The sequence below is a fragment of the Quercus lobata genome, chromosome 6, assembly GCF_001633185.2.
Source record: "Quercus lobata isolate SW786 chromosome 6, ValleyOak3.0 Primary Assembly, whole genome shotgun sequence".
Taxonomy (NCBI): domain Eukaryota; kingdom Viridiplantae; phylum Streptophyta; class Magnoliopsida; order Fagales; family Fagaceae; genus Quercus; species Quercus lobata.
Window position 1 is genome coordinate 12,704,062 of NC_044909.1, and position 72,089 is coordinate 12,776,150.

At 34.4% G+C, this 72,089-nt stretch overlaps 6 protein-coding genes across 6 annotated transcripts in view; 3 read left to right on the top strand and 3 right to left on the bottom strand.

The window, feature by feature from the left end:
* Window positions 1-7,562: 7,562 nt before the first annotated feature.
* LOC115949846 lies at window positions 7,563-8,054 on the bottom strand. The gene has a single exon (XM_031067116.1). The coding sequence runs from the start codon at window positions 8,052-8,054 to the stop codon at window positions 7,563-7,565; it is 492 nt and encodes a 163-aa protein (XP_030922976.1).
* A 126-nt stretch (window positions 8,055-8,180) lies between these two features.
* Window positions 8,181-8,759, bottom strand: LOC115949847. The gene is made up of 2 exons (XM_031067117.1): window positions 8,405-8,759; window positions 8,181-8,323 (listed from the first exon to the last, which is right to left on the bottom strand). Exons 1-2 carry the CDS (start codon window positions 8,757-8,759, stop codon window positions 8,181-8,183), a joined length of 498 nt encoding a protein of 165 aa, XP_030922977.1.
* A 15,376-nt stretch (window positions 8,760-24,135) lies between these two features.
* Window positions 24,136-34,644, top strand: LOC115949626 (probable prefoldin subunit 3). The gene is made up of 6 exons (XM_031066902.1): window positions 24,136-24,488; window positions 24,662-24,719; window positions 25,446-25,517; window positions 33,527-33,646; window positions 33,736-33,837; window positions 34,204-34,644. The coding sequence occupies exons 1-6, from the start codon at window positions 24,325-24,327 to the stop codon at window positions 34,279-34,281; spliced, it is 594 nt and encodes a 197-aa protein (XP_030922762.1). The 5' UTR covers window positions 24,136-24,324; the 3' UTR covers window positions 34,282-34,644.
* Window positions 34,645-53,525: 18,881 nt separating this feature from the next.
* On the top strand, window positions 53,526-55,839 carry LOC115993661 (probable WRKY transcription factor 48). Its single transcript, XM_031117606.1, has 3 exons — window positions 53,526-54,181; window positions 54,482-54,625; window positions 54,818-55,839. The coding sequence occupies exons 1-3, from the start codon at window positions 53,709-53,711 to the stop codon at window positions 55,275-55,277; spliced, it is 1,077 nt and encodes a 358-aa protein (XP_030973466.1). The 5' UTR covers window positions 53,526-53,708; the 3' UTR covers window positions 55,278-55,839.
* A 6,463-nt stretch (window positions 55,840-62,302) lies between these two features.
* Window positions 62,303-64,403, top strand: LOC115993873 (peroxidase 40). Its single transcript, XM_031117854.1, has 4 exons — window positions 62,303-62,625; window positions 63,108-63,299; window positions 63,602-63,767; window positions 63,873-64,403. The coding sequence occupies exons 1-4, from the start codon at window positions 62,386-62,388 to the stop codon at window positions 64,271-64,273; spliced, it is 999 nt and encodes a 332-aa protein (XP_030973714.1). The 5' UTR covers window positions 62,303-62,385; the 3' UTR covers window positions 64,274-64,403.
* A 307-nt stretch (window positions 64,404-64,710) lies between these two features.
* Window positions 64,711-72,089, bottom strand: part of LOC115949848 (flowering time control protein FCA) — a 14,553-nt gene continuing 7,174 nt past the window's right edge. Inside the window, exons 7-20 of the mRNA XM_031067118.1 lie at window positions 70,459-70,526; window positions 70,208-70,274; window positions 69,685-69,764; window positions 69,533-69,597; window positions 69,184-69,243; window positions 68,890-69,052; window positions 67,909-67,992; window positions 67,257-67,826; window positions 66,542-66,745; window positions 66,265-66,459; window positions 66,134-66,172; window positions 65,764-65,829; window positions 65,637-65,682; window positions 64,711-65,142 (exon numbers count right to left, since the gene is read on the bottom strand). Coding sequence (XP_030922978.1) covers window positions 65,135-65,142; window positions 65,637-65,682; window positions 65,764-65,829; window positions 66,134-66,172; window positions 66,265-66,459; window positions 66,542-66,745; window positions 67,257-67,826; window positions 67,909-67,992; window positions 68,890-69,052; window positions 69,184-69,243; window positions 69,533-69,597; window positions 69,685-69,764; window positions 70,208-70,274; window positions 70,459-70,526 — 1,715 coding nt within the window. The 3' untranslated portion in view covers window positions 64,711-65,134. The remainder of the gene's footprint in view (window positions 65,143-65,636; window positions 65,683-65,763; window positions 65,830-66,133; window positions 66,173-66,264; window positions 66,460-66,541; window positions 66,746-67,256; window positions 67,827-67,908; window positions 67,993-68,889; window positions 69,053-69,183; window positions 69,244-69,532; window positions 69,598-69,684; window positions 69,765-70,207; window positions 70,275-70,458; window positions 70,527-72,089) is intronic.

The window sequence follows — 72,089 nt, forward strand, 5'->3', positions numbered from 1 at the left end:
CCCTTTCTTTTAAGAGTGCCTTGGGGATGCCGAGGATAGAGTCATCCTTAGCCATTTCTCAAGGCTATCTGGACTTTCACTGTAGGTCCTCGGCTATATCCCTCCTCGGCTCGGGCCTTGGGCCCTAATGTAAAGTGGGCCAGGGTCACAAATCCTCTAGCCCCACAATATATATATATATATATATTTATATAATTCCATGACTTTTAAAATAAAAATTAGATAATTGTGCTTATTATAATTCCTATTGCTGTTAAAGGTTTTTATTATTTATTTTTTGGGGTGTGCGTGCCAAGAATCTTAAAAGTTGTGACTTTATTATTATTATTATTATTGTAAGGACTGAATTTGGATTGGACCCAGTATAGGATTGGGTTTCAACCCAACCAACCCAAACAATGAATTTATAGAGCGTGGATGAAAGAACTAGATCTACTCCAGAAAAAATACAATGAAATTTGCTAATTTAAGAGCATTAAGCACAAATAAGATAAGAAAATCTATCATCGGCATGGCCTGAGGTGCTTATATTATAATGTTTCGTGGATGAACAAAATTACAAGAGTTCATAGTATTATTAGAAAGATTTCTTGATTTTTTTCGCCCCCTTTCCTTTAGGCCACCTTCCCATGCTATATACTACAATCTTGATATCATCCTTACCATACACGTGTAGGTTGGATTCTAGGAACTCCTTATCCCATCCAACACCTCCCAGAAGCAAAAACTAGTAGCTGTAAGGCTGCTTGATCACTGTTTAGGTATCACCTCCATATTAATACGACCAGAGAGTTAGTTGAGAGGCATTTAATGTGGAGGTAGTAGCTTTTGAAAATATTTGTTGCCACCCTTTGCTCATTCCTTATCTAATGCTCGAATCTTAGTTGTGATGCAACCTTGAAGGATGTCTGGGATGATAAAACATTCTTACTGACCTCGGATCCCCAATTCCGAGATAAATTTTCTCCTCGGACGTATTTTGGACTATCACATATAATCTTTATTTCTTCTTCTTATACCGTTCCCATTATAACCTTATTTAACCATCCTCGGATTGGTTGATATCCTCGGATTGGGTCATAGGCCCAATTCATACAGTTTTAATATTACCTTCTAGATAGTTGGCCCCTACAATAACCCCTCAAAATCTTGCTTTCCGGCTCCTCGGGAGGAAAGGAGGATTTTGATATCCTCAACCCATCTCTTTTATGGTCATACCCTCCTGAGCTCCCAAATGCCTTTTTACCTGCTCAAGGCACGCTCCTGACGCTTTAGCGTCCAGAGCGTGCCATCATTAAATTTTGACGACTCCCTTGTCCCCCACGTTCAACGGCTGGATGTAAATCCAACGGTGGAGGATTGTCCTAGGTTTACGAGCGGGAATTTTCCCGCTTGTAACTTCTGCACCACTATAAATAGTTTTTCAAATCAATTCCTTTCCCTACTTTCAACAATCACATAGTCCTAGAGCTCATACACTGAACCTGTCATTCTCTCTCACCTCCCTGTGCGACTACAAATATTAAAAATTTGTCCAAGGACCTTCTTTTCAAACCTGTAAGTTTCCTTGAATCCTCTTTGTTTTTGTTTCAAATTTGTTAATTTTTCTTCAAAACTTCTTAGAAAAATGGGTAAGTTCAAGTGTTTAGTTGAGTCCGAGGAGGTTATGGAAAGTTTTAGGGCTAAGTATAGAATCCCACCAACAGTGGGCATGAGGTACGCCGCCCAGGGGGAATGGGTAGATGCTAGGAAAACAGGAGAGGTGGTCATCCCCATAATCGCCTTCATAGAGGGAGGGATGACCATTCCCATGGGCCCCATTACTAGGAACTATCTTAGGTTCTTTAAACTATCTCCCACACAGTACGCCCCAAATATGTTTAGGGTATTGGGAAGTATAGAAGCTCTAAACGAGAGAATGAACCTAAATTTGACCCACCATGATGTGAATTGGGTATACAACTTACACCATCTGACGGGACAGGGATATTACCTTAAGTCGAGGTATCCCGCAGTAAGGTTAATCTAGTGCCTCCCCACATCAAATAAAAACTTAAAGGAGGACTTCTTAATCTTTTCTGGGGAATGACACGATGGCCTACCTTGTTCGACGAAGGAGGGAAAACCAAGTGGGGGTATAGTCGTAGATTTATGTGTCTTGGTTTGTATTTCTCTTTTACTTCCCAATATCCCTGCTTCTGACAAAATTTTCTTCCATTTTAATGATTTTGCAGATAAGAGTTCTACTAAACCCCAGCTTAGCTTAGTTAACAAAGAGAGCTTAGATAGGATTTTACGGGCCGAGGTGCACGTAAACAAAACCGACGGTCAACTGCGAGCAGCGCACTTAATCCTTGGGTACACACCAATCTCTCTCGCGTTTCAAGCTCCCAAGTACGTGATAAAGGCCAACGATCCTTGACTCCACCGCATCAGTTTTGCCTACGAAGGATTCATTGTTCTAGAGGGTATTCCCATTCTTGAAGGTACACCCCTTATTTGGCCACTCTTTATAGCCACCCCTTCAGTAGGAGTATCCTTATCCCAACCCATCCTTGAGGAAGAGGAAGAGGAAAAAGAAGAAGAAGAGAAAAGTCAAGAAAGGATCATAGATTTGTCAGATTCCTCAGAGGACTTTGAGGTGTTCAACCAAGTTCCATCTCTTGAGGGCATACCAGCTGACGTTAATTTCCAGCATCAAGCAGAAGTCACCACTTCAGACGAGATGGGTATCTAGAGGAAGCCCCAAAAGAGTTTGATGGAATTAATAGAATCCCAGCCCGAAAAGGGTGAACCAGGGAAATCTGCATAGCCAAAACTTCCTCCTCCTCCTCCCAAGTCACCCCTTCCTCCTCCTCAGCTGTCTCTGCCATCTAGACCTGATCCTGCTGATCCGAAGAGGAAGAGAGAGCATAAGGGAAAATATGTGGTAGATGCTGGGAGGTCTCGTCTTGCTCAGGAGGACGAGACCTAGAGAGTTGTGAAGCAGCAAAGGGTCAGCCAGACCTCGCATAAAGGCGTGGAAAGAGGGAATACTCAGCCTCCAGAGCCTCAGGTTGGCCTCCAACACCTATGCTAAATGGTGAACCCCTGAGGGATGATGCATCACTCAGGGATTTCAATGGGGGGTATTGGATGCCATGTTGCCTCAGCTCTGGAAGGGGCTCTGTTACTCCCTAATGATATGGCCGAGCTGAGGAATATTAGGAAGAATGAGGTTTTCCTCAACCTCAAGAGATATTTGGGCATGGTATGATGCTATCCTTTTTTTTTTTTTTTTTTTTTTGGTCATGTTACTAACCTTTTTCTTTCAGGCTGTCCAAACCACTTTCAGGATTGAGGAGATAACCAACTCTTGTTATCAGCAGTTGGATGACGAGAAGAGAAGGCGTGTAGCAGCTGTACAATCGTTCAACTTTGCTAATCAAAGCAATGCAGATTTAAGAAAAAAGTTGGCCGAGGAGGAGAAGGCCCGGAGGAGTGCTGACTCGGCTTTGGAGAGGGCTGAGTGGCAGGCTGAGGATTAGAGGCAGCGCCTTCGTGAGGCCAATGATCAGCTGGCTTTTTCCAAGGAGCAAATAGCAACTCTTAAGAAGAAACTGGAAGAAGCCTAAAAGCTCAAGGATCATGCTGAAAAATTGAGAGCTGAGGCCAAAAAGGCAAAAATAGAGGCCGAGAAGGCTAGGGACAAGGCTGAACAGCATGGTTACGACGTCGGCGTAGCCGAGACCGAGGATACCCTCTGGGCAGAGGTCACTGCCGTATGTCGAGCCTATTGTGCTCAGACTTGGGAAGAAGCTCTCAACCGAGCCGGGGTTAAGGCTTCTTCTGAGCTGAGAGGGCCAGAAAACATCTACCTCCCTCCAGCCATACGAGCCTCGGACCTTCCTCCTAATCAAGATGAGGTGGCCTCTATAGTTGCTGACCCGGTCGAGGAAGCACAACCTCAGGATCCTCTTCCTCCCAATCAGCAGGAGCAGTCAAAGGAACCTGAAGTTTCGAAGGAAACATCCTCAGACAAGGCCACAGAGGTTCCACAAGACGGGGCAGTTTCCCAAGGTTTTGAACAGGCCTTAGCTTTAATTACTATGCCTGCTGAGGGAGCCCCCAAAGAAAAAGAGAAAGCAATTCCTACTGAAGCGGACAAGCCAGTTAACAAAAACCCTAAGGACAAGCTTCAGATAAAATTGAAACATTGAATCCTCATTTTGTAATTTAATTATGATTTTGTAATGGAATTTTTTTTCTCCAAGACATGTTTTAATGAAATATGCATTTTTACTTTCTCAAATTCGTATGAGTTGCCATTTATTTTATTTTTATTTTCTTTGTTTTATTATTTATATTGTATTTTTCTTTCTAAGTAATTTTGATTTTGGTTGTCCTTTGTTTGAACATAATCATATGCCAGGAAAGGGTAAAGTTGATTATAAGAGTGGATTGTAACCACTAAACCCGTAGCGCTATTGAGACATATTTTGAATCTATCAATCCTAACAAGTTTAACTTCAAGAAAATGTTCTAATGCTTGATCAAATAAGGCTAAGTCTAGGGCACCCCAAAATACTTTAAGTGATGCTCATGGGCTTACTGCAGGATATATATTTATTAGGTGATAATGAACCTTGTGATCCGAGGAAAGGAATCAGGGGTTCATTCCCTTTAAATGCTTAAGTTTATGTTGGATTAGCATTCTAATAGGTACCATAGTGCATTAATTTCCATCAAGTCTGTGGTCGGAGGAGCCTACTACGACTTAATTTCTGTTTAATTCCTCAATAGATGTCAAAGGATATTAATTCCCACTAAGTCTGTGGTTCGAGGAACCTGACATGACTTAGTTTCTATTCAATACCTCAATAGATGTCAAAGGGTATTAATTTCCACTAAGTCTGTGGTTCGAGGAACCTGACATGACTTAGTTTCTGTTCAATATTTCAATAGATGTCAAAGGGTATTAATTTCCACTAAGTCTGTGGCCCGAAGAACCTGACATAACTTAGTTTCTGTTCAATATTTCAATTCATGTCAAAGGATATTAATTTCCACTAAGTCTGTGGTCCGAGGAACCTGACATGACTTAGTTTCTGTTCAATACTTCAATAGATGGGGGAACACATGATACATGGTTGGAACGAATTAAAGAAGAAACTAAACAGGGATATTTTTATTAATAATAATACCTCTTTAGGTTGTTTACATTCCAAAGATGGAGTACAGTTTTTTCGTCTAGATCCTCCAAATAGTACGCACTTATTCCTACAACCGAAGTGATTCTGTATGGCCCTTCCCAGTAAGGCCCTAATTTTCCCCAAGCTGGATTCTTGGTAGTCCCCAAAACTTTTCTCAACACCAAATCTCCTGGGGCCAATGGTCTTAGCTTTACATTGGTATCATAACCTTACTTGAGCTTATGCTGGTAGTAGGCCAGTTGGACCATTGCATTCTCTCTTCGCTCTTCAATCAAGTCCAGACTTTTTTCCAGCAACCCATCATTACCATCTGGGGTAAATGCATTTGTTCTCAATGTCGGGAAACCTGTTTCCAGAGGGATTACAGCCTCGACTCCATATGTCATTGAGAAAGGGGTCTCTCTTGTTGACCGTCAAGGTGTTATTCGATACGTCCAAAGGACATGTGGTAATTCCTCCACCTATTTTCCCTTTGCATCGTCCAACCTCTTATTAAATCCATTCACTATAACCTTGTTGACAGCTTCAGCTTGCCCATTTCCTTGCGAATAGGCTGGAGTGGAATATCTATTCTTTATCCTCAAATCAAAACAGTATTGCCTGAAGGTTTTGCTATCAAATTGAAGGCCATTATCCGAGATGAGGGTATGGGGAACCCCAAATCGAGTAGCGATATTCTTCCAGATAAACCTTTTGACATCCACATCTCTGATATTAGCCAAAAGTTCAGTTTCGACCCACTTGGTAAAGTAATTTGTGTCAACCACCAGGTACTTTTTATTTCCTAGTGCTCTAAGGAAAGGACCTACAATATCCAAACCCCATTGAGCAAAAAGTCAAGGGCTGAAAAGAGGATTAAGAACTCCTCCAAGCTGGTGAATGTTTGACGCGAATCTCTGACACTGATCATATTTTCTAACATATTCTTGTGCTTCTTTTTGCATGCCTGGCCACTAGTATCCTTGAGTAATGGCCCGGTGAGATAAGGATCTTCCTCCTATGTGACTTCCGCAAATTCCTTCATATAGTTCTTCTAGGAGTGACTCTGATGCCTCGGGATGTACACAAAGCAGATATGGTCCAGAAAAAGAACGTTTATACAACTTTTTATCGTCGGACAACCAAAACCGAGGAGCTTTCCTTCGTATTTTCTTAGCTTCTGACTTTTATTCAGGCAATATATCCCTTTCAAGGAATAGTAGTATAGGATCTATCCAACTCGGCCCTAACTTGATTTGGTGGACTTGGAGCAAGTCTTTCTTTGTTGGGGTAGGGGTGCATAAGTCTTCGACAAGTATCACTCAGAGCAAATCTTGTGCCGAGGAAGTGGCAAGGGTAGCCAAAGAGTGTGCATGGGTATTTCCACTTCTGTGGATATGTGATAAGTCAAAGAATTCAAATTTCGTTTTTATACGCCTAACTTGACCCAAATATTCCTACATTCTTGTATCCCGAGCTTCCAGTTCCCCTTTTACTTGGCCTACGACCAGTCTTGAATCTGAGAACATTTCCATTGTCTTTCCACCCATTTTCTGGACCATCGCCATTCCCATCAACAAAGTTTCATAAAATAAAATAAAAAATAGTTTATCTAAATTTACTATTACCTAATATTACATACTAAGAAATAATTTTTCCATTAATATAAGAAGTAATTTTTTTATAAGTTGAATTAGTAAAATAACATCACTTCATATATATATATATATATATATATATATAAGAAATGATATGTCCATAACAGTTTCACAATATTTTTACAACAAATGCTAAGTGGTTAGTCGTTATTGGTTGTTATTGTTAGGGCAAAAAAGTAATCCTAGTGTTAGATTCAAATTTGAACCAATAACAACTAACCACCTATGATTTGTTGTGAAAATATTATGGATGTAGCATTTATATATATATATATATATATATGTTGCCCACACAATCGGGCATTATACATATAGGAGATGATGATTTGACGCAATGAAACCTGTGGGCAAAAATGTTGAAGGAAGAGAGATAAGAGACAAAATGGTACATTATTCTTGTCTCCAGATTTTCATTTCTATTTTTTCTCCTATTTGGATGGAAAAAAAATTGTGGACAAAGGAGAAAATGATAATTTATTCTATGCTCTTCAGTCCATTTATCTTTTCTAGTTTCTACCAAATGATGGAAAATGAGAATCTCGTTCACTCTCACCTTTGTCTTATGAAAAGTATTAGCTACTTATTCTTTTCCTTGCTTGGACTAAAGTTGTTTCTATATGTTAAATTATTGATTATTCCAAAAGTTTTTTTTTTTAATTGAAAAACTGCTTTCATTCAACTGAAATTGGAAGACAACAAGGTCATAGTACAAGAGTGTAAAAAGCCAAAAACATTAGGCTTTTTCTAGCTGGATCAGGTGTTGCACAGTAGGAGGTGAAACTCCCTTACAAACTTGCTTCGTACTAGTACATTTTGCTAGTTGTGCTAGCTCGTGAGCAACCCTGTTGCAGTTCCTTTTCAGGTGCTTAATCTGCCAACTGCTAAAAGAATTCAAGGTGTCACTGATCCCTTCAAGAAGATGTCCTAAGTCTCCCTCTTTGTCACCTGCTAACAAGCTTTGAACCACTATGAGTGCATCAGTTTCTAACATGATCTGTTGCAGCTCCATTTCTTTTGCTAAAAGAACTCCCTTCTCTAGAGCAATGACTTTATTCTCCAGGCTTGGGTATTGACCATTAAGTGACATACATAAAGCAGTGATGGTTTCATCTCTGTTGTCTCTAATAATCACCCCGATGCTAGACGGATTGCCATCACCTGACGTAGCTCCATCCACATTGACCTTGAACATCCCAAGGGGAGGGGGTCTCCATTTTTGTTCCATAGAAGCCTTACCACAAGAGAATAAATTGGATGCCTCCTTGTAATCCTGAGTAATTCTTCTAGAAAAATTCCAAACTTGATTTGAGGTTTGGTTATTAGCTTCAAAGATTGCTTGGTTTTTGCTATACTAGAGGGACCAAGCAGTGACAAAGAAAGTTTCAAGATCCTTAGAAGTGTCATCTGATATTTTTAAGGCTATATCAGAAACATCTAGATGAGCAGAATTAAGGTTCACTGGACATTCCACCCACCTGTCCCAAACCTGTCTAGCTGAATCACAAGAAATTAGAGCATGCATTATGATTTCCACCTCCTAGTCACAGATAGGACATTGGACAATTGTGTTAATACCATTTTTGTTCAAATTCAACTTTGTTGGGAGAGCATTCATGCAAGCCCTCCAAGCAAAAATCCGAATTTTTGCTGGGATTTTTAGATGCCATATTTTTCTCCACAATGGGGTTCTAAAGTCACCATAAGAGCTTTCACCCACCTCATCAGATTCGATTACTTTAAGGGCGATGTAATATGCACTCCTAACTGTAAACTCACCCTTTCGATTACCAATCCAAATTACTTTGTCCTCAGGTAAGTTGTAGCTCAATGGGATATTCAGGATTGTATTTGCCTCAAAGGGGAGAAATAGAGATCTAATTAACTCAGCATTCCATCTTCTATTCTCACTGTCTATTACAGATGAAACCATTGGGAAATCTTCAAATGGTCGAGGGGGGTAATTACCTTGTAAGTTGAAGGAGTGGGGAGCCACTTGTCTTCCCATATGTGAATTAATCTTCCATTGCCTACCCTCCACCTGGTTCCTTTCCTAATTACCTCCACACTATTGAATATGCTTCTCCATGCATAGGAAGGGTTACTACCCAGCTTTGAGTTGAGAACATCGCCATGGGGATAGTATTTTGCCCTGTATACTCGTGCCACAAGTGAGTGTAGGTTGGTTAGCAGCCTCCATCCTTGTTTAGCCAACATAGCTAAATTGAAGGCCTGAAGATCTCTAAATCCCATTCCTCCTCTTAACTTAGATTTACACATGTTCTTCTAGCTAACCCAAGCAATCTTTGACTTTTGCTGCCTTTGCCCCCACCAAAATCTTCCCATCATTCCTTCAATCTCCTCACAAAAAACCCCTTAGGAAGCTAGAAGCAACTCATAGTACATGTTGGTATGGCCTGGGCCATAGCCTTGATTAGAATTTCCTTTCCATCACTGGATAACATCTTTTCCTTCTACCCTGATAATTTTTCCCCACCCTCTCTCACTTCTGCAAACACTTCCTTCCTTGATTTACTAATAACTGATGGGAGGCCGAGATACTTTCTGTGTCTTTGATCTTGCATTGGGCCCAAAATCTCCAACACTTCATTTTTTAGCTCATTGGGGGTATTATGGCTAAAGAAAACAGAGGATTTGTCTGCATTGATTTTCTGCCCCGACGCAGTTTCATAGAGCTCAAGAACTTCAATGAGTTTTTGACATTCTTGTCTACTTGCTTTACAAAAAAAGAAGCCTATTGTCAGCAAAAAATAGGTGGGAAATCATGGGGCAACCCCTGCAAATTGAGATTCCATTGAGCATCTTGTTTCTAGTAGCATCACTAATGAGAGATGAGAATCCATCTGCACAGAGGAGAAATAGGTAAGATGATAGGGGGGTCCCCCTAACGAAGACCCCTAGATGGAACTAAGCTTCCGTAGGCTACTCCATTCACAAGGACAAAATAAGATACAGTAGTAATACAGTGCATTATTAGATTAATCAATTTTTCATGAAAACTCATACGCTCCATGACCTTCTCAATAAAACTCCATTCGACCCTATCATACGCCTTACTCATGTCAAGCTTAACTGCCATGAGACAATCCTTCTCATCCCTTTTGTGATCAAGGTGATGCATGAGTTCAAAAGCAACCAGCACATTGTATGTAATTAGGTGCTTTGAGAGGAAAGCACTTTGATTTTCAGAGATGATTTGGGGAAGGATAGTTTTAAGACAGTTAGCTAGAATCTTAGAAATAATTTTATAAATGACATTACTCAAGCTTATAGGCCTGAACTCTGTCATTTTTGTAGGGTTATTAATTTTTGGGATAAGGGCTATGTTGGTTCTGTTAATTTCAACCATGGACATGTTTGAATTTAAGACATTTAGAGCCATATTAGTAACATCATTTCCAACAATATCTCAATACTTCTGAAAGAAAATAGCAGACATACCGTATGGGCACGAAGCTTTTGTGGGATGCATTTGTTGTAAGGCTGCCACTACTTCCTCCTTTGTGAATTCTTTGATCAAATTCTGGTTCATCTCACTAGTGACTCTTGTAGGAATTGTGTTAATAACCTCTGAAATATGGCTTGGGAGAGATGTAGTATACAGCTTTTCAAAATAAGAAACTGCTACAACTGCTATACTTTCAATATTGTCACTCCAAATTCCATTCTCATCCCTTAAGCCAAAAATTGTGTTCTTCTTCCTCCTTTCCGATGATTTGGAGTGAAAATATTCTGTATTGCTATCCCCCAGACCCAACCATTGAACTCTTGATCTTTGCTGCCACATAATTTCTTCATTATCCAGTAAATCATTGATTTCTCTTTGGAGCTCATTGATTTCTCTACCCATACACCTATCTCTATCCCTTTGTACCATATTGCATAAAGCCTTCCTTTTTTCTTGAATCTTCTTTAAGACCTGTCCAAAAACTAGTCTGTTCCATCTAGACAATTCCACAGCACACTACTTAAGACCTGAAGCCATACAAGTTGGGGAGCTTAAATTCATACCACCATTCTAGGCTACTATAATGATGTCTCTACAATCCTCTCTCCTAGTCCACATAGCTTCGAAATGAAAGCAACGCTTTCTAGGAGGTTAGGGAGCAAAAGAATCTGACAGTAGTAACGCATAGTGATCAGAGGTGGAATCTACAATGTGATGTATTTAAGCTTCCTTAAAATGATCAATCCAATCCAAAGTAGCAAAATCTGGATCCAACCTTAGGTACATTCTCCTCTCTCCCTCTTGCATATTGCACCAAGTGTAATCAGGGCCATTGTACCCTAAATCCTTGAAGCCACACTCATTAATTGCAGCTCGGAATTCATCTATATGGCGTTGAGGCCTTTGCATTCCCCCCATCTTTTCAGTCATAGACAATACCTCATTGAAATCTCCAAAGCACATCCACGGAAGCTGGAATTTTTTGTTCAAGGCACGTAATTGATCCCACGATTCCTTTCTCTTGTGGGTTTCTGGGTGTTTGTAGAACCCTGTAATCCTTCATTTGAGGCCTAAGATTGATTCCATAACAATGGCATCAATATAATTGCCCGCATACCCCATGATGTCTAGATTGAATTCTTTCTTCCACAACATTGCCAAACCTCCACTTCTATTTGATTTAGGAACTACCAAACCATAAACAAAACTAGCTCTTGTCTTTGCTCTTTCCATAGATTTCTTTCGGAGCTTTGTCTCCGATAGGAAGACAATTTTGGGATCCCACCTCTGCACAATATCACGCAAGGCATTAACTATTTGGGGGTTCCCAAGCTCCCGGCAGTTCCGGCCTAAAGCGATCATTACTCCCGGCGGTGCTGCATAGCAGCCACTGTCAATATATCATCTGTTTGAGTGTTATTAGTAGACCAAATTCCACATAGCCGTTTCCAGTTTGAACTATTGGGATATGATAAATTTAATTATTTAACTATACAATTCTAATACTATAATGTAGACTAGTAGAATAAGATCCAAATTATTGAAATGAATGGAATGGGTGTAATTCCGTAATGCAATATATTAAAAATTTTATTCAAATTATTGTGGTTATTGAGATAATTAATAAAATAATATAATTATTATGAATCTTGTGATAATGATATGACTGCCCATTTCATCAAAAAGGAAAAATTGCAATTAAGAGGTTATCACCGGAAGACCTTCAAGCCTTTTACTCAACATTCCGGCAAGGTTAATTCATCGCCATTTTTCAATAATCCCATAGTCTCCTTCATCTAAAATTCTAATATAAAAGACAAATTTCATCTTTCTTGTGGAGAGTCCAATCAAGCAACTTGTCGTTGTGGTTGTGGATAATGTGGTGCCATACCTTGTAGCCAATTAAGAGTCATATCCTTAGAAGTAAATCAAGCTATGTAGTGACAAATTATTCAAGACAGAAAATTGAATCTATCATGATTTTCATGTCTGTATCTGACTTTTATGTGAGACGGGGCATTATTGCTCTTAAAATATTGAATATTTCTTATTCAAGATAATTGATCATCTATATACATGAAACTAATCACTTACTCTATTCGAGAAAAAATAAATATAAAAATTCACACACTTTAGAATATGCTTCAAAATTTCGGAATATTCATATAATCATATTTATGATCCAATTATCTCTTATAAATTATTGTGTTTATAAGCCTAACACCATTATAGATACAATTAGCAAAATACATCTTCTATAGATACAAGAAGAAAGAGAATTCCTCCCCACATGGTGAGGCAACGTAGATGAAGGCTTTCTCTTCGATAACACACAAGATGATTTAGATCTTGTAGCTGTTTCTTTTCCATTTGGATCAGTTGTCTAAAACATACATTTTGAAAGAAAGAAAAAAAAAATGTCAAAACACAATTTGAAGAAATATATTTAAGTGTTAGGAAAAATTAATGGATACCTTAAGGGTATTGGTTTAAGAAATTTTTAAAAACTTTTTATATAAAAAAAAAAGTAATTGATTTTTTTTATATTTTTTATAAAAATTGTATCAAAACCTTCTTAAAATAGTACATTAACAAACGTCGTAAAGGCGTCAATTAACCGAACTCTTAAATGTTCAATAAAAAGTGTAAAAAAAAAAATATTATTGCCCTAAAAAAAAGAAACTACTATGCAGAAATACAAATTTGTTTTGAAAATGTTTTTAAAAAAGTATCCCATGAACTACAATTTTTTTTTTTCGGAGAAAGCCATGAACTAAAATTTAAAAACGTGTGCTGTCCCTAATTTTAAAAACACAAAACCAAATGTCAAATTTTCCATGTTATAGTCAATTGAAATCCCTTGTTTCTCTCGTGAAATTGTGGGGTCAAGTTTAAAAAAAAAAAAAAAAATTCCAATTAGCTTAACTGGTAAAGTTTCTAATGGTTGTATAAGAGATCTAGGGTTTAATTCTCATTCAATCATAGATTGAAACTCTCTAAAAATAAAAATAAAAATAAAAAAACCAAATATCAAATTTTCCATGTTATTATTAATTGAAATCCCTAGTTTCTCTCGTGAAATTGTGGGGTCAAATTATTTATTATTATTATTTTTTTTGTAATTTATTTTGACGAGGACAGCACCTTGGCCTATGAGTATGATATATTTGTGGGATGGTCCTGGTCTCAAGAGGATCACTAATTGTCAAAAAAAAAAAAAAAAAAAAAAAGAGGATGACTAGCCCAATAATACGAGAATGAGCTCTATCATATAATAATGATTTAAATATATAAATATACACACATTTGTGACAGTGTGAGAGTGACACCATATATACCCTTCCCTGGTTAAAGTACTGGGAAATTATGAGTGCTTAGAATTTGGTTATGGTTTTATAGGTTCACGACAAGAGGTCATGACTGTCCTAAAAAAAAAAAAATAGAAGAGAAAAAGAAATTAAAAGGTGCATGTTGTGTATGGGAACCCATATTGTCACCACTAGTGTAGTGATGGAGAGGTTCATCCATATCCTTCTCCTTTCTAATTGGCTGGTATATGATCATAACTGATAAATATATACATATATATATATATATATATATTTTTTTTGGAGAAGATACTTTTCTCCAATAGGTTAAGCAACCTAGCACCACTTTTTTTTAATAGTTTAATCTATTAGAAAATAATAAATTTAATCACTAAATTTTTATTCTAATTAACATTTCTAAGATATATATATTTATATATTATTACTTTTTTCAATAATTGTTTTTTGAGAAGATACTTTTTCCAATAAGTTAAGCAACTTAGCGCACTTTTTTTTAATAGTTTAATCTATTAGAAAATAATAAATTTAATCACTAAAATTTTATTCTAACTAACATTTCATATATATATATATATATATATATTCAATAGAATACATCATTTCTCTGTGGGAACAAAATTTGTATAATTGTATCTATGATTCTATAGAAGAAACTATAGGTATTTACCTCTCAGTGCTTTCCTACATTTTGTATCAAAAGTATATGATATGACATTTTCCTACCTCAATTTGCAGTAACTCTCTTCTCACATTGAAAAGCATATATTAAGATTTCCACTAAATTATATTCGATCTTTTCTTTCTTTATTATTATATTTTCCTTGTTCAGATTAAGTTGTTACGGTGGTCCTAACCTCTTTTTAATTATCATAATAACTTTTAAAGGCTTGACTCTTTTAGTATTATTAGAGATATTTTAGTAGACCTTTTTTTTTTTTTTTTTTTTTTTGTATTAAGGAGTTTCAGGACCGGCTGAATGGTAGAGTAATAGATGCGGTCGCTTAAGGCTCCAAGTAAAAAAAAGGCCCCCAAATTTTAACCAATAGGGTTATATATAATCAATAGATAAAATAATATTTTTTTATTAAATGAAAAAAAAAAAAACAAAAAAGTGAGAAAAATGCTAAGTCTACAATATTTTTCATAACACTTTTACAATAAATGCTAAGTAGCAGATTGTTACCGCCTATTATTGATGACAAGAAAATAATTATAGTGGTGTTTTCAAATAGAAAACAAGAAACAACTTAAAACTTATGATTTGTTGTGAAAAATACTGTGAATGTTACACTTTTAAAAAATAAAATAATAATAAGAGTTGAGTTAACAAACTTTTACTAAAATTTCTATTAAAAAAAAAAAGAATTCTACGTAGTTCATGTTAATTAGTAGTAATTTTGCATCTAAAACAAGATAATCAATCTTCGCCTTAGGCCCCTAAACGCATCAAGCGCCCTTGAGGAGTTTATCTGCCCATTATAATTAATATTTTTATTATTTAAAGGTGATAAAGTGAACCCAATTAACCTATTCTTGTGGTCCTTGACATAAATTATTAATTCTTTTTTCCTAAATTAACCAAGTCTTGTGTTTAAACTTTAAAAAGAAAAAAAAAAAATGATGTCTTGTTTTATTAATATTAACTGAGTACCTTTGCTTGAATCACGGGTGAAGAATGAAGATTTTTGAATAAAGTCCTAAGTGTAAACACCAATTATTATTGAAAGCATCTTTATATGTTATAGATTAGGCTTAGATGCATTATTGATCAGAAGAGCTAAGCTACATCTAGTTGAAACTTGAAACTTGAAAAACATGCCGGGCTTGTCTTTTCCTACAAAAGTTTATCATCCAAAAAAGTTAATTTGTAATCTTTAATGATTAATCTCCGCAACTAAACTTTTACCATTGGAAATATTGGACTAAGGCTAGGGCGGTAAACAAGCCGATTTGAGCTGAGTATTAAATGTTCAAACTTGTTCATTTAATTTTTTTTTCGAATATGAACCAAGTTCAAGTTTGTAATTAAATAAGATTTTATATTTAAGCGTGACTCATTTTCTTGTTGAACAAGCTCAAACTTGATTACCAACTACTTGATTAATCTATTCTTTTCCTATATAGGGGGAAACCATGACTAAAATGTTTTACCTCTTCATAATTATAAATTTTAACTATGAATATATTGTTTATATTATTAATAAGTTACAAATAATAATTTAATATTATATGAACCTATTGACAAACTTATACAATCTATTTCAAGTCTATATAAATATATTTTTAGACAAGTATACATATAAAACTATAATATTGTATACAGTTAAATCAAGCCCTCATGTTCATGAACATATTATTTTGTTTGAGATTGGCTTGTTTAATAATCAAATCTAAATTTAAGGCTTAAGTTTGACTTGTTTTCTATACAAACGAATATAAATAATTTTTTTTTTCAAGCCAACCTCGAGCTGCTTATAAACAGTTTGGTTTATTTATAACCCTAATTAAGGCAAACTCAAATAAGTATGCATAGGTTGGATCCGGTCTACGTAAAAATAGTGATTTTGATTAATGGGTGTGACTCTCGGTGAATAGACATGACTTTGATGAAATGTTACAACATTTGACAAATGTTACAACTATTCGGAGAGTTGTGACCTTTCATGAAATGAAAAGATGGGGTATGTTTCTATAAACAGGACAATACTACAGATCACTGTCGTATCTGTTTGTGAGAGGCAGTATTAGACAGGATAAAACATGTACAAAAGTTTTTACTGATTGTAAAGTTTGATTAATGGAAAGGTATGCAAATAAAGAAGTTTTCTTTGATTAGTTCTTTGTTTTCTCTTTGCAAACATTTACATTCAAATATGAATAAATAAATAAAACAAAAGATGTCAGATAATAGTCACTAGCCAAAAAACCTAGCACATTCTGATAGAGACTTGTGATTGGTTTTCTTCATAGTTATCCCAAGTAGCTGCAGAGGCTAAACATAGGACAAATATTTTTCTTTCCTGCAAAACCAAAATTTCAATTAATGCAGATGGGTCATGGGGAGACCAAGCTTGGGGACCTTAAGCATTACAGGCAGTACCATATAATTGGGTCACCTTTTGGCCCCTCACAAAATAAGGCCAAAATTCTATTTGACCTAATAAGCTCGGTGGCCAAAAAAATTATAAGAGAAGTGTATCTTCACCTTTAAATTCTGTAAACAAATTTATGTCTCTTTGGAAGAAGATGTGTCATTTTCATTTTGAAGAGGGGGGTGGCGCTGCTTTCGAAAAAGAAAGAGATGCTAAAATGCGTTAATAATTTGAGGGCGGTTGGGGACCAAACAAATAATAATGTACACATTCGATTATTCTCACTGAGTAGCTTTGCCATTCTTATTTTTTAGAGACCCAAAACCAGTAATGCATAGACATCTAGGGACAGCATTTGTTTGTTTATTTGGTGTAGGATATGGGATGCTGTTGCAAGATAACAAACTTTCTTTTTCAAGAAAAATATATAAAGAAAGGCACTGTGACAATTTATATATATATATATATATATATAAATTTGTTATAAATAATGAAAAGCAAAAGATTACCTTAAAAAATATATCTAAAAGAAAAAGAAAAAGAAAAAGAGAAGCAGGGGAGGTCCACATTGGAGCCAAGGTAGTCATAGGACCAGTCTAACCTGTAAAAAAAATTATTATTATATATAAATTGTAATAAAATTTATGATTTTTTTATCCTCAAAAAAATTTGTGACCACCCTAAATTTTTTTAGACCTAATATAATTAAACTTTGGACAAAATTTGGCAACAAACTTGGTTGTAGACTAAGGCTACAACTCCATTCAATATTACATTTTTTTTTAAATCCTCCATACTTGCAAAATTTCAAGAAGATTAAAAATCAATAGTTATGAAATCAATTAAATGTTTAAATTTTGAGTTTTTGTAGTCTAGAATTGGACGTAAAAAATATGTATATGAATATAATATTAAATAACATTCGATTTGCATGAAATTTGACATATATTTTAAGAACGTGTAATTTAACGATTAGATTTTCAAAATATATAGCCATGTTAATTTATTTAGTAAGAGTTGAAACCTTAGGCTATAATTAAGTTTGTAGCCAAATATTGTCATTGTCCTTAAACTTTGGTCCCCTTAACAGCATATTAGACCCTTACAAACAAAAAGAAATTAAAAATTTTATTTAACTAAAATTTTGAATGAGATTTAACTTGCAGCATTGATAATGAGACTATCAAGTAACACTTTCAAAATAAGAAAACTTGTATAAAAGGAAATTGTAAAACATTATATATTTTGCATGTGCTTTTTTTTTTTTTTTTGTCAATATATTAAATTCTTTTTTTATTAGATTTTGAATAATTTAAGTTTTTTAATGACCACATTGGAAAAAATTTCTAGAACCGCTACTAAATAAAAGCAAAACATATACTCGTTTCCACTGCTGAAAAGGAAAAATAAAATGATTTGATTTTTTTTCTTTACTGGTCTTTAATCCCTCCTCTCTATATATGCCTATATCTTAAATTGAGTGATTAAATATACAAAGAGATTAGTGTCCTTCTTATTCAGAATATTTGTTGGTACTAGAGTTTAAACCATAGTTTTCAGTGTTTATTAACAATATTTAATGATGAGTGTTTAACTCACAATTCTAAATTTTTTTGCCAATTACTCACAACTCTAAATTTAAAGTATTTAAACACAGTGTTTTGATAAATCTCTTTAAGCAATAATTTTGAGTAGCATTATTGTCATTATTTTGTAAAACGTGGACCCACATATTGACAACACAAAACACACATTTTTTTTCCTTAAAAATACATACTCATACCAAACACGGGTGTTTCTATACTTTAAAAAGTGTAACAGAAACAAAGTACTAAAGATATTGTGGGGCCCAGCAATTCGTGGACCAGGCCCATTTGCCCTTAGAAAGTCCGAGGGCCCAATCCGAGGAGAACTGTGGCCCAAGCTCCATGACGCCGAGCACGGACCACTTTTTGGGAGGCAGCCGAGGACAGTCTAGTCCTCGGCAGGCCCATAATCCGCCCAGAATAAAGGGATAAATTCGTAAGGAAATCCAAAATACCTTGGGGCGATTACCCTAAATACCCTTCTGGATAAGGCCCAATGCCTGGCAGAACCATACTCTACAGCTTTATCAAGTCATCCCCAACAATTCCGGGATTAGACTGATGGGACCAATGTCAGTATTTGTAAAGACTGACCCTACACGTGGACGAAGGACATCGAACGCACACTAGTATAAAAGAAGAAGTAAGTGGATCTAGCAAAGGGGGGAGGAAAAAAAAGGAGACTTCATGAGGAAGATCGCCGGAACGATCCATGCACAGAACAGAGAAAGTCCTCCGTTGGACAGCCGGAAAGGACCACAAGGGTCCTCGGATCAAGTCCGAGGATCCCATTCTCAGAGGTGGCAGTATGGCGGGGCTTTAAACGTTTAGGCCCAGTCCATTTTCCACAGGGATCTTTCTGAAATCCAGACCGGACCATCCCCCCGTGACCAAACCCAAGCTTTTCAAGCCCACTCTCTACAAATCGTATTGTGAGGGATCTCTCCCGCGTGAACCCGAAAATGTCACTGGGCCGCGCAGGAATCGTGTCCTTACAGATATATATATATTTTTTTTTGCATTATGAGTACTCAAAATACACTTTCTCACTACACTTTTTAGATCACAATTTTTACATTATTTTAAAAACCAATACCTAAATACTGTTACCAAACGAGTCCTTAAGCAACCTTTGATAACATTTTTTTTGGCTCTCGCGTCATGTGTGTGTGTGTGTGTTTATATATATAATTGAAGTTACGTATCTCTCTCTTACTAGAAAAGGGGTTTCACCTCACCTAGACACTGGTAGGTGTATGGTTGTACATGAGCCCAAATATTGAATATTCGAGCTTAGCTAGACAATAAAAGTAAAATGTTCAAACTTGGCTCAAACTCGAACCAAGAATACAAACAATGTTTAAACTTGAATTTGTCACAAAATTCAAAAGCTTGAACTCGGCTTAATTCATAAGCCTTAAACTTAAGCTCAATATCAAGCTCTTTAGCTCAAAATCCAAGTACATTATTAAGCTCATATAAAGCATATTATCAAGTCCATTTTGGTTTGGATAAGTGATCCCAAATTTCAATTAATTAAAGGCTTAGTTTGATATGGTTTTATTTTTCAAGCTCATAAATGAGTCTGGGCTCGACTTGTTTTTTGTTAAGCCTTATTGTTCATGAACCTGTTCATGAATATTTATATATATATCTATATATATATATATATATATATATATTTGTTACTTATGGATATGACTCGTTTATTAGCAAGCCTAAAACTAATGCTCAGGCTTGAGTTGTCTATAAACAAACAAAAATGAGTGAGTTTATGCTCTTTATGAACCACTTGGTTGATTTACAATCCTCATTAGGTGAGCCACAAATGATATTAGTCCACTTTTAGAACCGAATCAATTAATTTGAAAATATTATCTTGCATGGACTCAAGCTATCCAAACAACAAATTTAACTTAACATATTTTTTTTTTTTCAAATTTTGAGATTTAATTTATTACCTTCTGAAATTTTAATATTTATTTGATTTATTATCTTTTATAATTTCAAGCTTTTATTTGTTATCCTCCTAAATTATAGATTTGTAAAATATAGAGTAATTTTTTCTAACTTGGTTTGTAAACCTATAGTTTAAGCTTCCCCCTCCCCCTTGTCCCCAAGATGATCATAGCGTTGGTAGAGTTCCTTTGGTGATGATGCACTTGACGACCGCTAGAACTAGACTTTCAATTATTTGAAAGGATATATTCATATAGATGTTATTATTAATCTACATCCTTAAGGGAGCATTGAATTATAGCCATGCGTTTTTGCCACTTTATATGGTGAATGAACATCAGTCTCAAATTTGGATCGGTGTGGCGTGACATGATCACAAGTACCATATCCTCCCTAACAAAAAGGGAAAAAAATCTATACAGTTAGATCATTTTAGACAATCGATCTCTATGTCCATTAGCGCAGGCTCTCTTCATTGGGTAAAGCTTACACTTGTTGGGGGAAAGTCCCCGTTTATGTAGCAAAAGAGAGGAAAAAACAAGGAGAGCATTTTAAGGAAAAATGCAATAATGTAAAGGGTAACTCACTAATGCACCTACTCAAGTAATTCTTAGAAACTCATGAAGCACCGAGAATGGTGCTCTTTCCTTTCACATTTATGGTAAGATTCATTCATTAAATTTATGATGAGGTTCATCATGAATATGAGATGAGGGAATATTATTTCTCTGTAATCTGAGAGTAAAAACGAACCCAAAATTTTAAAATAGTAAGGGCTAGAATATAAAGAAAAAAAAAACTCCAAATAAATATCCATATAGTATTAAAAAATTATAAATAGTTAAAATCGTTGTTTCTAAATACATTAAGATGCAATTATTTACCAACAAAGAGAAAAACAAAAACAAAAATAATGTGTTTTTGTTAATATTAGGCTAGCTAGGATTTTTTTCAAAAAGCTATTTTTTCTATTTTACCACTTTACTTTATAATACATCCAATATCAAATGTTCTTTTTTTTATCACTTTATTTAAAATAATATAAACAACTCATTAAAATAATAAAGGAAGAGAGAGAATTTGAGTTTTTTAATTGAAGGAAAAGATATAAACTTAATAAAATAATGTATTTTATTTTTAACAACTTGCTACAGTCAACTGGTATTTATACCAGTTTACTATAGTTGCAAAAAATTTAGTATTAGCTTCTCTAAAAACACATGATTTTTTGGTTCTTTGGTAGTAAAAAAAAATATATATATATATTTTGCTAAAATACAATCACTATTGTGAATATTTTTTTTGTTTTTGTTAAGTTTTTGGGTTAGATGGTTGCTATTTGGGTGAGGCTAGTTAGGCTTATTAAGGAGAAGGGAGGCCCAACTACAAAAATGAAATATATAATAACTAAAAAATAAAAATAAAGACTTGGGGGGCCCAGGCCCCCTTGGGCCCCCACTTGGTTCTGTCCCTATCCGAGAATACCTAAAAATTTTCCCAATCATAGAAGAACCACACCTCATAAAATTGATCTTAATAATGGAAAATTCACCTTCCCTGCAGAACCAAAACTTACTTTCTTTCCTTTTTTTTATTATTCTACAAAGAGTGATTATGAACATTGTCCTCCCCCCTCCATCCCCATCACTAACTCCCAACAAGTAGATAGGGATGGAGGAAATGAAAGGAATTCCTCTAAGTTTACAAACACATGCCCAACTAGTAAGAGAGTTGACAATAGAAGCAAAACTTACTTAAAAATCAAAGACACAATAATGTATCCCTAGTTGGATTGGTAAGAATACTTTCTTATTTGGGTGAGGCTAGTTAGGCTTATTGAAGAGAAGGGAGACCCAACTACAAAAATGAAATATATAATAACTATAAAAATAAATAAAGACCTGGGGGGGCCCAGGCCCCCTTGGGCCCCCACTTGGTTCTATCCCTGTCCAAGAATACCTAAGAATTTTCCCAATCACATAGGAACCACACCTCATAAAATGGATCTTAATAATGGAAAATTCACCTTCCCTTTAGAACCAAAACTTACTTTCTTTCCTTTTTTTTTTTATTCCACAAAGAATGATTATAAACATTGTCCTCCCCCCTCCATCCCCATCACTAACTACCAACAAGCAGATAGGGATGGAGGAAATGAAAGGAATTCCTCTAAGTTTACAAACACATGCCCAACTAGCAAGAGAGTTGACAATAGAAGCAGAACTTACTTAAAAATCAAAGACACAATAATGTATCCCTAGTTGGATTGGTAAGAATACTTTCTTGTTGGGCCTAGGGATAAATTCATAAGCATAACACCTATAAAGCTTAAACCTTAAACCCAATGGTTTTAATTTTGAAGCCTAAAACAGTTTGATCCCCCCACCTTCTAGCCCACAAGCTAGCTAGTTGAAGCTCTTGTTGTAAAACCTGGGGGGCCCTTTCCCATATCATAAAAGATTATTGTACATAAACAGGACACATATAATTAAATTACTCTTCTTTTCCAAAAAAGAAGAAGATTACTTTGATATATAAGATAATTAGAAAAGGTTTAGTGGCCCTAGACAAAGTGACTTACAGATAATTCACATTATACAAAACTATATATGGTGTTTGTGACTTACAGATAACATAGAAAACTCTATGGTGTTTGAGGAAAGAAAACAAATATCTCATAGCAAAATTCATATTGCCCAGCTCAAGCCGCCATTCAATCAAGACAGTGCCACATTAATAGGCTTTTTGTGTGGATTCCACTCGACCACAATAAAGAAAACAAAGGCAAGACCACGATGCTCTCCACTTTTAACTCTTCCATAACATTGAAGAGTTGATTTTACAAATATCGCAATCATATAGGGACGGTGCAGAATCAAATTTTCAAACTCGATGTATTCCAAACCACACAATAATATAAAGGCGAAAACATTCAATCAAGTTTTTCTCCAAAAAGTGAAAAGAAAGAAAGAAAAATTCAAACGTATTTCTTAATTGTTAGATAGTTAAAATAATTACGTGCTAGATAGTCAACATCATTATTAGTAAACATTATGGTATTGCTATGAAAGTGGGAAGCTGAGCATCATGAGCCAAAAATTCCCACAATTAAGCTAAAATTTATAAATTGAGATTCACATTGAAAATGAACTTGCAAATCTACGCGGTATAGTCCATAGCATTTGTGATCAAGTACAACAGAAGAAGTAAGAGGTATTGTGCTACCCTAAATTCTGCAAATTTGATTGGATTGGATTTGATTGTTTAAATGTATATTGTGCGAATGTATGCCATCTTGTGTTTACTAAGAAGATCTTGAGTTCATAAGCAATTAAAAGAAATCTCAATTATTATTATTTGACTTTTCTCTTTTGGGTATAAAGCGTTGAAATAAAAAAAATAGCCCATAGAATGCTCATTGCGTCTAAAAACCTAGAAATGAAGGTGAAGTTCAAATTGATGACCCAAACTCACACTGCATACGAACTTGCAAATATACAATGGAATAATTCGTATCATTTAAAACGTGATAAAGGATAATAGAAGAAGCAAAAAGGTAGTATGCTACCCTAAATTGTACAAATGTGTGCTGAGTCCCACATCTTGTGTTTACTAAGAAGATATTGAGTTCATAAGTAATTACAAGAAATCTCAATTATAATTTGACTAGTATGTTTTGGGTATAAAGCATGGCTATTTAAAAAATAGCCCAGGAGATCTCAAAAATAATATGGCCCACTAAAGCTCCATACATTAATCTCGACTAAGCCCATTAATATCAGTGCCCCATATTGGCCCAAATCCATACGAGGTTAGGCCTAGAAAGTAGAAATTCAAATTCCCAACCTTCAATTACAAGCCCAACACACACAGAAAACGGCATCGTTTTTGCACCATTTCACCACTAGAGACTAGTTCCCAATCATCGTCGCCCTCGCATCGCAGCGACGACTCTCCAACACTCTCTCTCTCTCTGTCTTCCCCAAAAACTCAGTACAGAGAGTACAAATTTCTACAACTCCAATACTCTCTCTCTCTCTGTGATTTGCTTCTGAGAAAAAAAATGGCTTCGTCATCGGCAACAACAATAGCATCACCGTCATCGTCAGGTTCAGGAATCACAGAGCGACGAGGAATCCCTGGAGCTCAATTCGTAGAAGACGTTCAAACCTATCTCAATCAATTAGGTCTCGATGTTACCTCTGCTCTCGCTGTTCTCCAAGAAAGGTCACTTTTCAATTGAGTTTGCTCAAAACCCTGGGCTCTTTTAAACCTAGATCATTTTCATGTAGAATTTAAATTATAAGAAGATTGTTTGAGTTTTGGTTTTTTTTTTTTTTTTTGTGTGTTTGTGTTATTTTTTGCTTATACATTGTGTGATAATGATCTCTTTGCTGCAGACTTCAGCAATATAAGTTGGTTGAGATGAAACTTCTTGCTCAGCAAAGGGATCTTCAGGTTCCATACTATTATTAGCTTTCATTTCCGTTTTTTATTATTGTTATTCCGTGTTTATTTACTGAGTGTTAAAATGGAACAGAAGGCTTTAGCTTGTGTTAAACCAGAATGATAAATAACTTTAGGTTGTGTTTGTATAAGTTGTTGGAAAACTGTGTTTTGAGTTTAAAATGAGCGTTTGTAAAAGAAGCTACGAGGAGTTGTGGTTGCAAAACAGAATTTTGGGTTTTAAAAACGCTCCTTTAATCTCCCAAAGTGCCTCTATCTATAACATATGATTTGAAGAGGTCGGGCCTTGGCGCAATGGCAAGTGTCCTTTACTCAAGTAATGCGTCCTGGGTTTGAGTGTAGGAATCAGCCTTTCCAAAAATTGGGGATAAGGCTGTGAGTTGCTTAGCAACCAGCTACCTCTATCAAACCCTGCAGGAGTGGGAGCCTTTCTGCATTGGATACGACATTTTTGTCAATCAACACACCATATGATTTGTGTAATACAAAACCTTAGGCACGAATCTTGATCACCATATTGATTGCCAAACTTACGGAGTTGTTTGTCTATGAATTCTAAAATATGTCCTATACCATCTTTTTCTATATTTCTATTTCGTTTTTTATGGGGTTAAATTTGTTTTTCTGTTCATGTTCATGACTTGTATAGCATGTTTGTGTGTAATTTAGATATGTGATTATTTTGAGTGACATTTGTTTGTTTGTTGTGGTTGTTAGGCAAAGATCCCTGACATTGAAAAGTGCTTAGATGTTGTTGCAACTTTGCAAGCTAAGAAGGGCACTGGTGAGGTTGGTTTGTTTTTTTTTTTTTTTTTTTTTTTTTTTACTTTTAACATTTTATTCATACATGTTGTTGTGTCTCTTTGAAATGAAATTTTAATTATGTAGTACACCCTGGTTGTAAGGTTAGCTGATATATGGCATTAGGATGGTAATTACTTGTTGCACCTGATACCTCCAGAATTTGCTTATTCTTTCGCTGGATTTATGTTAATTCTTTCTTATGCTAGCACACTCTTTATGGGGGCAATGAAGAATTGAAATGTTGCTTCTGATTCGATTACTATCATGGAGAGTGTTGTTCATACCTATATATATACTAGCTCTAAAGGATGTTTTCAATAACTTGTGGTATATTTTATATGGAAAAGAAAAGTGAACCTTATTCGTGCTGCCTGCCAGTTGAATATGTTTTTGTTTTGTGTGTGTGATGTAGGGAAATTGTTTGTGTGCACTTATGGCGGGTTAAGGTTGAGGAGGAATTGTGGATCTAGGATTGAAAGCTGTAGAAGAGTGGGTTGGGGCTCAAATTGGCTTGGGTTTCATTGTAAGTTGAGAGTTTGATTGTGATGGTCTCATAGTATACTGCCTATGTTTTTGGGCTACTTTTTTCCAAAAAAGTTATGCTAATTATTCCAAAAAATAAAGGCTAGGGTTTCATGAGTTTTTCGTGTCTACTTGATAGAGAAAGTATGTGGAGCTTTATAATTTTGATAGGTTATAGGAATGGCGTTCATCAAAAAAAGGTTATAGGAATGGCTTCAATTGGAATTATAAGAAAGATGGTAGAAAGAGAAATTGATAGTGTTAAGGAGCTGTACAAACAGTAGAACAAGAAAGAGAAGAAGGAAAGAGAGAAGAGATACGGAGAAATGAACATGCGAAGGCCAACATGATTCAATGTTCAAAAAGATCAATATTTTTTATCAAGAAAATCTGTGTCTTCATGTATATTGAATAGAACAACAACAAACAAAACCTTAGTCCCAACATTTGAGATTGGATATGGATTCTCAACATATTAGTTAGGGTCGGTCATATATGTACATTGAGTGTGTGTCTATATATATATATATATATATATATACACACATCTTTTTTGTACTAGTAGTATTCGGTCTCCTAGTTTGACTAGTAAACTAAAAACCTAATAAAAGGCTAAATTGGGCTCAAAGGAAATAAAACCTAAGAGATTTAAGATCTCCTAGAAAATTATAGACTTGACTATATTACCAAAATACCCTTATGGTGCATTTGGATAGCAGGCTTTGGGTCATGTGGATTTGGGTATGGATGATTAAAATCCAATCACCTTGTTTGGATAGTTTAAAGAGGTCAAGGATTTAGATTTGGCCAAATCCACCAACGATTTTAAACCTTGATTTGAAATAACATCCAACCCCATGGAATTTTAGAAATCTTTAGCCAATAGCCATATTTCAATAACTTTAAATTTTATAATTTCAAATCCTTCTATGTATAAAATGTATCCAAACAAGGAGTTTTAAAAATTATAGATTTGGAATCAAGACATTTCAAATCTATTGATTTAAAATCCAAAAATCTAAATTGGAATTCCTTGTTTGGATAGTTTAAAAAGGTCAAGGATTTGGATTTGGCCAAATCTACCCATGATTTTAAACCTTGATTTGAAAAAAAAAATCTAGCCCCATGGAATTTTAGAAATCCTTAGCTATACTTAAATAGACTTTAAATTTTATAATTTCAAATCTTACTATCTATAAAATGCATCCAAACTAGAAATTTTAAAAATTATAAATTTGAATCAAGAAATTTCAAATCTATTGATTTAAAATTCAAATCTAAATCCAAATTCAAGTATTCAAACGCAACCTTAATTCACAAGAATTGACCATAAGTTATTAATAAAAACTCATTCAAAATTGTTTTAACATAAGGACATATATAACTAGCTCTTCAAAACTATACGGATTTTATTTCAATTGGACTTTACATGTGAACCCATAAATTAAGTCTTGAACTTATCAAAAGAAAATTGTGAAGTAGCAACAAACTAATCTTCCATGGAGAAGGGTGGGGGAATAGAATTGAAGTCATGCATTAGATATAGACGTCTTCAATCACACTTATCCACTTCTCCTATACAAGCTTGCAGCAAGCTTCTGCCAATAGTAGGCTTTAGTAAGAACATTCAATGAACTATGCATGAAACAGATGTCCCCTTTTTAACCTCTTACTTACTACTAAAACCCTACTTTAAATTTTAAAGGAACTAATAGGTATTCTATATTTGCACAATACTCCTGAGCACTTCGCCACGTCATCTACCTTACTCTTCTTTTTTTGATAGGTAATAAGAATATTATTAAAACAAACTGAAAACAAAAGCAAGCCAATACAAGGTGTTCATGATGGTGAACACAAGGAAAAGCAACAAACACACAAACAGCAACAAAGAACAAGAACAAACTTAAAAGAGCTAAACTAAGAGAAGAAATAAACTCGAATATAGTGGAGCAATCCGAAAAGCCCCAACACCTAGACCAATCAAATAATGTCTACTGGCATAGAGCTTGTAATTGAACCAAGGATTTCTCAGTATCCTCAAAAGAGCGCCGATTTCTTTCCATCCAAACAATCCACATCAAACAACCAGGAACCATATTCCAAATGTCTGAATTAAATTTTCCCAACCCAAAACTCCAACAATACACCAAGCTTTCCACAGAGCCTGGCATGACCCATTGTATCCCAAAGATCTGAAGCATATAAACCCATAGAGAGTGAGCTACCAGATAGTGGAGGAGAAGATGATCCACAGTTTCCTCATTCCGATGGCACATACAACACCTATTTACCAAAGTGCGCCCCCTAAGCATAAGATTATCCAATGTAAGGATTTGCCCATGAATAGCTGTCCACACAAAAAAGGCCACCTTGCTAGGGATCTTAGCTTTCCAAACACCGTTCCACGGGAAATTGGAGGCATCTGCACCCTTTAATGATATTGTAATAGGACCGGGTTTCAAACTTGCCATTCCCTTTGAGACACCAGTGAGAAGTGTCACTCCCACCACCCCTAGGGATCCGAGATTGAATTAACTCAAGGAAAGAGCAGGCAGCCCCTAATTCCCTTTGATGAAAATCCCTATGAAATCTTAAATTCTAGATTTTATCATTACCACCCTCCTGGTAGCATAATACATCAGAAATGCAAGCTTCCTTGTCATTAGAACACACATACAACTGAGGATAGAGCCTTTTAAGTGAGTTATCTCCAACCCACTTATCCTGCCAAAAAAGAATACGAGTGCCATCATCCACCACTAAGGCCACATGGTCGGAGAACCCCTCCCAACCATCATGAATACCCCGCCACAGACCACAACCATGAGCCCTTCTACATATTTTAGTAGTCCACCCCCCTTGACCCTCTCCATATTTAGATGCAATAACCCTCCTCCAAAGATGAGCGCTTTCTCGCCCAAGCCTCAATAACCATTTCCCTAACAAGGCTTTATTAAAATGCACTAACTTCCTGATCCCCAAACCACCCACATCTATCGGTAAACACACCTTCTCCCAAGCCACCAAAGGATATTTGAAACACTCCTCTGAAGAGCCCCATAAAAAGTTTCTCTGAATATACTCCAATATATCAGCCACAGCTACAGGAACGACAAATAATGATAGATAGTATGTAGGAAGGCTCGAGAGAGTACTCTTCACTAGGGTAAGTCTACCCCCCCTTTGATAAATAAAAACGCTTCTAACCTGAAAGTTTCTTCTCCATCCTCTCCAAAATAGGATTCCACACAGACGCTGTTTTGTATGGGGTGCCCAACGGCATACCCAAGTATTTCATAGGCAAACTACCCACCCTACACCGAAGAATGGTAGCCAAAGCATCTATATTTCCAACCTCCCCAACTGGAACAATCTCACTCTTCCCCGCATTCACTTTCAAACCAGTAAATGCTTGGAAGCAAGTCAAAGCCAGCCTAATGGACAACAACTGATCTCTAGACGCATCACAAAACAATATGGTATCATCTGCAAACAGCAAGTGTGAAATACGTACCCTTGTAGAGTTAGTTGGCCCCACATGAAAACCACAAAGTAGACCACAATCCTCGGTTTTCTTCAACATCCTACTTAGAACTTCCATAATAAGGATGAAGAGAAGGGGAGACAACGGATCTCCTTGTCTCAACCCACGAGAGCTTCCAAAGAACCTTACTTGATTGGTTCTCTATGTGGAGAAACCATCATTTTTCTTCTATTTTGGATTTTCTTGATTTTTGTAATGTTTGTTTTTGATTTGTTCTCCCCTGTTTACCCCCGGTGTACTTGGGTGTCTTTCTCTTTTTGATATCAATGAATTTTTATTACTTATCAAAAAAAAAAAAAAAGAATCCAACTGGAGATCCATTCACAATAATAGAGAAGCAAACAGTAGTAATGCAAGCCTTAATCCACCCCCTCCATTTTGCCCCAAAACCCATCCTATCCAACAGATAGAACAATGCTTCCCAATTTACATGGTCATAGGCTTTATCAATGTCCAATTTGCAAACCACCCCAGGAACATGACTCTTCAATCTGCTATCTAGGTACTCATTAGCGATAAGCACTGAATCCAAAATTTGTCTCCCACCAACGAAAGCATTTTGAGACTCAGAGATGAGACCATCAAGCACAACCCTCAATCTATTTGCCATAACCTTAGACAACAGCTTATACACACTCCCAACCAAACTAATGGGCCGAAAATCCTTAACATCAATAGCATTATTTTTCTTGGGAATTAGAGTGAGAAACGAGGCATTTAAAGACCTTTCAAACATTGAATACCTGTGAAAGTGCTCAAAAACTGCCATGACATCCACCTCCACCACACTACAACATTTTTTTTAAAAAGGCCATGGTGAAGCCATCTGGTCCAGGTGCTTTATCCCCCTCAATCTCCATCAAAACCTGGGACACCTCTTCTTTAGAGAACTCCCTCTCCAAGGCCAACCTTTCATCCTCTCTAATGCAAGCAAAATCCAGTCCATCCACAGTTGGACGCCACAAGTCTCACAACCCCTTTATCTTCGTTTCTAATTTTAATAACCTTGCATTATATTTTTTCTATTTTCTTTGACTTAGCTGAAAGCTTTTAGATTTTTGAGCATATTTCCAAATTTCTAACTTGACATTAACTTCACATCTAATTTCATGTACTAAAATTATATCATTTGCAAAAAACATACACCAACAAATTTCATCTTGAATCGTTCTAGTGGGTTCATCCATCACTTGTGTAAAGAGATATGGATTTAATGTTGATCCTTGATGCAAACCTTACTTGTGATGTCTCCACTTGTTCTCATGCTGAGCTATTATGTTCATTTTTAATCATTTTACCATACTTTTTAGGAACTCATTTATTTTCTAAAACACACCACATAATCTAATCTCTCTAGGTACCCTATCACATGCTTTCTTAAGGTTAATAGAATTATATGTAGATCTTTGCTGCGTTGCTGGACTGGCCTTCCAGTCAAGAAAGACAAGCTGCCTGTTTGGAATGCAACTCCTTGTTTAATGTAGATCATAAGGAGAAAAAATAATTTATGTGTTTTTGAAGATAAAGAATCTTTGTTTCTCCATCTTAAATCACAGCTAGTGGGCACATTTTTTGATAAGTAGCTAGTGGGCACATTACTCTCGCGGAACCAGGCCCATTCCATTTCCCCTGATTGTGCTTCAAATTTGTTGGCACTTCTTGGTATTTCTATGACATCTAGAGTTCAAATCCTTCCTCCTTGTTGTAACTATCAATCATTGATCATGTATTATATATTGTCGGGTGGCAAGGGAGTTATGGGGAATTTCTGTGGTGTCTTTTGGGTTTGAGTTGGGTGATGCTAAAAGGGTGTTGGATTTGCTGCGTTGCTGGACTGGCCATCCAGTCAAGAAGGACAAGCTGCCTATTTGGAGTCCAATTCCTTCTTGTTTTATGTGGATCATATGGAGAAAAAAGAATTTATGTGCTTTTGATGAAAGAATCTTTGTTTCTCCATCTTAAATCGCAGCTAGTGGGCACATTACTCTCGCGGAACCAGGCCCACTCCATTTCCCCTGATTGTGCTTCCAATTTGTTGGCACTTCTTGGTATTTCTAAGACATCTAGAGTTCAAATCCTTCCTCCCCGTTGTAACTATTGAATTATTAAAAATAATATGATTTTTACTTTTCAAAAAAAAAAAATTGTAGTCATTGATAGATAGCATCTCTGTCTGCTGAATCTCACTTTCTTTTTCTTTGTTTGTATGTTAGTAGTAGACTCCCTTTATACTGCATATCTTAGTTTTCTTCTTTTAATGAATTAATTACTTTCTTACTGATTAAAATAAAAAAATAAAAAATTTCCCCAAGTCCCTTGGCATCATCCTAGCATTTGCTAATTATTGTTGGGGAATTAAAATTAGCTTTTTTTCCCCCCCATTTTTTTAGTATTAAAATTGGCTTTGAGATGCCAGTTTCTTCCGTGGTTCTTCATCACAATTTACTGTATAATTTATCATTTTTTGATAAGTTACAGTATAATTCATCATAAACCTTTTAATTTATCTTGGACATCTTTTTTCACTTCCTCTTTGCCACCTTATATTTTTCATAAGCTGCATTTTTTTTTATATATCTAGATAGGCTTCTATAGCTCTCTTTCTCTTTAATTTAACTACCACACCTCTTTATTCCATCACCAAGTTTCCCTTGGTCACCCACATCATTTAGATTAGGAGTTTCCACAGGCCAGTCGAGATCAGGTTAGGATTAACCTGTCACTCAACTGGACACCTTTAGTTGCAGAACTGCTTCACCAACTCCCGACTGAGTAAGCAGTTGAATCCGCCTGTGTAACTATAAAGATATATATAGGGTCAAGATCAAGTTACACCCGGTGTAACTTTAAACAATATTACACCACCTAATACATTTTTACTGAATTAATATTTTGAAAATTCCATTGTTAGATTATATGTTCTCTATGTTCTTGTCATACTTGTCAAATTTCATGCCCATCATATTTTATTTATTATTAGATTCATAAACTCATCTTTTATGCATAATTTTAAGCACCAAAACTTGAAATTTAAACATTTAATAGATGAGAGTTGTTGATCTCTAATCATCTTGAAATTTTGTAATCATGAAGGGTACAAGAAGAAAATGTAATCCAACAAACATTCAATAAAAAAAATATTGAATTGTGTAATATTGCTTAAAGTTATATCATGTGCAACTTGAATCCAACTCATATATATATTCTAGACATTTTTTGGGAGCTAAACAAAAAATCCCCAAATAGAAATAAATTAAAATTAAACAAAATAGAAAAATAAACAAGACAAGATTTTCTCTTCTTTTCTTTCATTTTCTTAGCAACAAAGGGTCAAACATATTGGAATTAAACATTCAAACTCAATATCTCAAACCCATGTAGAACCTCTCAAAATCAAAACTCTTGTGGGTTCATGGTGGGTGAGACATCGATCAGCGGGCATAGTCATGCTCTTGGCCTTGGGTTCAAAGTGGCCATTGGGGTGTGTGTGTGTGTGTGTGAGAGAGAGAGAGAGAGAGAGAGGGTGAATATAGGTTCTAGAAAGTAGAGTCAATGTAAAGATAAGGCTGGTACACATCAAAAAAAGATAGGATAGAAATCTCAATAGCCAATAAAATAACAATGCATACTACCTAAACTAAATATATCTTAGTGGCCGGGTTAGATTGTTTTGGCGAGAAATCCTTAATCCTTCCACCCACCATGGGAAAAGTGACTGCATCTGACCCTCATAATTACTCGCTTGTTTTGGTTTATATATGGTCTCCTTTTCAAGCAAAGAAAAAATAGTGTGGGATGCACACACATTAAACTCATGGGTTTTCCCTTTTCTTTTTCAGTGCTTCATATAATTATTGATTGATTATTTATCTACTCTATGCTCCTTAATTTAATGAATTTTGTCTGGTTCGGTGTTTGAATGCAGGAACTTGTTGCTGATTTTGAAGTAGCTGAAGGCATATACTCCCGGGCTAGCATTGAGGATAGTGACTCAGTATGTCTATGGCTGGGAGCAAACGTCATGTTAGAGTATTCATGTGAAGAGGTCCGTTGCTGTCAAATCTTAGATGTTTTTTAGGTTGCTTTTTTCTGCATTAAGGATGCTAAAGATTCTTATCTCTCCTTGTGTTGCAGGCTACTGCTCTTCTGCAAAAAAATTTAGATAATGCTAAAGCAAGTTTAGAAGTTCTTGTTGCTGATCTACAATTCTTGAGGGATCAAGTGACAATAACTCAGGTACTATTGGTGTGAATATGAAGTTCCCTTTCTGTTTGAATGGTAGTTACATGGCTTAAAGCTTGTTTAGAAGTATACTACCTATAAAAAAAAGAGCTTGTTTTGAAGTATGCTAGTTTACCATGCATCTTGCGTTTTTGGCATACAAACAATTGAATTCAGGGCATTGCATGCATATAGGCATGGGGGAGTGAGCCTGGGAATGATTAGTGTTTTACTTATTTCTTTATTCACTATGAACCTGGCAAATGTAATAATCTTGTATAATTCTAGGCATGCTTAAGCTTGTTTTATTACTCACTTCTTACTGTGTTCTTTATAAACACATTAGTAGTTGCGCTTGACTGTTTGGCAACCATTGAACAGGTCACCATTGCTCGTGTTTTTAACTGGGATGTGCATCAGCGCAGAATGCGACAATCTCCTGCTGTTAAAGACTCGTAAATCAAAATCATCCATCCAGATTTAGAGGTGGCAGAATATGTTTTCCTTGTTGAGAGTATGGTTGTGATCTCACTTTATTACTTGAATTAGGTGATTAGATTGTTTTGCTTTATCTCCAGGAATCAATTATCTATCTCATGGGTCCTCTTCATATCTGCATTTTGAGTTTCAGATTGTGGTTTATTATAAATATCAACTATACCCATTGTGGAAGAAATTTGTAATATTATTAGAACCAGTTTTGATGTATGACGACACTGTTAGGCTTCGGCTGTAACATCTGTATTGCTTGAAATTCTTAGGTTAATGGACGCGTTTTGTTTTGCTTTGTGAAACTAAGTTATAGTTAATTACTTTTCTCAACATACACGAAATTATTTCTGAGATCAATCAACTAGCTGTGGTTTAAAATTTGAAATTTGGGCTCTATGGGGAAACCGATGGGACCCAGAGAAGCTTCAAGTTGAAGGTTATTTGTCGGCAAAACTTCGCCAAATGAATCGACAGGGCATCTTGATCACAGTTTTTGTATGATGTCAGCCTAATCTTATCCTTCCTCAAAAGGGTCGTAGATCTGTATGGTTTCTAATATAATATTTGCAGTTGTTAGTCAGAAATGACATGATGTTAACTTTGATGCATGCTTAAGTCAACTAATCAAATGATAGCAAATTTTGAAGGACCACTATTGCTGCCTTTAAAGGAAGGATGATCATCCAACACTGCCAAATTCTGAATAAACTACTCTGTTATTATGCTTCTGATTTCGAATCTGATCCAACAGGCAGGTGGTTTGCACAAACGTCTTGTATCAATCATTGTATTTTTATTTGGCTTTACATGAAAGTTCAAATTTGAAATGGGTGGCAGATCCTTGCTCTAATGTGCCTTCATTTTCACACAGGGATTCACAATTGTGTCGGTCATTAACATCTATAGTCAAAAAAATCGGTAATTTTTTAAGTTAGCCTCTTCGTATGTTAGTGTTTTGCATTTACATATACCATTAACAAGTTGAGGAATGCAATGGAGTTGCATTGTATTGCGTTTGAACATTGCAATTTTTTCTTCCATGTATTTATTATGTTGGGTTTATATGTTGGACTTTTAAGTGCAATGGCCTCTTTCTTGGGCAGACCTTTTCATAGGATCTTAAGAACTTCCAAACCTGCATCAGTTTATGTCTAATTAGTTGGAGACTCACTGTCTCATACAGTGTATACTGTTTTCCATTGCTAAAGTGTACAATTTTTTGTTTTGTTTTTTTTGGGACTGTTCATCACTGAAATTGTCTTAATAAGTTTCTTTGATTCTACGGCATGGCACAATCGTTTAAATATTCGTTTTCCTTTTTCTTGGGATCAAAACTTATCAAATAAATTAGTATATGATTCTTTTATGGCCTTGGTAAGCCCAAGGTTGTGGCTTTTTTGTCTAAATGGCCATATCTATTTTTATCTTTAGTCATTTAAAATTTATGTTTTTCTTTGAAAGTCAAGGCCTGTAGCTACTTTTGTTGTTCCACAGTTTTCTTTCCACATGTATGTTGCCTGTGTGCTTACAGTTTACACGCTTACTCGATTCACGTAAGGTTGGCCACGGATTTACTTTTTTTACATGCACAATATCAGCAAAATTTTATTTTATTTTATTTTTAAAAAAGAGAGAAAAAAAAAAACAACGATAAATTAAAATTATGTTCAAAATACAACCAGATAATTGGGTTGACAGGACCACTCTTTTATTATATCTGGTTTATTTTATTTGAAGAAAGAACTGTAAATTTTTTTGATGGGGAAAAAATTATTTGAAGAGAGAAGAGAACTAGAAAAACTAGATCCATTTCATTAAAAAATGAAGAAGAAAAGTAAAATTTATTTCCTTTTCAAATTTATTATAGATTTCATTTTCAACCTGTCCCACAAAGAAAATAGACTTGTCGATATAATAATATATATGTTTGAATCAGAGAAAGAGGCCCATCTGGTTGTTCCCGTGGGCCATGAAGTTGTTCCAGTGAACCATCAGAAAGCTGCTTCTAAGGTTTCGACCTTGGTGGTTTGTGGTCTAGAAGATTTATGCCAAGTTGCTAATGACCGTCTCTAACAACGGTCTTAATTTCTCTCATAGTTGACCCTTTGTATTAAATGATAGTTTCATTAAAAAAAAAATGGTGATATGGGTTTGACACAAACCCTTCAGTCCACAATATTACAAGCCACATAAATCTTCCTTTCTTACCGTTCTCATTCTGAGTTCTGACATTCTGTTCTATCTTTATGAGTATCTATCTATAAACAAATAGCAAAATGATGGCTCAGCGATACGATTGATTATAAATTAGGTGAATGGCGTTTGGACTTTGGTACTCCTTGTGATTATGATAGTCTGGGGTTGACTGTCTTGAAATCAGCATTTAAGTCACTGAATTTTATATCTGTTTTGTATCTTCATTGAATTGTAGGAAATTAAGTTGCAAAACAAAATAAAATAAAATAAAATAAACAATAACAACAAAAATAAACTCACACACAGATCTAGAGTAAAAGACATCAATTTTTGGTTAAATTATTTTGGTGAAGCAGAGTGAAAGTAAAGAGAGAATTCTCATGATAATCAACTGGAAAGAGTCTAAAAATCAGATATGGAGAACTCACATGGTCCAATGATCTTCTATATGTTTTTCTAGTATTAACAAGTCCTATTGATTTTTCTTTATATCCTTTTAAGTTTCACCATGTATCAACAATAGGTTCTTCATATGTCAACCCCACACATTCATCTATATGGGTATCACACACACATCATCAATAGGTTCATGGGCATAATTTGTTTTTTGAATATATTAAGCTTGCTCCCCATAATTAAATTTATGGCTCTGCCATAATAAAGTGATATCTCTATATTCTATATTAAAATTTCAATTGAAATCTCTTTAATGTATTATATTCCTAACAAAAGTTTGGGGTCATTTTCATCTCTAACTTTTTAGTTTATTTTATTCATTAAATCTTAATATTCTTTTCAAGTTGGTCCTTCCATTATTGTCTACAAACATGAAATTAACCAAAATGTGAACATTTTATGGTGCACTTGTTCAACTAAATTTGGATAATGGAATTCAAAATCCATTTGCACGTATAATTTTTCATGAGGAATCTAATGATTAGATCTAGATGCTGAATGAACCCTACACACAACATAAGCATATAAAAGAGGAATTGGCACCATCACAATAAGCAGTTAAGCACTAGCCCAAAGTGAGTGTGTAAGTAACCAAAGCCGAAAGGACAAACGCAAAGAAACAAGACAATTACGTGGATGAAGGTACCTCTTTACTTTCATGGCAATCATGGATAAAAAGGAAAGGGCCATATGGAATATGATATAATAGTTGTAGTAGTAGCAGAGATTAGAGAATAGAGAAAAAAGAGAGAGAGAGAGAGAGAGAGAGAATTCACCATAAAAATATATACTACTATATATTTGAAGAGACGTGCACGCAAGCCGAGGACCTTGGCCTTCTGCTAGTAATTAAAGTCATTTTGTCTCTTTGTGTTATAACGCGTTTTTGGCGCTACAAATTAACAATTTTGTTGACTTTGACTTATCATGTGCGGTCATGATTCTTCTAACTCAACCTCAAAAAAAAAGTTTCATTATAATTCATTTATATATTTATTATTATAAAAATATAAAATCTGTCTTAAAGGGTTAGAGAGAGTGGCAAAATGCCGCAATCATCGCTGGTTGTTTTCAATTAATCAAAGGTCTAGAAGATGAAATTGTCAACGTTTGTGTTTTCACTTTTCAGAAGGGCTTACAAAGCCCAAAACCAGACAAGAATAAATTAGGAGAGAGAGAGAGAGAGTGTTGGGTTTGTGTGTACGTGGCTCTGGTATCAATAATCTCATAGAATTCCATTAGTGAAATAGATTAGGTTGAAGACATTTTAACTCAAATTAAATCTGGTGTCAAATAAATTGAACAAAGATAAAGGAGCCCATGTGACCAGGCCCATTAATTCTTTTTGGATAAAGTCTTTTTATTTTATTTTTAATTTGATATTTTATAATTCAATAACTTGGTGATTAGGACAAAATTTTCCTCTAAATTAGGTTGGAGAAGATTCTTTCAATTCATTATGTGACAATTTAGAAAATTATTCATTTGTATTAAAAGTTAAAACACATTAAATTAAATCATTCAAACAAATCTCGTGACTTTTAAGTGACATTATATCGCCTACAATTCCTACAATGTGATTTAGGTGGCCTAATTAGAACTTGCTACCTCATTTAAAATTATGATTTGTCTCACCTTCACTCGCTTCAATGCTCGCTCTGCTCTTTCAACGATGACAATAACAATACCATCACCACAGAGCATTGGATGATGAGGGGCTTGTGCTTTTACTTGTGGGGTTTGGAGGAAGGGATGAAGGTTTTGAAGGAGATTCGTGTTGGCTTTGGCAACTAAATCCATTTCTTTCTTTTTTTCTTTTTTGTGAAAGCGAAGAGGGGAGAGAGTGTTTGGAGGTTAGTAGTTTGCAATTGATTTTTCACATGTCTGAATGTCTTTTTGTAAATAAAAAATATATGGTAATGTTTGGAACGCGAATAAAAAGAAGCGGCTGGAAATGTTGAAATTTGTGCTTCAATGATGATTGTCTTCTTTTCTCAACCCTAGTGCGTTGGGTGACGTGTGGTTGTTAATAGGCAACGATAGTATGCAACATCTCTCTCTATCTCTGTGGAAGTCTTTAAATTGTGTTATATTTTGAAAGTTAAAAAATTAATTTAGTACTTTTGAATTGCAATGTTTAATTTGTTATCACTCACCTTTAAAGTATAAGGTTTAAAATAAAGTTTTTCTTGAAAGAAGGCATGCAACCCATTTATTTTTTCTTTTGTGGGTAAAATACCTATCCATGGCTAGTAAATTGTAAACGAAAGATTTGAAACAATGTCACTTTTAAATGAGATCACTAATTAACATCATTTTTATATGCACTAATCACAACAAAACATATCAACAATTATGGAATTTTTTGTTTCATTAAAGTTATTGAAAAAAAAAATATGACATATATGATAGGGAGAATAATTTTTTATTTAGAAAAATGGGAGATGCTTTTTTTTTTTTTTACTTATATAATTAGCCATTCTTCTTTTCCCTCTTTTCATTGCATCCCTTCATGTTTTCTATGGTTAAACTATAATCTTTTCTTCTTCTTTTTTTTTTTTTTTTTTTTTTGGAAGCTTTTCCATGTCTCTTATCATACTTGTTAGAGAGAGAATTTGTTTGTCATTCAGAATATAGTTGTGACTAATTTTCATTATCGTATTGTTAGAAGACCAGCATTTTCAAACAGTTCAAAACTAAAGTTACAGAATGGGTCCCAAAATTAAATCTTTGGGGATTAATAATAATAACTCTGCTGGTCAAATGAGATACGGTTGACTATTAAGAGTAATAGACCTAGCTTTTTAGGTGTGAGAGAGAGACAGAGAGAGCCTCCTATTATAAGATAATTGCCTTACAACTACAGGATAAGCTTTAAGGGTGTGTTTGGATAGAACTTATTTTGCTGAAACTGAAAACTGAAAACTGAAAACACTGTAGCAAAATAATTTTTAAATGTGTGAATAGTGCTGTGGGACCCATTTTTAATGAAAAAATTGATAAAAAATGAAATTTGTGGGTCCGTGAACAGTGCATATATGCACTGTTCACTGCAGAAAGTAACCGCAAAGTCAACATTTGCGGTTACTGTTCATTGAACAGTAACCGCAAAACTCCAACACGCGTGAAAACCAAAAAAAAAAAAAAAAAAAAAAAAACAAAAACGCAAAACAGAAAACGCAAGGCAGAAAAAGCTGAATACAAACATACACTAAGTCTAAAAGTTTGTCAAAATTATAAACAATTGATACATAATCTTATATATTGAAGGAAAATCTTGCGGGGATCCTGTGCTGTCTAAGCCATAAATATATCGAAGGATGGAATAAGTGGTTGTTCACTAGATTCTAATGTAATTTATTTTCATAACACTTAGTCAAAAGCTAGAAGTTAGTTTATGACCGCCATTAGTGGATGATGTCAGCATTAATCTAGAAACAGAATCATAGAAAAGTTATATAAAAAGGTTTAGGCTAAAATAATCAACCATTTGGCCCGAAAATGTTTTCAAAAGCACCGCATAATAGTGAGCTATATAAATGTAATACAAGTATTCCATGGGAAACATTTTCCAAATTTTTTATTTGTTGTTTTGAATCATACTTATGCCAAAAACATTGGGTTTGTTACACAATAAGTTGCTTCTGTCTAGAAAATACTTCCATTGATATCAACCTTGGAAAAAATTAAGGAAACACGCCTTGTCTAGGACTCTAGGGGTAAGATCAAGAAAATATAAACTTTGTTCATGAGGTGTTGTGTTCAATGCACTACAACTTTTCTTTCCCTGTCTTATCATCTCCTTTGAAAAGTTTGGTGCATAAGGATCAAGACATATATTCTATGTTCCCCAAAGGGAAAATAATATGCATGAACCTATAACTCTGCGGCTCTCAAAATTCCCTTACCATCTAAACATAAAAATATACATTTTTCTTATTTCTTGGGACGTATATAAAGTAAAATAAATTAAGTGGTTGGTAATAGAATATAGCTTTGGCAGTTTAATAGCAAGAGCTTAGATAATGGGGGCAGTTAAACCTCATAAATTATTTTGATGCTGCCTATAGAAAGCAACATTGCAAGAAGGCGGTCCCTATTGATTCTTCCTATTAAGGTCAACAACATAGAAGAATCTTAACCGTCTTCATTCATGTGGACCATACAAAGTTTATGAATACTAAATACCTTGTCCGAAAGGTCTATTAGTATTTGCTATTCTGTGATACATATGACAATCGGCAAGATAAAAAATAAAAAAATGTTTGCACAAAAACACATTCGATTTTGTTACATATTGACCAAATGCATGAAATAGTTTAATTACACTAACAACAATTTTTTCTTTAGAGTCCATCTAATATTATATTTGTTGATAATGTTATATTATAAATAAAAACATTATATTTGTTAAGTGGAGGGTAAGAATCGCAAAAGTCCAAAATGGATCATAGACCTCAATCGAACAAGCTTAGGTAGGGCATTTCCAATAAGCCAGAAATTGAGGTCTAATTTGAAGTAAGTTTTGGAAAGGGAAAAAAAAGGGATCTCAAAGGTCCAAGCCCAACAAACCCTTGGGATAGCATCCGACCCAAAGAATGGTGACAACATCTTACCCTGCCAATCAACATGCTTTGGATGCTAATCATACCAAAATGGTAAGGGGAAAAACCCTAAGGGAGGGAAAAAAAGTCAAACAAAATGGTAAGGGGAAAAACCCTAAGGGAACAGTTACTGACTTCGACCAGTAACTCCTAGAGCTCAATAGTTGAGCTCCAATAAATCTCAATAGGAGCGCATAAGAAAAGTCATTAGACTCGTCAACGTTCATTATCTTAACCAATCACCACCCTTTTTGTATAAATTGCAATGGGGACATGACATTAGTGTACAGGGACGGAACCAGGATTCATACCTGGGGGGGCCAAATCTTAAAACCAAAAAAAAAATTATGAAAATAAAAACTAACATCTATTTCATATTCAACAAAATACCACCTACAAAATAAGTATTTCTTAAACATTTCATATTATAAAACACATCAACAAAGTATAACATACAAAATAAATGTTTCTTATTTTGTGCGCAATTTTTCTTTAGTCCATATTTATTTATTTTTATTTTCGTTTTGCAGTTAAAGGGGCATGAATTTTATTTTATTTTTTTTTGTAGGTCAATATCTAAATATTTTAGAGGAGGAGAGACAAATATATATATATATATATAAGGGCAAATCTTAATTTTTTTATACTAGTTTTTTTTTTTTTTTTTGGGGGGGGGGGGGGGGGCAATGGTCCCCCTCTTGCATAGTGTAGGTCCGTCCCTGTTAGTGTACAATGCAAGGGCAAACACCCTAAGATCCCTTTCTTTCTACTAACATGAGGGGATGGTTTGTTGTCTGGGTCCTCCCATTTTATAGGGAATTGATCACCATCCTCACTCAAGAATATATATATATATATAACCCTTTCTAAGTAAAAAATAGAGGTAGGTTCTTTTCAAAACTTCTCTACTTTACAATTATTTTCTAACAATCTTTCCACTGATTTAACCTTTGAAGTGCTTTAGGTCAACTCCACTGGTTGATCAAAAAGCCTAGAAAGTTGGTTTTCAATTCTTGTAGGTTTGCATTTGGTGAACTTGAGCTTGCATGATTCCTTGCTCGATTGGTATCCTTGGTGTGGTTCCTATCTTAAGAAATTTACTCCTATAAGCCTAACTTGTTGGCCCAACCCAATTAAGCCTAGGCCCAAACCCACGACCCCACACTAGCCAGTATGGCCTAGCAATTCTTAAACAAATTTAATTAGAGAAAGCTATCCTAATGGATTAAAAAATAAGCTTAAGTTAAGTCGTGGGTCGACTTGATCTCTACACCAATAAATTCCATGCTAGGTTAGATCCAAATAGGCCAGAAGGAATTAAGGCACCCATCCTTCCCCTCCTTAGGATGAAGGATGATAAGTGGATCATCTTGTACCTTTCATTTTCATTAAGGTAAACCTACCTCCATTAGTATTAAATGTATCAAGACAAGGTAAGTGTACCTCTAAAATCATAGGGGGAATGTCATCAAGCAAGGTAAGAGATCGGGTGGTAAATAAGCTACAAGCTGTGGAAGTTGGACTTTTTTTTCTTAGACTCTAAGCTTCTATGGAATTACATTTAGGAGAACAACCTATGATCACAAGAATCCAAGATTAAGTCTAATAGTGTAACTTATATAGCTGCAGAGTGATTAGGATTCAAGAGATCTACCTTAGGATTGTACCATAAAAGATTGACAATAGAATCTCATAAAGGACTCTCTAATATATATATATATATATATATATATATATATAATTTATTTATTTATTTATTTAAAAATTTCATTATAGTTATTCTTGAACATATGATAGAACTAAGACTATCCACGAGTCAGGTTTGTGCTCAACCTGGAACCCGACCTATGGTTAGTCTAGCTATTACCAGATCTTGACGGATTTTTCAAGATCTTACTGAATTTCAACGGATCTAGTTGAGATCACCAGATCTAAGGCTAAGAGAGAGAGAGAGGGGAGGAGATGGTTTCTTGCGAGTTTTATGCTCTTGCGCTAGTTGGATCAGTTTCTGTTGGGTTCTGGACACCTAAATTGCCACTTAATCTGCTACTTTTTGGATTTTGATCTCCTCAACTACCTCCAATTGCCACACAAAGTAGATCGGTCAAGTTTCGGATTCGAGCCAAATAGGTCTAGCGGGTTGGTGGGTTATGGTCAGTTTTGGATGGCCCTAGATTAAACATTCAATGATGTAACTGTTAGGATATATACCCTTTAAATCCTATTGTATGATACTATGTATGACATTATGTTGTGATTAATAAAGTTTTTTTATTATTATCTAAAATAATGGTAACATGAATATATGGACATTATCATATAGTCCATGAGATGCATAGTATGTGATTTAGACACAGAAGATATAAATCACAAATTATTTGTAAACTCTGAATTTTAGTTCGTAGTCGATGATGAAATTAGGCATTTTATCTGCGAAGATTATAATATATTAACTAAGATGATTTATCTTGATAATGGAAGTGGAGACTTCTAGTTGATATATTAATATGTTTTAAGTGTTAAGACATATTAAACTAGGCCGCTGTGAGATTTATTATTCTACTAATGACTGTCAAATGAATAATAAATCTCACGACTTGTATTTACATCAACTCTTAATCTTAAGAGAATAATGAACATGATCATGAAGTGTTGGTTGCTTTGATATATCAGAAATGAGATCTAAAGTCACGATCAAAATCTCGGTATGGTGGGCAGCCACATTTAGTGTTGAAGGAACATATATTCTCAAGATGGAATTCATAATCTCTTAACGGAAATATAAAATATTCCCTTAAAATAAGTTTAATGGGTTTGGTTATTCAAAGTGTTAAGTCTAACCACTTTAGTAAGGAGTTACTAAAGTACATATTTATGAAATTGGATTTCATAAATATATGATGAATAACTTAAATGATTAAATTGGGTACTCAATGATTAAGATGTAATAATCTTTAAAGTGGCAGTTAACATTTATGACTTTATATTACTATGAATATTTTAATAAAGAGGTTGCATGTATAATAAAGTTTTGAGATATAATTTATTAATAAGACCTAAAGTGCAATTATATTTATATAGTGGTATTAAATATAATTAATGGTAATTTTGGGCTTGTCAAGAGTTAACAGAAAGGCCTAAAACTCATTGGAGTTAGTGTTTTATTTGTCATTTTTGGTCCCACTCTAAGTCACATACTAAAACCCAATTGGAATGGCCCAAAAGGCTAATCCAATTAGATAATCAGTTATATATAAAGAGAGAAACATACATAATTTTTTAAGAGTATGAAAATGGTGCGTATATGAGTGTAAACCACTCTCTTATTTTCTCTTGAACACATATGTGTAAATTGATTGAGAGACCACACTTCTTGGGCATAAGTGAAATTGGAGTGAAGATTAAAAGTGTTTTCAAATATTTTTAATCTTTGGTTTTGAATTTTACCGCACCAAGGTATGCTCTTTTATTCTAATATTCTAAAATTTACATAGTACATGTTATCAATTGCGAATAAAGTAAATCTATTAATTTTCCGCTGCGTGTGTTTTGTATGTGATACAAACCATGTTTTTCCAACAGTAACGAGGAGAGCATATCTTGAGGTTACTTTGATATAATCTAGTTAAGTATCTTTTTTCGTCCTTACCTCCACCTATATGGAATTGTCTTTCCCTGTAATCATGGGAGGGGTGACGTGTTGTCAAGTCTTACACATGATTGTGATAAGCCAAGAATGTATCAATCCATTTAGTAACTTAATCTATTAATTTAGCCAAATGAAATTAATTAGATTTAATTATATGTAATAAGCGTGGTAGCACAAACAAATCACCAACTAAATTAAATGCAGTAGAAAATAAATTTGACATTGGTAATTTGTTTACGAATGGAGAAAACCACCGAGGCAAAACCCCACCGGGTGAATTTAAGGTCACCACTCCCGAGAATCCACTAATATCAAAACAAGTGGTTACAAGTATAAGGAATCCTAGTATCTAATACCAACCTACAGTTGAACTCTTACCTCAATACCCAGTTGGACTTATAATGTAGTAACAATCTCTCATTTCAATACACGGCTTCAAGTATGTGACTAACCAATCGATGAATGGATCGAAGTACATAACTAACACACCAACTTGAGAAAGATGTTGGCTACAAAGTTCTTCAGTTCATCCAAACGATGAAGATCAAGAAGCTCCTTGGTTACAAAAACCTTGGCGCAAAGACGCAGAAACTTCTACAAAAGAATATGATGAACTAAGGCAAATTCTGTCTCTGGTCACAATTTGCATGCACAATCAATTTGCATTGGGTTGCATCACTTTGCATCACCTTTGACGGCCCTTAAAATAATTCTTATATATGTCTAAGGTTGTGAGAAAAGAAACTCTACACAAATACACTTGGATATACGTGAAAACAAATCTGGAAATATGAATTTCATAATTCTCGATAGATACTGTTTCTGTCGAGCAGCTGTCGAGCACAAGCATTAAATCTCGATAGATATTATCTGTCAAGTTTTAATGAGCAGCACTTCTTTACTTGTTTTTTGGACAGACTTACATGGTTTCAATACTAAACTTGAACTCTTATTTCTTGAAGTACTAAACACATCCTAGATCTACCCAATTACAAGTAAAGTGATTTTTGTCAAAGAATTAGCCAATTTACAATAACATATGTTCTAACAAGTTCCACATATGTCCTAACAGATTGCATAATCAAGGTAGAACTGTAGAAGACTAAAAAAGCTATTCTTGCTTAAGGAAGATGTACTTATTCCTTGCTAAAACTCTATCTCTCTGTTTTTAGCCACCTCTAGTTTTCTTTCACTAACTCAAACATTAGAGTGCTTCAACTAACTCTACTACTAGGCCTCTGGCCAAGTAAGTCATTCTCATTTTGTAAATTTTTTATCGATGATTCTTAGGATGTCCAACCTTTGTGATCATTAGGATCCTTGAAATAGTTTAGTTCTTCATATTTGCTACCTATAATAAGAATGATGGGAGAAGAGAAAAAAAAAATGAAAATCAAGAAAAGAATATCCCTATCTCATGCTTGTTCGGTAGAAAGGGGAAAAAAAGTAAATAATAATAATAATTTATCATCAAAGTTATGAATTGAGGTCCGACTTTGAGAAATTTTCACTCACTTTTATTGAAAGCCTTCTTTCTCAAGAGAATTTTTCACCCACTTGAGATTTTTTTTAAAAAAAATACAAATACAAATTTAGCTTGGTGGACTAAGAATTTGCCTCCTCCTCCTCCTCCTCCTCCTCCTCATCCTTCCCCCAATTCACCCTTTATTTCTCTCCTGTATCAAACTAATGGATCTTATCTCTCTCTTCACCAGTTCCTCTACTCCTCTCTATCACTCCTTCCAACAAATAATAATATTAATTTTTCATAAATCATAAGCCGTAGTTGATATGCCAGTTTTAACTTATTCTACCAACAAATGAGGGTGTACTCTATACAAATTATGTTGCACAGTATAATTAATTAGACTACTAAATTGTAGCCTGCCCTAGCTAATGGTTTAGTTATAGCAAAGCCTTTTGCCCCTAATCATAGCTTAGATTGCACAATTGGATGCACCACCATGTGCAAAACTTAATTAAACTAAATAAGACCAAACAATAGAGACAATGACCACCCTCATCCCTACAATATGCACGCCCACACTATAGCAAAATAGAGGTACCCATACCCATACCCATACCCATACCCATACCCTATAGACTATTTCAATTCTAACAGTAACCCCACATGTAAATCCCTTTATATCTGATCTAAAGCCTTGTTTTATGTCGTTGAACAAAACAAATATTCAAACCTCTGACCTTTGACCATTGCGTTTCACATTTCGGATCCCCATAAAACGACATATCGGCCGGTACAGTGGTGCGACCCCAGGAACCACGGTCAATTTTTCTTTTTCTTTTTTAAAGGTTTGTTTGAGTCGGTGTCGTACTATTACAAAACACAAACCACGCGCTGATGTTAGAGCGTGGTTTTCTTTTTCCAATTGTCAAAACACGAGCTAATGTTGGCATGTGAAGTAACATGTGAAAGGAATATAACCTAATTACTACTGTTTCTGGTGTGTACATGTTTTTGTCCATCAGTGTAGTTTCCAAACTTATTCCCAAAGCAAAAAAATTAGAGTCAACTGTCATATAAAATATTGAAAAATGCTTTATAAATGTTAGTGGTGGTTTAAAATATTGGGCAGCTTCTTTAATTAAATATACTATCATAAAGATGGGACTCATTGATTTGAAAGATAATCTAGAAAAGTAAGAGATAAATGTGGGGATAGGAAAACAGTTATGGCCTTTAAATTTAATATACAGATATCTTTTCCTTCCAATCGGTATTGTAGTGGTTTCCTGATTGCTTCGTAATAAAAAGTGTTAGCTAAATAACAAGAAAGATGGACAATTTTTTTTTTTTTTTTTAAATTTTAACTTATGACATTCACTTATCATGATAATTTTTTATCATCAAATAAAAACACCAATTGGTTTTTTTTAGATGAAAATTGAACCTCAGATTTCTTATTCAAGTATCAGAGACTTTACCAGTTGAGTTAACTAGAACCAAAAAAAAAAAAAAAAAACTTTAAAATAAGATTTAACCAAATACCTTATCCAAAATTTAAAGGTGCAGCATTTGACTCAACCCAACAACTCGAATTAAGTGAATAAATTTCATTTTTATTTAATTTAAATTTAAATCTTAAAGTATAGAATTAAGTAATTTAAAGAAGTTTAGTAGTTATATTGATAGACTTTTCATTGAAATCCTAAAATCTTTAACTTTTTATACAAAACAAAGAGAGAATTTTCATTCTAGTTTTTTTCCCCCCTTAGATTGTATATTTGTAAATTTGGATGGAATTTTATTGGATAATAAGAACTTTAAAACGGCATGTTATTATTTCTTTAGCTGATGTTATTCTGAAAATCTAATTATTTAAAATATTAATAAATTACCTATTTACAAATTTTTTTTTAACAAGTTGAAATGAGTCATGTTAGTTTCAAATATTAACCCAATACAATTTTTTTTATTCAACATGTTAAGTGAGTCATAATAAATTATTAATTGTATCAACCCACTTAATAAACCTATTGTGTTAAGGTTGAGGTGTTTTGACACTATTATTAAATAGGTTGTATTTGTATTCGCCTCTTATATTATGATTTAATACAAGAGGAGAATGAAAAACAAAGTTTGAAGTAGATTTTAAATTCTGAACTTATCTATGGGAAATTAAAAAAAGAATACTTTGATGATTGAGTTTTCAAGTATTTTGTGAATTTTTTATTATTTAATTTGATAAATGGGAAAATGAGGGATTTAAATTCTAGATATCTCTATTAAAAATACCAAAAAATGCTAACTAGTTAAGCTACTAGTGCTCTTGACGATAATACATATATAGACGAGCATGTATGATTACAAACAAAATTTAAGGCAAATTAAGGTTGGGGTTACAGAAATTTTTTTAAGGCAAAGTTTGTGTCCTCTCTCTCTCTCTCTCTCTCTCTCATATATATATATATATATATATTGACCCCTTAAATGAAAAGTAAATGGTTGCTCAATTCAAGTATGCAACAAATGTCAACATCTAAAAACTTGTCATCTCTCCGGTTAATGAATGGTGAAAACTTAATTGAAAGAAAAGAAAGCGGAAGGAACAATTTTAAGTGAAAAGAAATTTACAAAAGAAAGAAAGCAAAGATCTAGAGGGCGTGAATTGGAAGCTAGTGTAATAGAATATACTGAAACCGCGTAAAGTGCATGTGCTTTAACTGAAATCCAGATAGATTAAAGAAAAAAGTTAGCCGTTCGATTTTATACGTGAGACTAACAAAAGCATCAAGGAGTCTGAACTTTACGCGTGTGAGTACAAGGTTGGTTCTGCTTTGCTAATTCAGCTTGTCCCACATCGAGTTCTGGGCAACGAGGACCAGGACCGTGTATCATGGCAAAATTATGTTTCACGTAAACTATACGATAATTTCTTCATCAACAGCTTATGTATATATATTTGTTTCTTTGTCTATTGCCTGTGGAACACACCAAATCTTTTCTCGTGATTGAATTGATATAGAAGTTCTTGGAATTTTTCTCTGAAGTAACCTATTGGTTCCTTGATATGGAAATGATTATTGTAACTTTTAACGTGCAATCATAACATGGAGAGGAATATTTATCATATGAAACTGCCTCTATAATGTTTAAAAAATTGCTCTAGGTTTTATTATCTCATAGATATGTTGCAAGGAATAATCAAAGAAAGTTATTTCACATAATTTAGTTTGGGTATAAGCTTTACAATGACATTGAGAAAAAGGCATTAGTTTGGTAATGATTAGAGGAATGGAACCAATTACATCAAACTTAGAGGGGAGTAAGTACTAACCACATAATGGGTCCTAGTTAATATAGTGGATATCAGTAAGATTCTCATAGCTGGAAACTTGCAGGTGTCCACTACTAGCTAGTTACCATTTTTTTTTTTTTTTAGTATATAATGCTCATTGACTAGTATTACTTTTGCTTAAGTAGATTAAGATTGATTTACAATCTCACACAATCCTAATCTTATCAAACTCATGCATGATGTGACATTTGATCTCAAGATTTATTACATGAGTGAAATCCCACCCAACCTTTTTGGATCAAAAAACTCTTTATGAGACTAGGCAATCTGTAAAGTGGTCATTGGATATACATACGTGCATATATATCCATATATAGAGAGAGAGAGATTTTGTTATTAAGTGTGCTTTTGGATGGTTATCATTATATTTCTTATTTATTTAAAGTGAGTAAAATTACAGTTATTCTTTAAAAATGAGGTTTAAAAACTATATAAACAAATAAGTTAATAAACTACCTAGATGGGTTAATCCAATCCCAACATAAAAAGGAAGGTAGGGTTATATAAAATGAGATAAATCTTTTAGAAAAATATATGCATGCGTCATGATCAAGTTATACTTTTTATATCTTTAAATAATATCACACAATTAATAAATTTGTATTAAATTAATATTTTAAAATTTTCACCGTTAAATTATATGTTATCTATGTTTTTACTATATATATATATATATATATCAAATTTTACGTTAATCAAATGTTATTTAGTGTGCGTTTGGCTCCAAATTAAAAGGTCAGTTTATTTTCTTATTCAACTTATTTTTACTACTATTCATGAATTCTACTGTACTTTTTGGTACTATTCATGGGTCCCACTATACTATTTTAGTTAATTTTTACTTTTATCTACAATACTTTCAGCAAAAAATTTTCAGTTTCAGCAAAATAAACAAATTCTAAACAGACTCTTACATTATGATTTATTGACTTATCGTTATGCGTACTTTTGAAATACAATTAGATCATGTTACAACTAATAGCCTAATATAACTTTTTATAAAATGATCCTACTAAAACTTTTTATTGAAATAATATTTTATAAATCTTATATCTGAGTTACACAATTTTTTTTATTCTTAATATGCACGTCAAAAATCTTATTATATTTTGTGTATAATTTTAATATATAAAATTTTAAATATAAATATTTTAAAGATAAAATAGTTATTAATTATTACCTTAAAATTTTTGAAATATGAAATCCACTAAAAAAATAATATTATATTGAGTGATTTAACATTTTCCAAAAGTATATTAGGCATAACTTTAACAAAAGCAGTATATAAATCAAGATAAAATTGAAAAGTGGAAACCAAATGAGAAAAAGGATAAAAACTTGTCGTTAAATGACGGTGTTGGCTTGTCGGGGAAGAAGCTTAGCTATGGTAAGATAGAGTCGGTGACGCGGATTTTATGTCAGCATGCGCACAACATGCAGGTCAGTTTGTCAGGGTTGGACTACACGTGCCGAAGCTTGTTTCACACGCTTATCACTCAAAGTCATTATATATAGTCTCTTAATTTTTTTTTCTTTTTTGTTATTTTTTGGAAATTTTACCTCTTTTTAATCTCTGGCATTTATTTGTTTTTCCACAATGGTATGTATCCCACAAAACAATTGATATTACCAAGATGACCTTCCAGCTTCAAAAAAAAAAAAAAAAAAAAAAAAAAATCTCAAAATGTTAATTAGCAATAATTAATCTTTGGACCTAGTGATGAAAGGGGTTGCCTTTAATATTACCCACCAAAAATAAAGGAGTTGCCCAATATTAACTGCAATCCCTGTCAAAATGCTTCAGTGATGCAGCACATAATTATATATATAATATAAGAGGAAATAATTGGTTCATACCATTCTTTTTCCCCTTTGTTTTAAACTCTGACTTGTATCCTCCCATTAATGTGGCCAGCAAAATGGTTGGTCCTTTTCCACCAAATGTATCTCAAATAACCAAATACCACTAACACTAACAAATCTTCAACTTTTATCATAAAGGTTTTGGCATATTATTATGTTTTTAAATGACCAATATTATTAATTAAGTTTCTGAAAAAAAAAAAAAAAAAAAAAAGTTGCATCACAAGGACATCCAATAATACAGAAAGGTTAGACAAAATTTTCAAAAAAAAGAAAGGTGTAGACAAAATTTTCAAGTTAAATAAGTAGCTCACTAATCAAATCAATCTATATATATTGTTGGTACACTTACTACTAAAAGAATTGGAATCAGAATTTCATTCTCTTTCTTGTAGTTATGAACTGATTTGATAAGATATTAATGACTACCAAAAAATAAAATGGAGGTAAAATTCAATATGGAAAAGCCAAATCCATGCACAGATCAACTTTTATATACTTGCCACCAAAGTTTCGTATTGATGTGATAAGGGAACCTTTTGAGCTTTATTAGACGAAGCAATTGGACATAAAAGTATGACTCTTGTTTTGTTTTTGTTGCTAATTAAGTAAGAGTATAAATGTATGACCCAACATGGGGATACATAATATACATTACCAATAACTTTCAGTCTAATTTTTCCAATTTTAATCACTAATTCGACCGATTAAGCTTGTCATTCTATTCCATTAGTCATTAATATCTTCTTGACAATTCAACTATTTCTCTAAGTCAAGGTTCTTTTAAATTTTTTTTTTTTTTTTTTTTTTTGAAAGGACTTAAAATCGGAATCAATCAACCAACAATTCTTGATTTTAAGTGATTTCATAACCACAAGTTTTAATTAATCTTAATATAATAGTATTTTCATTGTACACGATATGCTTGACCCATTACAAGACAAATTAAGTTTTTTAAACTTGTGGTTTCCAACACACACAACCTTATCTAAAATCGATGGCTTCTAAGATACATAATCTCATTTTGTCCATTAAAGAAAATATTTAAAACAACTCGCTCCCACAAATATCATCCTTTTAAAAGAGAAACATAAAAATGGATTGAAGATATAGTACAAGCTTTTTGAATTATGTAAAAACAAAATTAGGTATTGGAATGGACATATCAGTCAATTAATAAAGTACTTTGTCCGTTTATAACATAAAAGGAAAACCATTTTTTTAGCAAAGAAATTTCCCATTTAAAAGTTAAAGATAATAAAGCCGCGAAAGAGTGAAACTCAAAAAAATTGGAGAAGAATTAATAAAGGGATTAATTAATTAATAAATCACAGGCAAATGAGTAAACAAGCCGACCTTTTCTTTTTAATTTTTACTAATTTTTAATTTTTATAAAAGCCAAGGTGTACACACCAAAATGCACGTCCACACATAAAACCGGTTAAACCGGTCAAATAATTGCGCGTATGCCAATGTGGACCCTAAAGCAGGTCCTGACTTACATTTAATGTAAGCACCGTCCCGTCGACAATACCGTACGTATGTTAACCGGCACCTGCCTGTTTTTTTCCTAGGTAGAAGTGGGAACCCTCTCTTGGCCAACCTGTTCTCCAAAATCCCAACCCCAAGCTAAAACCTTTAGCCCTCATTGCCTCATTCACACTCTCAAATAAACCAAACCAAAACCACTCTCTATTTCTCTCTCTCTCTCTCTCTCACTTTCTCTCTCTCCGACCTTTGTAATAAAACTAGAGGGAGATTGGACAAGCTGATCACTCAAATGAAGAATACTAGTATGTGTTGTTGATGAGAAAGTACATGGACAATAAGAAAGAAGAGCTAAAGTTTGAGAATTCAATGTCTAATTCAACATTTTCCGATGAGATTCAGGGCAATAGTTTTGCTGCTTTCTTTGACATGCCAACATGTGATCAACAAGGTGGTGGTGGTGGTGGTGGTGGTGGTGATCAAAAGGGATTCATGGACTTGTTGGGTATCCCTGAGTATAGCCAATCTTTATTGGATTGGTTTCCAACACCTTCATCAACAACAACAACAACAACAGCAACTACTCCTACTACTACTACTACTGCTACTACTACTATGCCTCCACAACAACAACCACAAGAACAACCTCTTCCAGAGTCATCTGAGGTTTTGAACACTCCAGCCACACCAAACTCTTCATCGATTTCTTCTTCCTCAAATGAAGCCGCAAATGAAGAACAAATTAAGGCTGGTCATGAGGAAGACCAGGATCAAGAAAAGACTAAGAAACAGTAAGCTTTTTAGTTTTTAAATAACAAAAAGCATAAAGGGTATTTCATATTTGTCGTTCTTATTTGTTTGTTTAAGAGTTAAATCTAGATACTTTCTTATTAGTCGTGTCTGTTACTAGTTCTAGCTAGATTTAGTAGTTTTGATGAAACATGAGAATGAGTGTGATAATCCAATTAAAGAGAAAAAGGGGATTGGTAAATGGGTTTTTTCTTTTTACCCTTTTGCTTTGTTCAATTTAAGCATGAATTTCAAAAAAAAGAAAAAGTTTTGAAAAGTAGTGTTTGTTTATGTGTGTTTAGGTTGAAACCCAAAAAGAAGAATCAAAAAAGGCAAAGAGAGCCGAGATTTGCGTTCATGACAAAGAGCGAGGTTGATCATCTTGATGATGGGTACAGATGGAGAAAGTACGGCCAGAAAGCTGTGAAGAACAGCCCCTATCCCAGGTATCACATAGATATTAGGATCTGGTCCCCCTATAATTTTGATTCCAATAGTTCAACCACTTTCACTGCATTGTTATTATCAATGTTTCATTAGGTGCGATCGTACTAACACTAATACACTGGATTCCATCAGATTTTATTTTAACTTGCTTTTCTTAATGCATAAGTAATGTGTTTCTCTTAATTTTATAGGAGCTATTACCGTTGCACCACTACTGGATGTGGTGTAAAGAAGCGAGTTGAGCGTTCCTCCGATGATCCTTCAATTGTGGTCACAACCTATGAAGGCCAACACACACATCCAAGCCCGGTAACACCTCGTGGAAGCATTGGAATTATGCCGGAAGCCACTGCAGCTGGCTTTGGTGCCATGACTTCTTCATTTGTTATTCCACAACCTCAATATCAACAACAACAACAACATCATCATCATCTTCTTCAGCAACATCCTTATATGTATAGCTCACAGCTGCCTCTGAATATTAGCACTAGTACTACTAATTTGAATTCCTCCTCATTTCCTAGTTTCATTCAAGAGAGACACTTTGGGACACCTTCTTCGGCATCTTTGCTTAGAGACCATGGACTACTTCAGGACATTGTGCCGTCACAGATGATTAGGAAGGAGCCGAAAGAAGAGTACAATGGTTGATTTTACTCTGTTAATGGTATGTAATTCTCTGACTGACTCATGGGGGTTTTGTCTTTAGAGAAAGAACCCACTTCACTGTACGTTTCATATAGATCTTTTGGACTTTTATCAGTGTAAAATGACTAGACTTTTAGCCTTTAGAGGGACAAATGTTGGGTTCTTTTTTCTTTTTTGTGTTATTCTTTGTACTTAGAGTTTATTCAGTTATGGAGAAATTGGGTTTTGTATCTTTTGCCCATCTTTATGTCTTCCTCTTGTTCTTCTTCTTGTTCTTGGGTGGTGCATGTGCATTGATGTTAATAAAGGGGGTATATTGGTCAGAATATTTAGGGTTAGGGTTTTTTCTCAATTGAGCAAAAGTTGGTGTGAAAACTTTATTTTGTGTCTCAAATCTTTAGGACTTTATGGGAAAAAGAGAAACTAGAATGAACTTGGGAAATTGATCCTATTATTCTTTAGCGAAGCGTGGAAAACCCTAAAGATGGGATTGTTGTGAAAAGTTTGTGTAAGGAGATAAATGCAATGTCTTGGAACATGCATGGACGTGCAAAAAAAGTTACTATATTACTTGACCATTGTTAAGGTTGCTATTTAATGCTTCTTCTTTTCTTTCGTATTTTTTTCCCCTCATTCCTCTTTTTGCTTTATAGACAAAGTTGTGCTTGTGTGCATTGAATTATGATGGGCACGTGTTTGCGAGAAATGGGTTGTGGTTGTTGATTCAGAGGGTGGTGAGAGATTGTGGTGTTGGATATGGTAGGTTTAAGCATTGTTGATGATACATATATATATATATGGGCTTCCATACCTATTGGAGTTATTAAATCCTTATCCATATATTACACTGCCCTTGCTACCTAAGGATGTTCGATTTACTTCTTTGATAGACCATGCTACATATAGGCCATACATAACTTGTTGCTTACGGTTATGGGAAAACATTAAGCTATATTTAAAGTTGCAATAAATGAAAGGCCTTTGAATTGTGCTAGCTAGGCTAGTAGGTGTAGGTTGTGGCATGAACTAAAGCATTGATGATCACGTATATAGTATGTAGGAGATACACATGAAAATGTGTATCAGTATATGTCTAATGTGATGAGAATGGCACATAAATGCGCTTACATGTAAAATTTCAATGACATGACAGTTTATATATTATTGATTAGATTGAAGAAATAAAATTTCAAGTGTGCGACAGAGAGTTTCTTGTTACTAAAATAATATAGATGTTTTTCAAAATTGGAATCTTAAGCAGATAACCTTATGACCCATACTCCTGCATATAAGCATATATAGCATTCACGATTGAACATATATTCAAATAACGTGTATGACCCTACAAGGCCAAGACAGCGAGAAGAGATTACCTAAACATGCTTTTGTGGTTGAAAGATGTTTCTTAAATTTGAAACACCGATATTAGACAAGAAGGAATTGATCAGCAGTACAAATATTGACAATTTGTGAGATTAGGATAAGGTCTTATGGAAAATTTTCACATTTCAAAATGTCTCACATCTTACTTTCTTTATATATCCAGCAACAGTGAACTGGTGCAAAGAAGTTTATTATAGCTTTTGTTATGATTTTTGCCTTAAGTAGCCTAGGAAACTTTTAACTTATATGCAACTAGAAAAGTCTACATGGGGTACAAGAGAAATTTCAAGGGTTCAGTATAGAAATATATATATTAACCACCAAGCTTTAGTTGTAAAATTTTGTGGTTGGTTTTAAATTCTCAAAACACTAATCGTGGTCAATCATATATATTTTTCTAAAGTGAATTCATTCATAACAAAGAAGTGGTTAAATTTTAAATTGACAGCCAACCTATGGCAAACCTTCCATTTTTATTTTCTAGGCTTTGAAACTCATTGTAAACAGAATATATAAATACTAAATAGAGACACAGAAGAAATTATGAGTTCGATGTGGAAAAAAACCATAAACGCGTGATAGCATGAAATACCGGATTAGTGGAAAGATACCGTATTAACGTACGTGGTAGCAATTATTTGATGGCTTCGAAATTTGGAATATAAGATCAAGTATGAACGTAGTTAGTCCATAGAGAAAAATATGTCACAGAAAGTACAAATAAAAGCCTGCCAAGCAAACCAAATAAAAAAATAAAGAAAGTATTTACGTTAAAGTTTTTTCTTTCTTTTTTTTTCCATGCTACAGATGAATATTCTTTAGATTAAATGAAGTGATAATGGGTGTTAATTGGAAAAGCATCTCACGTGTTTGTTCAGAAAAAGGTGGCATGCATTTTCTTCTTGTATTCCGAACTTTCCAGCCACTAATTAAGCTTTTTACATTTCAAATTGCAAAATACACTAGCCTGTGCCACCCAGAAAAACTAGATGCTTGGGAGAAACTTATCAGGGTTTCTAGTCATTTGGAGGGTTGATCTTAGTTAGTGTAAACTAATTCAAATTCCAAAAATAATTTAGGGCTACATATGGAGGATCTTCTTTTTTTCTTTTTTTTTCTTTTTTTCTTTTTTTTGAGAAACCATATGGAGGTTTTTGAAAGACTTGAACATATAAATATATATATTAGAAATATCAAGAAGTATCAGTTAAACTACAAATAATTCTTAACGTGTAGCATAAGTTTTGATTAACGTTGAAGATAAGAAGTGTACACAAAGAAATAAATTAATAGAAAGAAAGTTATTCGATAGGCACTTGTATAATGGTTAGTGATCGTTTCACTGTGTATATATACTTCTAGAGATATTGTGAAATGGATACCTACCATATATTAGCTGTATTTTGCTATTGCCAAGAATATATTGTAGGAATATGACAACAATGGCAGAAATTCCTCTAACTTGTGATTTAGTCAAAAGTCGATCTTGTTGTAAAGCAACAAAAAATTTCAAGCCAGCTCTTTACTTGTAATACTAATAATAATGATTCCGTGACCAAAATAAATGAATAAATAAATAACTATTTGTGGAATATAGAAAAAATAAATAAATTATATACTATGATTCGTAGCTACATATGCTTGCTCCGTGACTCGTGATCCTCGCGAATATTTGGTCCATTTCAGTAATAGTTTCCCTCACATTAGCTATATTCTGTAGGGTGGAAAGTTTGAGAGATAATTACTAATTAGTAGGTGCTCAATTGTAAATAGGGGTTTGAGTGTTAGTGTAGTCTACTACTAAGTTTTTTTTTTTTAAATTAAAGATAATACATTAACCAAAAGAAGAAGGATATATAAGACCTTGACCCATCTCTCACTTCTGGGAGAGAGCCAAAATGAAAGAAAAGAGATAGCTTAAGGACCCATCATAATTACAAAGAGAAGTCTCCAACGTGCCAAGTTATGACCAGCCAGAAAATTACAAGATCTATCCACAAAATTTACAAAAATCCCAACAAGCTAAAGAGCTTAAATACAACCAAAAAAAAAAAAAAAAAAGGCGATAATGATCAATTGAAGTGGGGTGAGCTGAGCGTGCTGCAGAGAGCCTCTTCAATCACTATTTTAGAATCTCCTCCTTCTCCTTATCTTTTCTTTTTCTTTTTCTTTTTTTCTTTTTTTTTTTTTAATTTTTAATCTAACCACAAAAAATAAATAAACATGGGTTCTAAATATCCATTTTGAACTCTTGGTCTTAAAACCAAAGGTGGAGATAGAGGTATCACTCTACACATGTATGGATGGTGTATATATATATTATCACAAATGATAATTCCACTTTGAGAAGTTATTGCTACGCTTTAACCCCAAGGGTAATGCATAAGAAGTCCATGTTCAACCAGGCAAAGCCCGAGTGATTAACAAATTTAGATGTTGAGGCAGAAGCCACCTGATTATTAGTTTCTTCATCTTAGAAAAGAGGTGGTATTTTATAGAGCGACTATATGTAGCTTTTTATTGTAGAGATCTACACATCTATGAAGTATGAACCCCCCAATAATGTCCAATGATGTGAGGGAGAGGTTGTATATAACCACTCCACTCCATTAGATAATTCTTGCTTTTAAAAGCTTTTCAAGAGAATCAAGACAACCTTTATGCTACTATAATTTTTTTTCTTTCATAAAGTTATATCATAGAAAAGCAATCCCTAAAAAGGCATATTAAATGTGCACTTCCACGATTAGTTCAATACACTTCTAATGAGTTCCAAACTTCTCTAATCTCTTCCAACTGAAGTTGATTTGACTATTTCGTAGTTCGTACAAATTTTATAATCAAAATCGAGATTGTAGGTCCTGTTAGGCTGTTGCCTGTTAGTGTTTCCAACGTGGTGTAAACAATGCCATATAACCATGATAGTTTTGTGACTTTTGTCAAGTAGTCCTAGCACAATTCATATTGGAACATTTGAATCTTCTTGCTCTATGTCTATTAATGCCACATAAGCTGGACATTTTCCCAAGAGGGGATGGGATTGTTTGGATTTGTTATACAATTGCCCTATTGAGCTAGGATGCACGGACACAGATACAGGCACAGATACGGGTACAGTTACGACACAGCGACACAAGTAATTTTTTTAAAATTATAATATGAAATGGTAAGTACGACACTTGTAGGACACAGATATGTCACAGATAAGACACGGGTACAATACTCAAAATAAAATGTTTGTACATCCTAACTATCAAGTAATAGGAAGCAGACTAGTCCCCGAAAATGCTTGTTCCACATCGTTGTGCTTGGGCTGTGAGGGCTCTTAGCCATATGGATAGTTCAATATGCTCATAAGCACCTAACTCTACCTTGTATGTCACTCCATGTCCATGCAGATGAAGCGAAGGCAACAGGGTTTTGAACCAGGCCTAGGCCAAACAACACGTATTGATATGGAATGGAGTTATTTGAAGAATAAGGCTGGATAGTAATTATAGATGCCAATAATATAGGTCACTACTCACAAGTGTGATCATAAGGCCATCATTCTATTTACTACTAGAATAATTATTTTAAGCTTCTTTTGGAGAAAAGTTTTTGTTCAAGATATTGTTCTTCGACTATATATACTCTCTCACTTCAGCCCAAATGACCCAAAATGGCCGAAGGAGACAGAGACCCTCTAAGACTTGGCGATGTACTTTAAATAGCCGAACTTTGATGAACGTCTTGTGAATTACCTTTTTATTGCAATTTGTCCCGTAAAGAGGGACATAACATTTTTTAATAATTTCATAATAAATATTTGGTGGCATACTCTTAAGTCTTAATGGTAAGAAAAAATAAAGTGATATCAACAGTAAGCCTATATAATAACTAATAATAGATTTTTACATAAGCATTATTGTAAAAATGTTGTGAAGTATGTCCGCAATATTTTCATAATAAATACTAATTAAATAGTAAGTTGTTATTAGTTTTAATATAGACCCACCACTAACATCACTTTCTTAAAAGAGTAATATTAAGTTCACAATACTTAGTATTGTGTGTGTGTTAAAATACTTAGTATTCTCAAAAGATAAAATAGTGGGTTAATCCCACATTGAAAAATGAGTGTAAGTTATAGATGTTTAAAACTTGTACTGTGTATCCAAGAGCTAGGTCCTTTTGGATATACATCACTATCAGTTTCTTTAAAACTTTCTCCCCCCCTCCCCTTTTATGTGTGTGTTAAAATATTTAATATTCTCAAAAGAAAAAATAGTAGGTTAATTCCACATTGAAAAATGAGATTGAAACTCTCTCAAAAAAAAAATTCACAATATTTTCATAATAAATCCTAAGTGACAAACTGTTATCGGTGAGGCCATAAAAATAAAAACAACGATATAGATTGAAACTCTCTCAAAAAAAATGTTCACAATATTTTCACAATAAATCCTAAGTGATAAACAGTTATCGGTGAGGCCAAAAAAATAATTTAAAAAAAATAAAAAAAATAAAAAAACTGTTATTGATGAGTAAAAAAAAATTGTTGTAACAATGCGACAGATGGCAAAAACTTGTGCTCACACTAGGTTTCTTTTTCTTTTTTCTTTTTTTTAATTTGTATGTTGAATTAATTATTTATCTTAAGAAAACTATCTTAATTGTTAGAAACAATGCTCATATTCGGAATGAAAAAAAACACTACTCTCTAATTTAGAGGCCTCATAGACGAAAGCATAATGAATCGAAACGGAGCCTAAAAGCCCAATGCGACTTTATATAAGTTTGATATATACAACTAAGTAGAATTAATAGGCTGGGCCGGATAAATGAAACCCATAAGGCCCAATTACCCCTATACGGTAAGGGTTAAATACTTAAAAGAGTACCTAGGTTTCTTTTTCTTTTTTTTTTTTTTCTTTTTTCTTGCTAAAAAAAATAGGAGGTTTTCAGTGTGAACTCATCGACCCCACACCACATGACAGTAATAGGTAATACCACTATACCATACGAGCCCTGCTGGAACTATTGCTCGAATCACTCCTCTTTAAGTATCAAGTGGGCCACACCCCCGTGTTGTGAGTACCTAGGTTTCTTGAGCAATATAAATTCATATTGTGTACCCTAATTTTTTTAATAATGGAATTCATATATATGTTGATTTTGCTCTATTTTCATTAACATTGCTTAGATCAGAAATATTCAACCAATAAAAAAAAAAGATCTCTAAAAACTGTAGACAAGAAGAACGATGGACCTAAATTAACTAATACCATTTGTGGTATAACTCAAATTGTCACAGGTTAGAGAGAGTCTGAACATAACAAACAAATGAAATCAGTATTATTTCCATGTGACACTCAGGAACGCCTTAATGGGATTGAACTGTCCTCAAAAAAAAAAAAAAAAATACCATAGCTTTCTCACACACACAAAAGGAAACTTTATAGCATCAATTCTAAGTTTTATGGAAAACAAGAAAACAGAAAATGGGAAAGCATGAAGGAGCACATGGCATTAGGTGTGTATATGCTCATCATACACTGACCTCTTCTTCTGCTTGACCATGTCTTCTAATGCTCAACCACACCGACCTTCCATGACCCAGTAGTCTCATTGTTACCAAAACACTGCCAAGCAACTTCTATAAAAGAAGCTTTCACTACCCCAACTCAAACCCCACCTCAAATATCAGTTTATATCCTGCACTGTTACCAGTTTCTAGGCTTATAAGATGTCCAAGTACTTTGCTTTTTGTTTGGTGATGCTTAAGCTTGCAATGGCATTTGCAAACACACCAAACTCCTTGAAAGATGAAGCATTTGTTGAAGTTTCTTTAAGTTTTGGCATATACCTAAACATTTGCCCAGAAGCTGAGGCCATTATCTTTTCTTGGGTTGCAAAGGCAGTCTCAGAGGATCCAAGAATGGCAGCCTCGCTGCTACGTCTTCACTTCCATGATTGCTTTGTTAATGCAAGTCATCTTTAATCTATGTCATTCATATTTGTTTTTCTACTTTATAAAGTAGGATAATAAAAAAATAAAAAAAATCCTTCAAATTCAAAAAGTTCTATTTCCATCCTTGAAATTTTAAAATATTCTACCTTTTGCTTTTGTGCCCACTCCATGCTAAAGTTTTAAGGATAAAATTAAATTTTAGATGACATTTCAAAGAAAAAAAATAAACCTTAAATTATATCTTCTCTTTTTTCCTAAATATTGTTTAGGTTCTTTTTCATCCCTAAAATATGTATTATGTTAGACATGCTGGCAAAAAATTAACGTAAGTGAATGAAAGGACAAAATGAGTTTGTTTTAAATTTCCAAAATCGAAATAGATTTATTTTAAAATTTTAGGGATGAAAATAGAACTATAATATATTTCAAGGACAAAAAAAGAATAGTCTTGCCTTTAGAGTGACCTGTGGACATAATGTGTGTAGTGAATTTGGCAGGGGTGTGATGCTTCGGTGTTGCTGGATGACACAGACAATTTTGTTGGAGAGAAAACTGCAGCTCCAAACTTGAATTCCTTGAGGGGGTTTGAAGTAATAGACGCCATCAAGTCTGAGCTAGAAGCTGTTTGTCCTCAAATTGTTTCTTGTGCTGACATTCTTGCAACTGCTGCCAGAGACTCTGTTATTCTGGTGTGTGCTCAAAGTTGTGTGATTTTATCAGTGACTATTAGGAATGTTACAAATTTTACTACATAAATCTTAAAATTGGTATGTCAACTTTTAAACACAAGGGGAAAAAAAAAAGTAATTCATAAATTTATGTTATTGCTGTGATACTAAACCACTTTTATTGCTACGTCAATTTGTAAACTTTTATATAATAAAAATTGTAGCAACTTTATCATTTTCTTAACTCTTTTATCAATTAGTTATGCTTATGTCTAAGTCCATAATAAAAATGAGTTTGTGCCAATTTGGGTTCTAATTTACAGTCAGGAGGACCCAGTTGGGAAGTCCAAACAGGAAGGAGGGACAGCTTGAGTGCAAGCAAAGAAGCAGCAAACAACAACATCCCAGGCCCAAATTCTACTGTGGCAACTCTTGTGGCCAAGTTTGAGAATGTAGGCCTCTCGCTCAATGATATGGTGGCCCTCTCGGGTAATAACATCTTGTCTTTGTTAATCATTCGTTCTTAATTATATCGGTCTATAAAAGTAGGAAGTGATTGTTTGCTCAGAAACTCAACTATTATTCCTTTGGTAGGTGCACACACAATAGGCAAAGCCCGATGCTCAACATTCAGTACTCGACTACAAGGAATCAACCAAAATGGTCCAGACGTCAATCTGGATTTCATTGCCTCACTGCAACAGCTTTGTTCAGGATCCGACAGCGCCACAACACTAGCACATCTAGACCTCGTAACTCCAGCAACGTTCGATAACCAATACTATGTTAACCTTATTTCTGGAGAGGGATTGCTTCAATCTGACCAGGTTCTTTTTAGTGGTGATGAACAAACTCGTCAAATAGTGGAAACCTACGCAGAGGACCCATTTGTCTTCTTTGAGGACTTCAAGAATTCTATGTTAAAAATGGGAAGCATAGGGGCACTAACAGGGTCAAGTGGTGAGATACGCAGGAACTGTAGGACTATCAATTAAATTTGGCTTATTGAAGTAACCTCATTATGCAGAGGCATCATGGCATGTCTAATCTGTGCTACTACAGATGCTTATCTTAGTTTATGGAAATGGTAATGAAATAAATAACTAGTTATTTAGTTGTCTGCTATCGCTTTGCAATCTAAAAACAGAAAGAAAGAGGTGACCTCTGGTGCATGATATTTGGCTAACGTTAATTAAGTACCCATCACAACTTGATTATATCGTTTTTAAATCCATCCTTTTTCACTTACCAATTGCCACCATAAAACCCTAGGCTTTGCCATCACAAACTTTAGATTATGCCACAGAACTACCAAAGATTAAAGTTATCTATGTCGTGCTAGATACTTTGATTTGGCAAGAAAACTAAATACTTATATACTGATTAATACGGGGTGTACCATTTCAGAATTACCACTACACCTGAGCCCCAATACAGTCAATATAGACCAGTATTACATTTTGTGAATCGGCTGGTAAGGTATTAATAACATTGGTAAAGGTTCATAAAGCATATGCGAAGTACAGTTTAAGCTAAGATTATGATTATGGCAATATATTACGTTAGACAAAAATAACATTCTAACTACTCGGTGAAGGCAATCAATTGCCCTATGAACTAACGGCACACGGGCTTAAATCACTGAGCCACTTCATGTGAGACAGTAAAACCTCACAATAAAGAGTAGATAACTGAAGGCTCAATAAAACTGTTTATCGCATTATACATTCCTTTGTTGAAGAAGTTGCCTGCCTTAGCCTTCGAGAGAGTTGATACAGGTGTTTTGGCTCAGTATCCCCAAACAGCTACACTTCTTCCCCATGTGCCACCTTGAGTTCCATTTCTACTCCACCACCTCAAGTTCCTGAAGACGAAAATGTTCATAACAATGTCAGTAGGTTTCTTTTTTTGCTAAATATGTCAGTAGTTTAGACAAGTACAGTGCATATATTGTAATCTTAAGAAGTGAAGAAATAGCAGGTAAAATTTTCCCAACCATTTTGCTCTTATCAGGAGGAGATGCTATTTGACTTATAGATTATGAAATTAACTACTATCAATTCCAAACCCCCACCTCCCCAAACCACCCTTGCCATTTGGCCCAAAGGACATTGGTCCTCCACCCTTTTTGCGGGTCTTCTTTTCTCTCTCAATAACCACCTCATAAAAATTGGGTTCGATAAAGCCATAGGCACCTAAAATCCCATGATGGGAAAATCTAGTAATATGGTTGCTTCCAAATTTAACCCAAAAATGGGGTAAAAATGAAATCATGAATCTCAATGGCCTAAAAATATTTTGGGTTGCAAAGATAATTTCCAAAGCAAAATCAGACAAGTAAAAATAAACTCTTAGAACCTGTTGGCTTATTCTTCCACATCCACTCCTGAGAAGCCTGAAAGCCCTGCAGAAGATGCAGACAATTAGAATTAGACTGAGGCCACAGAGAGAACTCAGAGCACAGGCAACATGTGACGACAGATACCTGTTGGAAACGTGCAGGATCACTGACTGAACCAGGTGCTGCCTGTAGTTGTGTATAACCAAGTTCCTGCAAAGCCAAAAGATCCCAAGAGTACATAAGTATCTGTGTAGAACCACATATGGAAAGCTCTACTTAACAGTATAGTCACTGTAGTAATATTAAATAAAAAATATTCTTGATAAACATTGTTGACCACTTCTTAACCGAAGTTAGACCAGTTCTCTAACTAAAGATTTCATACACACTTGATTCTCCAGATGGTACAAGACACCAAACACGTTCTTCCAGGATCCCATTAGCTTTTCAAAGCCTAGTTCTAAATAAGGCATCATTGTATAAAGTAAAATCTTTCTGCAAAGGTGAAATTTACCTGGACATTTTGGTGACCTGTTACTCCAGAAGCTTGGTACTGAGATTCCAAATTATATAGTTAGCAAAGGAAAAATTAAGAATATTGATTTTTATTTATTTATTTTTTAAAATTGTGTTTAAGGCACCGACCGATGATGAGAAATTAGGCTGCTGTATCTGCTGGTGGTGGTGGAGTTGTGGTTGAAGATGAGCTGGAAGCTGCACCTGCTGCGTTTGTGTGACTTGTTGGGCAGATAAAACTTGGGGGTGTGACTGGGTTTGAGGCTGTTGAACTAACAATTTTTGTTTCTGTTCAAACAGCACCAACTCTTCAGGTTTCTCCCACTACAAGTTCATTTAAGCAAATGTCAGTCACATAAATGGTGGACAAATCCCAACAGTAAAGCAAGGCTGATAAAAATCTCACCCGGCTTTCACCCGTGACACTATTATAATAGTAGTTGTATCCATCAGGGGAGGTGTGCTCTGTCCAATTACATTTTACAGGAGCCATAGCCTGGTTTATTACTGGTACGGCAGGAGCAGCAGATTTCACAGAAGGCGCATCAGCAGCTGATGAAGTAGCAGGGGTGCTGGCCACTGTCTGTTGTACAATCCCACCCCACTGAGACTGCAGGTCCAAATGACATTCTCAGCATACAATCTTTAAGAGTTTATAAAAACAATTACAAAAGAGCATTCCAACGATAAAATTCTACAGACAACCCCAAAGGGTAGCACAATCAGTTAGGCACCATGCCTCATAAAACAGAGGCGACTAGGTTGAATCTCTCTACAGAGAAAAGATGAGTAGAGGATGAAAACTGTCAAAATTGAAAAAGAAACTAGTCTTGAGTTCAGAAGCAGTCAGTCAGATGATAGACATGAGACAGATATGTCAAAGATCCATGATACACCAATAGTGGGTTGCATTTAAAAAATACATCCCATGATTAAAAAAGAGCAATATGAATAAATACTAAGTTTCATTTAAAACAGGTTAACAAAGTAATAAGACAATCAAGTTATCATTTAAGCAGTACTCTTAACTCCTAATCTTATGATAGCACAAATGTAGTTCTCCAACAATTACGATATGCTTCCAGCATACCTAACCAATCACTTGCTCTAATCCTGAATACCTGCTGTTTATTAGGCTGAGAACTCTGTTGCTGATTTGATGGTTGCATCAGCTGTAACTGTTGTTGCAATTGGGAGAATGCTTGCTGAGACGACTGAAAGCTTGCCTGCAGAGTTTGTGTCTGTTGTGACAACATCTGAGCTAACTGAGAAGGAGGCTGCTGAAGATGTTGAAGTTGCTGCGGAACAGGAGCAGGAAGCTGCTGTTGATTTGTGACAGTAGACACAGAATGAGGTTGTAAGTTAACATCCAAAGGAGCCTGTAGTGTTGTCGCAGAAGAGGCAGTCTGCTGAACCTGAGGCTGAGAAACAGAATACTGTCCACCCAAACCAAGTAAATGTTGTGATGGTAGTGCTTGACTGAAGGGTGTTTGACCAGCAGAATGAGGGAGCTGTGGCTGACCAAGCTGCTGTAGTGATGCAAGCGGTGTTTGCATTTGAGAGTATGATGCTGGAGTTTGAGGGTGTGATTGAAGGGAAGGTGGCAAGTGCTGTGGTGACTGCATAGGCTTCTGGAATGGTGCCATTTGCTGGCTGACCGGTGGAACTTGAGGTTTAGACTGGTTAAAACTCTGAAAAAATTTTGGAATGAAATTACTGATTGTTTTGGAAGAACCAGGTAGACAATGAAGACAAAAAATTAACATCATATACCTGTTGCGATGTTGAAGATGATGTAACTGCCTGTCCCAAAAGGGAACCATCGGGAGGGCCACCAAAGCCACTTGAAGGACCACCCTGAAAATTTTCCAAGAATAGTTAGTAAAAGAAACTTGCAGTATTACAGAAATAATACCAAAAAAAAGATACATGTAACCAATACATTGTAAGAAAATAGAATAAGAAGAAACTACATTGCAGACAGAACATGGAAACACAATTAATAAACTATCCAATCAAAGAATCTGTGCTATCATGAGAAGTGTTATGTCCACAACATTTTCACAACACTTTCACAACAAATCTTAGGTGGCAGGTTGTTACTGGTTTTAATTTGAACCTTATCACTGAAATTACTTTCTTGTCCACCAGTAACAGCAAATAACAATTTGTTACTTAGGATTTGTTATGAAAGTGTTATGGACATAGCATTGCTCATGATTAAAAGGCCACATAAGCTGCAGATTAACTATAGGAAGAGAGAGAAAGCTAAATGCCCCTCATACCGGTCTTTAGAGAACACTTGCATCATAGGTGAACCATAAAATATCAGTTTTGGAGTTGGGAGGCCTTAAACTTATGTAAAGCCATTGCAGAGAAAAAAAATAAAACCCCAAAAAAAATTGAAGCAGTAACAGACCAGCCAAGCACACAGTTTATTTTTATCCCAACACTCGGGTAAATAGCTCATGCCTAAATGCAGTGAGGCAAAAAATAAAATAGTATTTCAGTACAATTTCTTTATTTTTATTATTTTCTAGACCGTTTTAAATTTTGTTTTTGTTTTTTTTTTTTTTTTTTTGGGCAGAGGGGAATGAAACTCTGTAGTTTGCAGTAGACTTTCTTTGGAAACCAACTACTTAAGTCACCAAAAATCATTTAGACAATCTATCCCAGTATACCTAGTCAGAGAAGCAAGACTCCTAAAAAAAGCAATCACACTACGGTCTAACAAGAATCAAATTTTTTTCTTACCGGATTCAATGGCAATGCCATGTCACGAGACCTAGGAGGGAACTGACCCCCAAAGCCACGAAAATCGGTATTAGAAGGTGGCCTTACATTGGGTGGACTCATTGGATGCCAAGCATTAGGTGGAATTCGATCACCCATAGGGTCACCAAAATTTTGTGAAGGTCTGCCAAGGGGCATGAAAATAGAAGTGAGCAGAGATAAATACAATACCAAAAGCAAGAAGAAATAAGGCATAAATTTCACTAGAGTATGTGGAGAAAGGTTTGGGGGGATGAAGTTTGAGGTTTGAAATACCTAGGCCCTAATGTTTGAAATTGAGGACCTAAACCCGGACCTCCAAGTGCAGGACCACCCCTGAAAAAGAGAAATTGAAAAAAAGTCAAAATTTGGTTTTAGGGAATCCATCTGTGAGCAACATAGATAGGATTAGTCCAAAGTTAATGTGAAGTAGAAGCTGAACTTAAAAACAACAATATATCAGGTCCCTCCATTGCCAAAGTCCAACATAAGAAAGGTTGACCAAATGCAAAAGAAAAAAAGAGAAAGCCCAAATCCCACCCCCCCCCCAAAAAAAAATTAAATAAATAAATAAATAAAAAGCAATTGCAGATAAAAACTGAAGCTAAGGTTTAGATATCAAAACCTTGAATCTCCAGGTCTAGGCCTCTTAGGATCAGCAAAGCGGACAGTTAACGGTTGTTCACAACCCTAAGAAGAAGCAGAAAAAAAAACCATAAGCTCTAATAAGATAATCTGAAAACAGAATATTACTAGGTGTAAAGAGAGAACACTAACTCTCATAGTATAGATTCCATTAAGAGCATTTATAGCTGCCATTGCCATGTCTCTGTGAGAGTATTTTACAAAACCACATCCTACAAAATAAGTGAAACAAAAATATCAGTAACCAAAAAAAAAGGAGCATTCAGGTTGTTCAGACCAAAAAAATTATGAAAAGGAATTTTTTTTTTTTTTTAAGTCACTACACTTAAAAGAAACAACATATGTGCTGTGCTTTTACAGGAAAAAAAAAAAAACCCTGCTATTATAATTTAAAAAATAGACAAACAATATCAACCAGTTCATACTTTCTTACAAACATAATTAATCAAATGGCCACCATACCTCTAGTTTTAATCTAATTCCTACATGCTTTTATCAAAAATAAAAATTATCTTAGTCAAATATAAATCAAATTAAAATTTAATTTATAAATAAGGGATACTATAATACAGCAAAAGAATTGAGTGTCAGAAATCCTTCAACCAATTCAAACCATTTTTTTTTTCTAAAAAAGGGATAAGATTAGAGGACACACCACGACTCTGCTTCATATTATCACGCATCAGGTAAACATCTTCTACTCTGCCATACTTGGAAAAAATCTGATAAAAGACATCATCAATTATTAGATATGAAACAACAGAAACTTCCAATTAAATTTACACTACATATGGTAAAATTTGGAAGGGAAGAGTTTTAAGTTTCCTTCATGTCAAGCTGAGAAAAAATTTTGCATATGAAGTATTAATCTTAGGAAAGGACAGCTTAATTGATGGATTGACATACTTCCTCAACTTCCGTTTCTGTGGCTTGTTTGTTCATTGATCCTACAAACAATTTGTACTCAACCGCACCTACCACATAAAGCAATTATTTCAGCAATAGAAAAATTTGATGGTTTTTAAGACAAATGCATGTTCACAATCACGCATAAAGAACCTTTAAGAAAAATATTTCCCCCAAGAATGTCCAATTTATACTTCTAGTCATATAATGAAAATTAATGTCAATACAAGGGTTTTTTTTTTTTTGGGGGGGGGGGGGGGGGGGGGGGGGGAAGACATAAAATAATATGCATACTAACATGTCTGAAGACAGACTCACATAGCTCAATCTACGTTCAAAACCCCATTAATTACGAATACAAAATGCTAGTGAACTATGTCCCAGGCTTTTTCCATGTTTGACTAGTAGAACGTAACACATTCTAAGAGAATTTATTACAAAAATAAATAAATATTAAGACTTCTAATTAATAATACTCCCCTTATCAACATTCCATGTGTACAAGCAAAACCAATAAAGAAGAAAAAGTACAATGAACCTATTTTTTTTTCTTTTTTCTTTTTTTGAGTCAGAGAAAGTTATGTCCCCCTGTTAAAATCTTATATATATATATATATATATATAGGAAAAGGAATATTAACTGTCCAACACAATCCCATAACATGACACTCAAGTGTTTCTTTGGAGAACAGAACATAAAGGTCTTTGTTATTGTAGGATTCCCTCACGCAATAGGTTACCCCTTTTTTTCTTATTTAGGAATTTAAAAAATTATAACATAGGCTACAATTTTGAAGCCCATCCAAGCAAAAGATTAAAGAGCAGTGTTGGTAAAAGGATCAAGCAGAGCTTAAGTGCAAAAGGCAAGCGCGTGCCTAATTTAAGTAAAGAGAACATTTTTCAAATATAATGTATAATACCCTCTAATAAAAATATTTGTAACATATAATAAATAAATTAATAAACTCAAATAAGTAACATATTTTGCCTATTAACTCAAATGGATTGTGCAATTGTACAACATTTGTAAGTTTAAATTTAATGTAAGTTATTTCAGTTACATGGACAATATGATAATAATACTTATCCAAAAAAAAAAAAGACAATATGATAATAACCTAATCATATATTCAAACATAATTTTAAGAAGCACATGACTGTGTTAGCTATGATCAAAAGACAATGACCACAAAACTCAACAATAAATTATCCTGGTCCATGTCTTTTTGGTATGTAAATAAAGAATTAATTGTGAAGTACAAACATCTTAACCTTAGAATAGTTTTGTATAATAAATCAATGCTCTGTGTCATTTCCTTCAAGATCAAGCAATTATTTTTAATAATTCAAAAAAATTATAGCAAAATAATAATAATAATTAAAAAATGCCCAAACATGCTTTGTGCTTATTCAAAAAGCACCAGAAAATCATGCCTGAAGTGTGCTTCATTACATGAGTTTCTTTAATCTAAGCAAAGCAATTAGACCTTAAGGCTTTGAGCTTTAAGCGTGCCTAGGTGCACTTTTAACAACATTGCTATTGAAACACTCCAATTTTGCACAAACATCATATGCCACAATTAGTGCAAGTGTGCAGTATTTCTTTTAAATAACTTGATTGGTCTAACAAA

Bases quoted from the DNA above. Each gene is read 5' to 3' on its own strand.
- LOC115949846 (XM_031067116.1), bottom strand. From the start codon at position 8,054: ATGGAACAAAAATGGAGACCCCCTCCCCTTGGGATGTTCAAGGTCAAT.
- LOC115949847 (XM_031067117.1), bottom strand. From the start codon at position 8,759: ATGGTTTCATCTGTAATAGACAGTGAGAATAGAAGATGGAATGCTGAG. The intron at 8,324-8,404 runs GTATTAACACAA...CTTGTGATTCAG, and splicing joins GTTGAATTTGAACAAAAATG to CTAGACAGGTTTGGGACAGG.
- LOC115949626 (XM_031066902.1), top strand. From the start codon at position 24,325: ATGGCTTCGTCATCGGCAACAACAATAGCATCACCGTCATCGTCAGGT. The intron at 24,720-25,445 runs GTTCCATACTAT...TGTGGTTGTTAG, and splicing joins CTCAGCAAAGGGATCTTCAG to GCAAAGATCCCTGACATTGA. The intron at 33,647-33,735 runs GTCCGTTGCTGT...CTTGTGTTGCAG, and splicing joins TAGAGTATTCATGTGAAGAG to GCTACTGCTCTTCTGCAAAA.
- LOC115993661 (XM_031117606.1), top strand. From the start codon at position 53,709: ATGAGAAAGTACATGGACAATAAGAAAGAAGAGCTAAAGTTTGAGAAT. The intron at 54,182-54,481 runs GTAAGCTTTTTA...ATGTGTGTTTAG, and splicing joins CAAGAAAAGACTAAGAAACA to GTTGAAACCCAAAAAGAAGA. The intron at 54,626-54,817 runs GTATCACATAGA...TTAATTTTATAG, and splicing joins AAGAACAGCCCCTATCCCAG to GAGCTATTACCGTTGCACCA.
- LOC115993873 (XM_031117854.1), top strand. From the start codon at position 62,386: ATGTCCAAGTACTTTGCTTTTTGTTTGGTGATGCTTAAGCTTGCAATG. The intron at 63,300-63,601 runs GTGTGTGCTCAA...TCTAATTTACAG, and splicing joins CCAGAGACTCTGTTATTCTG to TCAGGAGGACCCAGTTGGGA. The intron at 63,768-63,872 runs GTAATAACATCT...TTCCTTTGGTAG, and splicing joins TGATATGGTGGCCCTCTCGG to GTGCACACACAATAGGCAAA.